At 41.2% G+C, this 72,089-nt stretch overlaps 1 protein-coding gene and 1 long non-coding RNA gene across 3 annotated transcripts; both read right to left on the reverse strand.

The window, feature by feature from the left end:
• Positions 1 to 23,948: 23,948 nt before the first annotated feature.
• On the reverse strand, positions 23,949 to 27,583 carry LOC128453487 (uncharacterized). The gene is made up of 3 exons (XR_008341511.1): positions 27,235 to 27,583; positions 26,298 to 26,351; positions 23,949 to 25,657 (listed from the first exon to the last, which is right to left on the reverse strand). It is a non-coding gene; the product is annotated as an uncharacterized LOC128453487 (long non-coding RNA).
• Positions 27,584 to 49,075: 21,492 nt separating this feature from the next.
• tlx1 (T cell leukemia homeobox 1) lies at positions 49,076 to 55,495 on the reverse strand. 2 transcript variants are annotated; one of them, XM_053436796.1, is made up of 3 exons: positions 54,888 to 55,495; positions 53,892 to 54,093; positions 49,076 to 51,428 (listed from the first exon to the last, which is right to left on the reverse strand). In XM_053436796.1, exons 1-3 carry the CDS (start codon positions 55,327 to 55,329, stop codon positions 51,218 to 51,220), a joined length of 855 nt encoding a protein of 284 aa, XP_053292771.1. In that variant the 5' UTR covers positions 55,330 to 55,495; the 3' UTR covers positions 49,076 to 51,217. The 2 variants fall into 2 exon arrangements, with proteins under 2 accessions (XP_053292771.1, XP_053292770.1); XM_053436795.1 differs by having other exon boundaries at positions 53,892 to 54,129.
• Between the last annotated feature and the right edge of the window lie 16,594 nt (positions 55,496 to 72,089).

Raw genomic sequence — 72,089 nt, forward strand, 5'->3', positions numbered from 1 at the left:
TAAATCCCCCTCTCTCTCTCTCTCCTTTAAATAAATGTAGATGTCATTTCGACTTTTGTTCTAACAAATGCCCTGCTGTGTCAAAATTTAGCATACTCTCCACATTATCAAGCAGCTTGGTGACAACAAAATGAATGTTTAAATCTTGTATTTAACCTCTAAAGACATTATATAAAAACACAATGATAAAAATGCATCTCTCTATCACTTTTGCATATGTTTTCCCATCATTTATGAGCTATCTAACAATCATTCTGAGAGTGATATCACATTCTTCACATATATTTAATGTTGATTCTAATCCCTGAATCTACAAATATATTTGATGTCTCTGCCAATCACTCTGATTTGTTTGTTTTAGATTTAGTTCACATGAATCTTGTGAAAGTATTTAGCTAAGGCACAATGGGCCTCTCTATAGTGATTTCTAATTTAGCTCTTATAATGTTAATCATCTGCTCTATGTAACATTAATTCACATGGTGTATGTGTGTCAGTGTTCTTACTTAGATGAAGTTTTTGTTGAACCTCTCCATCTCATCTCATAGTCTGTTCCTGATGAAGACTTGTTGTCCCCAGCTCAAATGCTGGTTAGTCGCACTATTTGTGACGATTCTCTGGGCATTCTCTCTCCCAGTGTCCATTCTTCCCACATTTGAAACAAACGTCAGCTCTTCCTTGTCCTCGTCCTCTTTGTCTCCCTCTTCCACTTCGAGACAAGCTGTTAGCTGTACCATTTTCAGCGTCTCTGAAAAATTTGCACATCTTTCACATGTAAAATGGTGGAAACTGAAGGCATGCTCACCTTCTCCTCTACAACTGTCTGTGGATATCAAAGAGAACAGAGGAAAGATTTACACAATATCGCAACATTTCATCTTCACATTGACTGGTCTGAGGAAGCTGCCTTTTAACAGGACCGATTACTGTCTCCATTGGACGCGCAAAGAGAATCTCATATGGACTCAAACCATTTTTACTTCTCACCCTGGATCTCATGTACATTAAAACAACAGGCAACGCTTTTGTCCAAGTCAGCCCTGTTTCCTCACAGCACTTTACCAGTTTGTTTTTCAATGTGTCGTTTTCTCTTCCGACTGCCCCTCCACTGGCTGGATGGTAGGCACAATGTTGTCTCATATCGATACCCAAATACTCAAAAATATACTCACCTTGCTCCAGTGTTGAGAATTTCAAGAACTCCTCTCACTCCTCTCTTTTTCTTTGTCAGCTGTAAATTCTCAGACTGGTCTCATCAAATCTTACAGGTTACTTGTACAGACACTCGTAATCAAACCAGCAACACTTGTGTAACGTTTATAGTAACCTTATACCTTCAACCAATCTAAAAAAACACTCCTTTAGGAGACAATGAGAAAAATATCCTCTCCAGTTGAAATCACCCCCTGTAATTTCCAAGTTTGATTCCTTAAAACACTTCTAAAAACCCTGCATGAATCAAGTTGCCTCAGAGAAAAACTTAATTTCACATTTCTCTTAAGCAAAAACTCACACAGGTATAAAATGTCAGGAATTTATCAGATTATTTCAACAGAATCTTATGCTGAGACAATCCGGACCTGGCCTAGGTCTTTCTGTCACAGCTCTTCCTCTATTTCAAAATAATAATACTATTATATATTTATATTTTACTCTTCTGCTAATTTACAATAACTATGAGCATGTCGCAGCGCTCAATCTTAAAGTAATATAAGCATCAAACCCTTTCGTTAACCCCTGTTAACATTCTTGATCTTTGTTCTTTGAAAAGACCTTAACCTTGAAGCTTCAGTGGATCCTACACCGATTTTGTAACACAAAACCTCGCCATGCACGTTCGTCAACGACTCTGTTTCAATAAACGAGTGAAACTCTTCGAACTTTTTCTAAAATCGAAAAACATGAATCATACTTACCAGAACGAAATTGCTTGCCAATCCCCCTCGGTTCTTTCGGTCATCTTAGTGAGTACTCCTCGCTCTCAGGACATCAGGCCCTCTGTAAAATGAAGGTTTAGTCCGAGACGTACTGCCCCGATGCAGTTACTTACCGTCAGCTCCAAGAGCCAGAGTTCACTATATGATGGCCTCTGCCGACAATCGCCAAATGTAATGGAACATTTTATTACATTTCACAGCAAAGACAATTATCAATTCTGGTTCATACAATTCTACCTAGCTGCGGCTAGGGACCAGAGCACCCTGTCACTTAGTCAGACTGGGGTCAATGGCCCAGAACAATGGAATCACATTTGATTTATACTAAATAAGTCCCTCCTTTCACAGAGGTAGAATGTTTATCCAATCAGCTCTCTGCGTGTTGTCTTCAGGCTTAGATTTGGTCACCTCCAATCTGAATGAAAGACCCCTTCGAAGGTCTCACTACACATCAACATCAGGCATCTGCTTAGACTCCAAGTGTTAAAACCTGTTTTCCCAGAGACCCCTGTCTCTGACTGTAACACCTATGCACTCTATCGCAGACAGTAGGATGGACCCTGCTGTTAAGACCTTTTGTTTCATCAGAGGCACAAAGGAATCTCCAACGAATACACATCTGAGTCTGCCAAGCTGACCCCACATGTTTTCAGTCTTAAACACACAGAAATACATATCAGAATAACATTCCCATCTATAACTGTCATTCCTTGCATGAAACATAACTAAATATAAAATCTGCCATCACATTTTAATAATCATATCTCATGATTATTAATAATTAGCCAACGTCAAATCTACTACTACTATTGCACATCACCTACACATATATTTCTGTATCTGTTTGTTGTGTTTCTTCATTGAAGCTACAATGTTCAAACTACTACACCTTCTGATGAAGATGTACATTATTTAAATACATGCATTAGATATGTGTGTATACACTATATAGTTGTATGTGTATATTTATTCTTAGAGGGCATATATTCTGAGCGCACACACACAGATCGTGGAGGGGCTACAGCTCTGGAGGCTAACACTGCTGCAACTTTTGCGGCGAAATGCACTTAAAACCCCGGGTATGAGTTTATTGAGCAACGGAGGTGGCAACGAGCTAATGGTGACCGGCACCGTTGCGTGCAGCTCGGGGTGCGTGGAGCAAATCTGTACGGGCCACAAAAGTTAAAAGGCGAAGCACTCTCCCCCCTTCTCCTCCTCTGCTTCGCCGCCCGGGCATCACAGGAGAGGTTGTCCGCTGAGCGAGCGCCAAAGCACGGGTACAATGTAGCCGGAGACCGGGACTGCAGTAGAGTGAGCCGTCATCTGGGAAGCCAGCCGCCACTCAGGTTTTTGTTGCGCGTCTACTAGTGTCTCATACGGTAAAGCGGTAGATGGACGGAGGGTCCGTGACGTCACCCATTGGTTTCTGCAGAGTGAAAATGAGGCTAGTAGGAGGCGTTCCCTCGGCGCCATCTTGCTGGTGCTTACTCCTCCTCGTTCCTGGCTAACGAATCAATGGGCAAGAGGAGGAGCGCGATTGAAGACTGACAGCCGAGCGATGCTCACGGAGCTCAGCGTTTTCAGGTTAGCTCAGGGCTAAGGAGCTAGGCTACATGCTACCCGACGCTGCTAACCGGTTAGCGCTGTGCTGTAGCTGGTCCGGCTGGTCGCGATATTTACGAACTCACTAGAGGTAAGTAAGCTTGAAACTACAGCAACAAAACCTATTGCTTTATCTATCATCATAAACATATGCTTACATGCCTCAAGTGTTTTTTAATATGTAATTGTTATAAAAATTACCGTTTATTTAACTCATCTAATGAAAAGATTGAAGCAAGTTAACTACAGAGTTGTGTTTGGTTGTGACTTGATTTTAATAAGTTAATATCAATACACTAAATGTGTAAGCTGCATGTGATAGTAACTATGTTTCACAAATGGGCCGATACAGGCTGGTATATCCTCCATTCCCACCTCGTTTATTTAGCCTTTTATGGAATTTTAGACTGAATTGGACAGATTAGATATGATTATAATCTCCACACACCAGTGTTGTAAACAGTTCTCATTAATTATTTTTCCACAGAGGGAAGTGGAGAGACTTGATGTGGACTGTTATCAGCAGCTCTGTGGGAGATTATCACCTTGAATATTACAGATGAGGTAGAAATACATTTTATCTATTTGTACTAAGTTTTTATTTCTTTCAGTACATTACATTTCATTTGGCTGACACTTTGATCCAAACTTACTTACAATATGTGCATTCAACTATGAGGGTACAAACCCAGAGCCCAGTACATCGGTTCTGTCTGAAATCTGTGGTGCTGAACACAGAATAAACTGTAAGAACCAGTCTTTGTTGGAACAAACACAACACAAAACATTCTTTTATAGTGAGTTTCTTCCTTTCATTAGATGAAGCACTGCAGCACCTGATCTGTCCTCAGCAGCAACATGGTGGAGATCGGCAGCTTCAGGCTGGTCAACACGAGGACGACCTGCACAAGCTTCATAAGCCCAACACTTCACGTTTTCTCCCTCAACTAAAGATGGCCTGCAACTGTTTAGAGTTGGCAATCATTGCTATGTGTCATGAATAATAGATTTAATTTCTATATTCATTATGGTTGGTTAAAAAAATTATTATCTTTTACAATCTGATTTGATACACTTTAGATAAAAACCCAGTGCTTTATTTTTCTAATTCCCCATAAGAGACAGAATACCGTCAGCACAGCTGAGTCCTTCAGGCTTGTCCGTCCCTAATAAAATGACAGGAAACATAAAAGTATGGCATTATTGTATAGGAAGTGTAACTTATGAACAAAGTTTCTGTCCTAAAAATTCTGTGGATATTCAACTCTGTATTTGAATTAAACAGTGCACTACCAAGACAATGCAGTATGGAGTTCTTCCACATTATCTTTGCTTTGATTGTTTGTAAGGTATGAAAACAGGTCTGTACCTGGAGTCAGTGCATAGGTGATGACACTTAGTGTTCAGTCTTGTTGGAGTCCTGTTCTGTCTCCTCATGTTGTACATCCACTGGTTCAGGCTGTCTGAGTCACCTGGAGGGAAAACTCGAAAACACACCGATATGTGATACACTGATTTTACAAAATTCATTGTAAATAGAGTAGACATGTACAGTACACAGTTCATGCTAAAATTGTAGTTGCCATGTAACAATCAAGTTGCTTGATAACTCAGAAGTTTTTAAAACATTTCTGTATACCCTTTTGTCAATGCTCAAGTGTTGTCTCTCAAGTGTTGACTGCAGAGACTCAGAATCCAGTTCTGTCTCTTCATGTTGATCACCCACAGGTCTAGAGTCTACAGAGCTGTGAGACGGTCTGTTAGTACAATGAACTGCACAGCAAGCCATGGTTTGTGTCGAGTGCATCGACGGGGATCCGCCGACATGAACCTACGAGTGGACCGAGCAGCTTGCAGGTGGCTTGAGGGGAGCTAACGAGCGGCTAGTGACAAGCTGTGCCCGCATCGTAGCCTGTGCCCAGGTGTCAATCAATAGACCACGCCCCCAATTATGTGTAATTTTAAACCTCAATATCGCTTAAACGGGGGAGTTCACCCCCCTCAGAGTTGTCATGAATGAAGAACCTCGCGATTGAGACTAAAACCAGAGGTTGAACCATGCTGTAAACAGGTTTAATTCTGCTCTAAAGTTGGGCATTTTTACATTGGAGTCAATGAGACTTTCTGTTTCTTGGAGCCAGCCTCAAGTGGCAACCCAGTGAACTGCAGCTTTTTACACTTCCGTATCGGCCTCATCGCTCAGCCCAGGATGTTGCCCCTTGGTTTCACCCAACCATGCGGTTTTACCGCAAAGCCACAAGTAGACGCGCAAAAGAACACAAGTTCCGGTGCTATTTTATAACAAAGCTCCACAAACGGCTGTTTTAAGTTATACCTGCTGTTTCAACCGGGCGACACACACAGGAGCAATGACTCGGATTAGCCTCCCGGCCGGGGTTCCGCATGCAATACTGCTGTACAAACGTGCACAAGCAGCCATTTGAAGAAACTTTAAACACAGACTAACAGCTAACTAGCGTTAGCCCGCTGCTGCTAACCGTAGCGGGACACACACAGGGGCCACACAGGCTGGAGATTTGTCACAGATCGATAATGATCAATGATGAAAATGAGACATACCCTGCAGACGTGGGGAACCCTGAGCCGGTGAGACGTGTCCGGCTCTCAGGTGTGTGAAGTCACCGGGACCATCGCCAGCCTCGCAGTGAGCCGCCGGGGACCAACCCGTCACCGAGCAGCCGGCTGTGGCTGCCGACGACGCCGGCCGGCAAGCCGGGCACTGATTGCTATGAGGCTAACGCCACCTAGCTTACATGTCACCGTCAATTACCAAAACAAAACAACAGCTTTTCTAGTTGAAGACCCTCACTGCGACACGAGACACGCACCATCAACGCTCCCCTGTCCATGGGGAGATCAGTCAGGCGGCTGCTGCTAACCGTAAACAAACAGCGATAGGTCCACCAGAAGCGAGCCGCAGACATGGGTCCAGCAACCCGACATCCCCTAATGAGCCCGAGCTGAGGAGGGGGCTTTGGCATGTGACTTACCCCGACGCAGACTCTGCTTCTTGGCCAGATCTCCGCCTCCTCAGCCTCAAGCTGAGGAGGGTGCTGTGGCACGTAACCCGGTCTCCTCCTCCACCAGATCTCCGCCTCCGGGGGGGGGGGGGGGGGGGGGGGGCTATGCCATGTAGACCGACTGTGACGTAAATTCTGGTCGTATTCCCATTCGACGCACTCTATGGTATAGTTTCTTACATAGAAGAACCACAACAAATTAAGGGAGTTGTTTTTTTCCAGAGTTTTTGGGACGGTAGACATGCCAGATACCCACACTAACGTGTAGAAGCACCATAAAAGTGGATTTCTCATAATATGTCCCCTTTAAGTAACGAACTATCAATTAGGGGAAGAATTTCTTTAAGTAATTTTGTAGGTATGGGATCTAGGATACAGGTTGTTGGTTTAGAACCTGAGATTATTTTGGTAAGCTGATCACAGGTGATCAGAGAGAAGCTGTCTAAGTAATGGGTAGGATTCTCAGCCGTTTCTGAGATCTCTGTTGTTGGGAGGGTATTAGTTCCAATTGAGGGCAGGAGATGGTTGATTTTATTTCTAATAATCTTAGAATTTTATCATTAAAAAAGGTCATAAAGATATTGCTATTTAGGGATTGAGGAATACTGGGTTCGGTGGAGGTGTGACTCTCTGTCAGCCTGGCTACCGTGCTGAAGAGAAACCTGGGGTTGTTTTTATTCTCTTCAATTAGTTTTGAATAGTAGGCGGCTCTTGCTTTGTGTAGAGCCTTTTTATATTCTTTAACACTATTCTTCCAGTCTGAGGTTTTCAACATGGTTGCTGGAGCGCCACTTCCTTTCTAGTTTTCTTGATAATTGTTTTAACTCATTTGTCTGGGAATTATACCACGGAGCTAATTTACTATGTTTGACATTTTTCTTTTTTAGAGGGGCTATTGAATCTAATGTTAATCGTAATGAGTCTGCAGAGCTATCGACAAGGTGGTCGATCTCAATGGAGCTCGGGTTTTTAAAGAATTTGTTCTTCATGTCTACGGATAATACGGGTTTAAATGTAATTGGAATTATTTCCTTAAATTTAGCTACAGCACTATCAGGTAGACATCTAGAAAATTAGTTTTTTATTAGTGGCATATATTCAGTTATTGAAAAATCGAAGGTTATTAAATTATGGTCTGATAGAGCTGGATTGCGCGGAAGTACTGTTAAATGTTCAATTCCGACTCCGTACGATAATATAAGGTCAAGTGTGTGGTTACAACAATGAGTAGGTGGGTGTACACACTGACTGAAACCAATTGAGTCTAGTATTGAACTAAATGCTATGCTACGGCAATCTTTCTTATTGTCAACATGTATATTAAAGTCACCAACAATAATTTTATCGGTCTTTAGGACTAAGTTTGATAAAAACTCAGGGAATTCCGTTAAAAATTCAGTATAAGCCTTGGGAGCACGGTAAACTACAGCAAATATGATTGGCTGTTGGTGTTTCCTGGATTGGCGTGGAAGACTAAGAACCAGACATTCAAATGATTTGTAGCTGAGTTTAGGTTTAGGATTAATTGATAGACTGGAGTTAGTTCTGACAAGTAGTTCTGACAAGTGTGGCATGTTAACAGTTGTCCAAAATAAACATGTTCCTAACTACAAACATTTACAAATGAAAGGTTCCTATCAAATTCACACTTGCATACCTGGTTCATTTTTGACCCACGTGTGTAAACTTGATGTAGGAATAAAAAAACTATTTTACTTCAAAAATGAAGACAGATAAAATGAAAATAATGATTTGTGGTAATCAAAAACCAGATATTTGAATGAATACTTTGTAATATTAAACGATTAAATAAATTGAGTTTAAAAGATATAGCAAAGAAGCACAGCCATGCATGAAATAACATGTGAAATGATTACGGGTCATTTTTGACCCATGTTGTGGGTAGTGATACAAAAATGATTTTTATTAAAAAGGTAAAAAAGGACAAATGAAAATAAGAATTTGTGATGATCAAAAACAAGTTAATTGAGGATTTCCTGGAATTCTGAATGATGAAATACATTTATTGCAAAGATATTTACAATTAAAACTCCATCGGGTCATTTTTGACCCATGTGTGTAAACTTGATGTAAAAATACAATTAAATTGAGAAAGATAAAATGAAAATAATGATTTGTGGTAGTCAAAAACAAGATATTTAATGAATACCTTGAATATTAAATGATGAAGTAAATTGATTTCCAAAAATATAGCAAAGAAACACTCAGCCGTGCATGAAATAACATTGTAGGTCAATACGGGTCATTATTGACCCATGTTGTGCCTTAGAAGGGGTTTGCATAGCTTGTGTATCAAAGGGTTAAAAATAGCACCAACTCCACCTCCTCTTCCAAATTGTCTGGGAACCTGTGAATTTATATGACTGGGGGGAGTAGATTCATTTAGACTGACATATTCATCAGGATGCAACCACGTCTCAGTGAGGGATAATAAATCTATGTTGTAATTAATTTCATTAACTAAAATAGCTTTTGATGACAGTGATCTAATGTTTAAAAGATCACATTTAAAAGTTTTAGTTCCCTGTGTTGTTTCAGAAGTTGTTTTAATTTGTAGTAGATTATTGTGTGGAGTTCTCGCTCTGTTATTGTTTAATTTCAATAATTTAATCTGACGGTGGACAGACACAATCTCTATGGGGTTTTGTGACTGATCCAGAGGGAGCGCAGAGAAGTGTTTAGCACGGCAGCTCTGCTTCCTGGTCCCAACTATGGGTTGTCATGTTATAGACTTAGTAATATTACTAGATAAGAGAGCTGCTCCATCCCAAGTGGGATGAACGCCGTCTCTCATAACAAGACCAGGTTTTCTCAAAAAAGTTAGCCAATTATCTACAAAGCCCACGCCGTTTACAGGACACCACCTCGACAGCCAGCGGTTAAAAGACAACATGCGGCTAAACATGTCATCACCTGTTGTATTAGGGAGCGGGCCAGAGAAAACTACTGTGTCTGACATCGTTTTTGCGAAAGCACACAACGACTCAACATTCACTTTAGTGACCTCCGACATGCGAAGCCGGGAGTCATTGCTGCCGACGTGAATTACGATTTTATTGTATTTACGTTTAGTTTTAGCCAGCAGCTTTAGTTTAGATGCGATGTCGCCGGCTCTGGCCCCTGGGATACAATTAACTATGGTCGCTGGTGTCGCTAACCTGACGTTTCTCAGAACTGAGTCGCCAATAATCAGAGTTTGTTTATCAGCGGGTGCCTCGCTGAGTGTAAAGAATCTATTTGAAACGTGAGCTGGTGGCTCTTTAAACGTGGGCTTTTTAAGACTAGCACTATGCCCCCTCCGGACCGTCACCCAGCTGCCCTGGGCTCCCTGCTGCACGGGACTAGTCAGGGGGCTGCTAGTTAAGGCTTGGCTACGTGCTAAGCTAGGTGGCTCCGCGGCTAGCAGTAGCCGGCTAACTACAGCTAAAGGAGTTTCTAAGCTGCTGAGCCGAGCTTCTAAGTCGCTAAGCCTCGCCTCCATCGCTACCAACACACTACATTTATTACAAGTACCTCAACTGTTAAGGGAGGCAGAGGAGTAAGTAAACATAAGACACTCAGAGCAAGAGAGAGCAGTGGAGCAACAGGGAGAGACAGAAGACATCGCTGCTATAGAGCTACGAGGGTGAGCTCAAACAGAACACAGAATCACTAAGCAAGATAGATTATGGGTTGTTATGTGTGGGTGTTTAACTACAGACCGGTGATTTTAGCCGTAGTGCTACAGAGAAACAGCTGTGTTTAGCGGAGGAGCTAATACAGAGAGCGACCCTTGCCAGCAGCCAGAAAACAGGAAATGACGCAGCACGCTTACCGTAATGACGTCCTGACAAACTGACTTGGACTCCAGAAGCAGACAAAGCTTTTGACGACTTGAAGACTTCTTTAACCCAGGGCCCGACTTTGGGCCTGCCAAGATCTGACTTGCCGTTCACTCAGTTTGTAGACCAGAGAGATGGCTACATGACTTCAGTTTTATGTCAACCACATGGAGGAAAACTTAGGCCTGTCGCCTATTTCTCCTCAAACCTTGACCTTGTTATCTCCGGTCTGCCCCATTGTTTGCTTGCAGTGGCTGCAGCTGAAAAAGCTGTGTTAGCATCACGTGACATTGTGGGCTATTCTGTAATTCTTATGGTCCCACATGCTGTTTCTCATATCTTGCATGCCCAGAAGACTTTGCACCTCTCTGCTCAGAGATGTACGGAGGCCCTGAGAGCTCAAAGCACAGCAACTTAAGAAAACACATGCAAGTTAAGAAAACACATGCAAGTTGACAAAACACAAGCAAATTAAAAAAACATCTTCATCAAGTTCACAACACAACACAACACATTACAGAAGCACGCAGCAAATAGACAAACGCGCTGCAGATAGACAAACGCGCTGCAAATAGTGAAACGCTCTGCAAATAGAGAAACGCGCTGCAAATAGAGAAGAAACAACAACGGAAGTGTTTCCAGAGGACAGCTAAAAGTGATGGACACTGCTGCCACAGCAGACACAAAACGCCCAATACACCATACAAATTCGGTTCCACACAGGGGTCGGCCACCCGCGGCTCTGGAGCCGAATGCGGCTCTTCAGCCCCTCTGCAGTGGCTCTACAGTACAGTGTTGTGCATATGTTTCGCGAACTCTGAACTTAACGAATCAGTTTTCATATTATTAACGTTAACTTAAAGATGAACGTGGGTGAACGTCATGTTCATTTTTTAAATCATCATCGTATCAGGCCATCATGAAATACCAGGAGCGGGCGGGCGGGCGTGCGTGCGTGCGTGCGTGCGTGTGTCCCGGCGCTCTGACCCCGCCCACTCGCTCGGAGAGAGCTTCAGTGAGCTCTGAGCACGGAAGATGGTCCGATCTAGAGACATGCCATCTTCTCCTGTTAAACTGAATAAACAGCGCTAACAAGCAAGCCCCTGTTTAGAGGCAATGTATTGTCCATAGTGTGCAGGGGTAGGAAACCTTTACTATCAAATGAGACATTTTGCCCCCCTTTCTGAGCGAGGTCCAGGGCCGGTGCGCTCGCACACACACACACACAGACACACACGCACACACACACAGAGGGGCTGAAGAGCCGCATTCAGCTCCAGAGCCGCGGGTGGCCGACCCCTGTGTGGAAGCGAATTTGTATGGTGTATTGGACGTTTTTGTGTCTGCTGTGGCAGCAGTGTCCATCACTTTTACCTGTCCTCTGGAAACACTTCCGTTGTCATTTCTTCTCTATTTGCAGCGCGTTTTTCACTATTTGCAGCGCATGTGTCTATTTGCAGCGCGTGTGTCTATTTGCTGCGCGTTTCTGTAATGTGTTGTGTTGTGTTGTGAACTTGATGAATATGTTTTCTTACTTTGCTTGTGTTTTGTCAACTTGCATGTGTTTTCTTAACTTGCATGTGTTTTCTTAACTTGCTGTTTGTTGAGCTCTCAGGGCCACCGTAGAGATGGCTGAGATACCATACAACATTATTAGAAATGCCCAATGTCACCGTGAAATGTTGAAATGTCCTTAACCCAGCAACACTCCCTACTGCAGATGATGGGGAGCCCCACATATGTGTCGAAGTCCTGCAACAAACATTCACCCCAAGGCCTGATTTGGTAGACACACCTCTTTCTAACACTGATCTTGAATTATTTGTTGATGGATCCGCCTCTCATGCCCCAGAAACAGGCAATTGTCAGGTTGGTTTTGCTGTGGTTACACCACACACAACACTGGTTAGTGGCAGACTTCCTTCACACCTCTCTGCACAAGCATCAGAGTTAGTTGGACCCACGGAAGCATGTAAACAGGCTGAAGGCAAAACAGTGAATATTTATACCGATTCACGTAATGCATTTGGTTGAGTGCATGATTTTGGATCCCATTACACACCACACACTTGTGGTAGCCCTTCTGGATGCCATTTTGTTACCCAAAGCTGTGTCTTTGGTTAAATGTGAAGCTCACACCTCCTCTACTGATCCTGTTTCTCCAGGAAATACAGCAGCAAAAATGGCAGTGTCGTCAGGTCCATTTTTCCCCCTGTATTGGAAAAATTTACTAAGAATGGTTGAAACCTATTTTGTAGTTGATGAGTTACCTTATGCATCCCTATCTAATGACTTTATGACCTGAGCTGTAACTGTTTATGACATGAGAACTGCCAGAGCCTTTTGCGACTTAATTACCCATCAAAGGAAGGAGTGGATGTATTCTTATCACCTTAGGGAACACATGTGAATCAGCTGTTGTGTTTAGATTTCTCTCCTTCCCCCACCTATGGAACCTTCCTGGATTGGTTAAGAAGGACAGCCCTAAATCCTCCTTTATAAAACCTGTGCTTTTGACTCTTCTTCATCATCACTCTGAGATCCTTGTGACTCCCTGTGTTGATCCTTTCAGCAGAAAGCCCCTTATTAAATACACATAGATAACTTTGTTGTTTCCAGCCTCTTCTATCTCCAGATTTCGATCCATAATTTGGTGTCAGAAGTGGGATCAAACGTCTGGACGGATCGTCACTCGGGTCAGCGGTTGACTGATCCTCTTGGAACAATAGTTTCCAACCTCAAACCTCCCCATTAGGACGGATGAGACGGTGGGACCAAGACCAGAGTCCCGGATCGTCTCAGCGCTGTGATCTATCTGGTGAGAAGCTGAGATTTCAAGTGTAATTTATATCAGTAAGAACATAGCGTTACGGAGAAGTTGGTCTAAGAGTAACGGGATCCTCCAGACAGGTGAAAGCCCTGTAAATTTTTAACCAAGGTTTAGAAGAAACCTGGAAGGTAGACTGACGAGGTACCTCTAAGAAAGAGTTTGTTAAATAACACAACCACAGAGAGGACATAATACTGAGTTGTATTTGCATTGTGTGAAACAAGTCTCGCTATGTAGATAACTTCTTTAGGGCACTATGATTCATGTTGGTTAGGCAGGATATTTGAAGGTGTATTTAAAAAAAAAAGATAAATAGAAAAGAAAAAAAAAGTGATGAATTGAGAAACTAACAGCAACCAAGTAATTACAAAAGGAAATTACTATTGATTATATAATATAGGAGGTATTACATTATTTTGATGATGTTTATATTATTATGTTTCCTATTTGCTCCTTATGATGGCGTTTTGGAGAATGATTGAAGACTTAAGATAACTAATACTTAAAATAAAACAAAAAAATTCTTTACATAGGTAAATAAAAAAAATAAGATTTGGATAATGGAACTGAACTGAGTAGTCCTTATATGAACTTCATGTGAACGAACTATGGTGACACAGCACTAAGTCTCATACAAGTGTGAATGAGGAATGAAGATGTGGCTTTCCAGCTGGGGGGAGTTTTAGTGTATGGAATGTGGTTAGAAGAAGCACAACGTAGGGACAAAAAACAAACATTTGTAAAGACAGATAAACCATCACAAGTGTCTCAGTGTTTCAAAATGCAGGATTCCGACCTCGACTCTGCCCCGCCAAGAAGAAAACAACCTGCACAACTCCAAGCTGCACTGCAAGCGGATTTTCCACAAGCAGGAACCCAAGCTCCACCACCTCTTCCACCTCTACCACCTCTTCCACCACTTCCTCCACCATGCAACATTCCAGTCCAGACGAGGCGAACAATACGGACCGGGACAGGATCCGGCCCACAATGTTTTGTGTCTCCCGATGGTTGAAGTGGCAGGACCAGATGGGCATGCCATACTTGTGCACAGGCCGTGGACAACCAGCGATATCCAAGCAGCAATGAGTCACCTCCCTTCCCCATCAAATTCAAGGTGAGTGAAGTTTGCAGAGGAGCTGCTTGTCTTCTGCAGAAAATTCCGCCCCACAATAAAATGGGTAATGGATGGGCAAAACTAGCAGCAGGCAGTGGCGGTTTTGGGCAGGGGCGAACCAGGCAGCCGCCTTGGGCGGCAACTTTTCATGTCACGTGGGGGGCGGCATGAGCACTTAATTTATAAAATCATCTGGCCCGCAAAGCGGTTTTCTATTATCTATCATATCACTGTGTGGGGAATTCGCAAATTGGCGCCCCCTGCAACTGCAGGCGCCCCTGCTTGATGCTGTGTGAGAAGGGGGAAGGCGAGGGAGCGCGGGGGACAGTTCACCTCTGGGTCTACCAAATGGAACGGACAAGTGGGGGAACGGGGGATCCACTGTATAGAGCAGTGGTTCTCAAACTGTGTGGCGCGCCCGCGGAGGCATAAACTAATATTATAGCCGAACCAATGTTTTAACATCCGCATCTCTTTAACGGCGGAGCAGTAAACAAATTGCTCTTTCGCCGTAGCAAAGGGTTGGCAACCCGAGGCTCTGAAGCCGCAGTCGGCTCTTCAGCCCCTTTGCAGCGGCTCTCTGAACAATGTTGTGCCTGTCAAGCACACACAAACAGGCCCCCGGGGCTCCGCCCCCCTCCTCGCTCACTCTCTCAGAGACACACATAGTGAGATCAGAGCTTGTTCACGTGAAGCAGCCGGTCAGGGACAAACTAGAGACAGTGTTCAAAAACCAATTTGAAATGAAAGTACGATGAAGCCTGTCTTGCTCTTTGGTTCACAGTCAATGTGGTAGGACATGAGGAGAGACCAGTGCGTAATTTAATGTTTGAAAACTCCAAGAGACCCAACAAATTAAGAAGACTCTTAGAAAAAAAAGAAAATTAAGAACTTCCTTGACCTGCCATTAAAAAACATGAGCCTCCTTGAGCTTATCACTTTTATGCATGACAAGGATCTATCGGAGATCTACCCCAACTTTTGGACTGCTCTCAGGATTGAACTTACTGTGCCAGTCACTGTGGCTCAAGCAGAGAGGAGCTTTTCAAAACTGAAGTTGATCATGACGTACATTAGGTCAACCATGTCTCAGGAACGTCTGACTGGCCTTGCCGTCATCAGTATCAATCATTAATAGGGGAGCAGATCTCATATGATGACATTATTGATGGTTTTGCATCAAGGAAGGCAAGAAAGGTTAAGTTTTAGTTTTAGTTTTCTGTTCTTAGTGCAATAGGGGGGCGCTCGGAGGGGGTCTCGCCCGGAACGCAATTCCATGTAGAACCGCCACTGAGTCTGATCATGTGACAGAAGTTTGGTAGTATTATCCTTCGCCGCACATCAATGTTTACACGGTTTGAAGAAATGTCACAATTCTGACCATGATCCGAAGACTTGACTGAGCTCATTTGAGCTGTATATCGTAAAGCAGCCAGGAGCAGTTCATCAACGTATAAAACATGTCACTTCCTTTAGCCAGCAGGGGGCGCTGTGATTTTAAGTCATGATTCCTGTGTAGATGTCATCAAGCCGGGACTCTTGTCCTACATGCCTAGTTTGGACTCGATTGGACAATACATGTCCGAGATACCGAACCTCGTGTTTTGATGGCGTTTTCAAACTTCGACGCCGCGTCACAGTCACACAGCCATAAAACCATTTAAATATCTTCAGGGGGGGGGGCGGGGGCTGTTGATACCCACATTTAGTTTGAGTGAGATAGAACAATGAAACCTGAAGTTACAGCAATTTCGTGTTACACGGCGAGTTGATGCACCTTAATGCAACGCTATTAATATGGAGTTTGACGAAAAGTCAAAGTTATCGAATGTCTTCATTAACAATGTCTTCAGACCCATTTGATACATTTTGACATGGTTGAGGTCAGTGGATCTAGAGGAATACATCCAAGTGTAAGACACTTAAAACAAGACATTTCCTGCTGCCCCCAGGGGGTGCTGTGATTTTAAGTCACGATTTCTGTGTTGTCTTCAGGTCGCAACTCTTGTCTTACATGTCTAGTTTGGATTCGATTGGACCAAATATGTCTGAGATACAGAAGCCCGTGTTTTGATGTTATTCATCAAATTTTAACGCCACGCCACGGTGTGGCAAAAAGTAGTTTTTTGATAACTTTAGATCTTCATCTTGTCTTGAGGACACTCATCTAATTTTTAAGTCGATCTGATGAAGGCCCTACGACAAGTACATCAAAGTGTAAGACATACCAAAAACAAGACATTTCCTGTTGCCACCAGGGGACGCTATGATTTTAAGTCCCGATTTCTGCATAGATGTCTTCAGGTCGCGACTCTTGTCTTATGTGTCTAGTTTGGACTCGATTGGACAAAATATGTCCAAGATACAGGAGCCCGTTTTTTGATGGCGTTTAATCAAACTTTGCCGCCCAGCCACGGTCACATGGTGTGGAGAAAAGTTGATTTTTCAATAATTTTAGATCTCCATCTCATTGTGATGACACTTGTCTAATTTTAAGTTGATCTGATGAAAGCTCTCCGACAAGTACATCAAAGTAAAAAAGTGAAATATGGGCAAAATGGCCACTAAGTCCAAAATGGCGGGCTTCCTGTTGCGTTTTTCATAATGCACTGATGGACTTTTTTATGCATCTAGTCATGATAAACAACTGTCTTCAATTTGGTGAGGATCTGTGAATGCTAAATGAAGGGCTTATCCGTAGGTGGCGCTGTTGAGCCATTTTGCCACGCCCATTTCCAAATACTCCAGAATACGTACATTTTCACCGCCTTGTAATTTACTGCAAACTCCTACAACTTTTTGAGCACATTAAAGCCCTCAAAAAGCCAAAAGTCATTTGTATGAAGAAAAATAATAACTAGGGCTACGTTGTAGCACTAACAGGCCCGAGCACAGGCAATTTCAAGTCTGTTGCGGACGGGGAAGAGAGAGCGATCGATGACCAAGCGCACGTCTCTGCCTTGCGTGCGTTTTAAACTCTGCAGCAAGAATAAACGCTTCACTTCCTGTAGCCAGCAGGTGGCGCTATGATTTTAAGTCATGGTGTCTTTGTAGATGTCATCAGGTCGCGACTCTTGTCTTACATGTCTAGTTTGGAGTCGATGGGACCAAATATGTCTAAGATATAGAAGCTTGTGTTTTCATGGCGTTCATCACACTTTGACGCCACGCCACGGTCAGACGGTGTGTCAGAAAGTTGTTTCTTTGATAACTTTTTATCTCCATATTGTTGTGATGACACTCATCTAAATGTTTTGTTGATCTGATGAAAGCTCTCCGAGAAGTACATAAAAATAGAACATGTACCAAAAACAAGACATTTCCTGCTGCCACCAGGGGGCGCTGTCATTTTAAGTCAGGATTTTTGTGTTGTTGTCTTCAGGTCGCGACTCTTGTCTTACATGTGTAGTTTGGAGTCCATGGGACCAAATATGTCTGAGATATAGAAGCTCGTGTTTTGATGGCGTTTCGTCACACTTTGACGCCCCGCCACAGTCAGACAGTGTGGCGAAAAGTTGTTTCTTTGATAACTTTAGATCTTCATTTTGTTGTGATGACAGTCGTCTAAATTTTAAGTTGATCTGATGAAAGCTCTACGAGGAGTGCATTAAAGTAAAAAATTATGGAATATGACCAAAATAGTCACTAAATCAAAAATGGCGGGCTTCCTGTTGCGTTTTTCATAATGCTCCAAGAGGCTTTTTTGTACATCTGGCGATGATACACAACTGTCTTCAATTTCGTGAGGATCAGTGAATGCTAAATGAGGTGCATCTCCGTAAATGAGGGGCTCTCCGTTGGTGGCGCTGTTGAGCCATTTTGCCACGCCCATTTCCAAATACCCCAGAATACGTAAATTTTCACGACTTTCTAACTTACTGCAAACTTTTACAACTTTTTGAGCATGGTAAAGCCCTCAAAAAGCCAATTCATTAACGACACAGCAAAATAATAATAACTAGGGCTACGTTGTAGCACTAACGGGCCCGAGCACAGGCAATTTCAAGTCTGTTGCGGTCGGGGAAGAGAGAGCGATCGATGACCAAGCGCACGTCTCTGCCTTGCTTGCGTTTTAAGCTCTGCAGCAAGAATAAACGCTTCACTTCCTGTAGACAGCAGGTGGCGCTAGGATTTTAAGTCATGGTGTCTTTGTAGATGTCATCAGGTCGCGACTCTTGTCTTACATGTCTAGTTTGGAGTTGATTGGACCAAATATGTCCAAGATACAGACGCTCGTGTTTTGATGGCGTGTGATCAGACTTTGACTCCACGCCATGGTAAGAGTTTAGTGTTTTCCTATTTTGTAACAGGTAAAAATAGCAGTTAAATGTCAACAGTTGTCTTTATTGTCGTTCTATTATTTAATAAATGCAACAAACTATAGTTTTTATATATATTGTATGACTATATATATATATATAACTTTATAACCTGTGTTATCAAATATGTTGTGCGGCACCAGACAGCTTTAAATTGGGGGAAGAGTGGTCGAGCACAGGCAATTTCAAGTCTGTTGCGGTCGGGGGAGAGAGAACGATCGATGACCAAGCGCATGTCTCTGCCTTGCGTGCGTTTTAAGCTCTGCAGCAACAATGAACGCTTCACTTCCTGTAGCCAGTGGCGCTAGGATTTTAAGTCATGATGTCTTTGTAGATGTCATCAGGTCGCGACCCTTGTCTTACATGTCTAGTTTGGAGTTGATTGGACCAAATATGTCCAAGATACAGACACTCGTGTTTTGATGGCGTGTGATCAGACTTTGACTCCACGCCATGGTCAGAGTTTGGTGTTTTCCTATTTTGTAACAGGTAAAAATAGCAGTTAAATGTCAACAGTTGTCTTTATTGTCGTTCTATTATTTAATAAATGCAACAAACTATAGTTTTTATATATATTGCATGACTATATATATATATATATATATATATATATAACTTTATAACCTGTGTTATCAAATATGTTGTGCGGCAACAGACAGCTTTAAATTGGGGGAAGAGTGGAGGAAATAGTAAAGGTTGCCTACCCCTGCCTTAGGTGACACAATTTGTGCCTTGGTCAAACCATGATCCTACACTGCCCTCTAGTGACTTAATATTGCGGTACAAGTAGGTTGTGCCGGCAATATAAAGCCACTAGAGGTCAGTATAAGACCATGAAACACATACATGGTTGAAATGAAAACAGGTCTTTTCATTTTGCACATCAAGATTTTAAGCCTCACCACGGTCACACGGATTGATGAAAAGTTTAAATTTTGATAACTTTAGATCTTCATCTTGTTTTGTAGAGTCTCATCTAATTTTTAAGTTTATCTGATGAAAGCTCTCCGAGTAGTACATAAAAACATAACACGTACAAAAAAAACACATTTCCTGTTGCCACCAGGGGACGCTGTGATTTTAAGTCACGATTTCTGTACAGATGTCTTCAGGTCGTGACTCTTGTCCTATGTGTATAGTTTGGACTCGATTGGACAAAATATGTCCAAGATACAGGAGCCCGTGTTTTGATGGCGTTTAATCAAACTTTGAGGCCACACCACGGTCAGACGGTTTTGCTAAAACTTAATCCTTCAATAACTTTAGATCTCCATTTTGTTGTGATGACGATCGTCTAAATTGTAAGTTGATTTGATGAAAGCTGTAGGAGGAGTACTTAAAAGAAAAAATATGGAATATGACCAAAATGGCCACTAAAGTCAAACTGGCGGGCTTCCTGTTGCGTTATTCATAATGGACTGATGGACTTTTTTGTGCATCTAGTCATGATACACAATAGTCTTTGTTTTTTTTGAGGATCGGTGAATGCTAAATGAGAGGCTTTTCCGTAGGTGGCGCTATTGAGCGGTTTTGACACACCCGTTCCCAAATACTTCAGAATACGTAAACTTGCGCACATTTCTAATTTACTGTACACTTTAGAAACTTTTTGAGCACGTTAAAGCCCTCAAAAAGCCAATTCACTGAGCGAATAAAAATAATAATAATAATAATCTTTTCAATTTCAATAGGTCCTCTCACCGATTTCGGTGCTCGGGCCCTAATAACTAGGGCTACGTTGTAGCACTAACGGGCCCGAGCACAGGCAATTTCAAGTCTGTTGCGGTCGGGGAAGAGAGAGCGATCGATGACCAAGCGCACGTCTCTGCCTTGCGTGCGTTTTAAGCTCTGCAGCAAGAATAAACGCTTCACTTCCTGTAGCCAGCAGGTGGCGCTATGATTTTAAGTCATGGTGTCTTTGTAGATGTCATCAGGTCGCGACTCTTGTCTTACATGTCTAGTTTGGAGTCGATGGGACCAAATATGTCTAAGATATAGAAGCTTGTGTTTTCATGGCGTTCATCACACTTTGCCGCCACGCCACGGTCAGACGGTGTGTCAGAAAGTTGTTTCTTTGATAATTTTTTATCTCCATATTGTTGTGATGACACTCATCTAAATTTTTTGTTGATCTGATGAAAGCTCTCCGAGAAGTACATAAAAATAGAACATGTACCAAAAACAAGACATTTCCTGCTGCCACCAGGGGGCGCTGTCATTTTAAGTCAAGATTTTTGTGTTGTCTTCAGGTCGCGACTGTTGTCTTACATGTGTAGTTTGGAGTCCATGGGACCAAATATGTCTGAGATATAGAAGCTCGTGTTTTGATGGCGTTTCGTCACATTTTGACGCCCCGCCACAGTCAGACGGTGTGGCGAAAAGTTTTTTCTTTGATAACTTTAGATCTTCATTTTGTTGTGATGACAGTCGTCTAAATTTTAAGTTGATCTGATGAAAGCTCTACGAGAAGTGCATTAAAGTAAAAAATGATGGAATATGACCAAAATAGTCACTAAATCAAAAATGGCGGGCTTCCTGTTGCGTTTTTCATAATGCTCCAAGAGGCTTTTTTGTACATCTGGTGATGATACACAACTGTCTTCAATTTCGTGAGGATCAGTGAATGCTAAATGAGGTGCATCTCCGTAAATGAGGGGCTCTCCGTTGGTGGCGCTGTTGAGCCATTTTGCCACGCCCATTTCCAAATACCCCAGAATACGTAAATTTTCACGACTTTCTAACTTACTGCAAACTTTTACAACTTTTTGAGCATGGTAAAGCCCTCAAAAAGCCAATTCATTAACGACACAGCAAAATAATAATAACTAGGGCTACGTTGTAGCACTTGCGGGCCCGAGCACCCGCACGTTGAAGCCTGTTGCGGTCGGTGGAGAGAGCGATCGATGACTAAGCGCACATCATCGATCGAGCATGCACTTCTCCACGTTGCATGCGTTTTGCGCTCTGCGGCAGTAGGTTTGCCAGTAGGTGGCGCCATCACTATTATTACGCACAGACATATATATCTGTTCATGTAGGCGCTCTGATGTAGCGTGAGAAATTTTGTGTCAATTGGACAATGTTTCCGCAACTTAATTTTCACACTGATCAATAGGTGGCGCTATGATCCTGAACTAATATTCATATATGGAGCTGTTCTATTCAGGATTGTGATCATAGGTCAGTAGTTTGGAGCCGGTTGGATAATGCAGAGTGGATTAACAAAGTACTTCCTGTTTCCTGGCGAATCAGTAGGTGGCGCTATGACACTGAGGAAATATTGACACATAGAGCTGTTCAGGCTTGGACTCTGACCATGTGACAGAAGTTTTGTAGTGATAGGACAATGCACAGTGGAGTTATGATAACATCGTGTCCTTTGGCGAAGGAAAATCCTTCGCCGCACATCAATGTTTACACGGTTTGAGGAAACGTCACAATTCTGACCTTGATTCAATGACTTGACTGAGCTCATTTGAGCTGTATATCTTAAAGCAGCCAGGAGCAGTTCATCAAAGTATAAAACATGTCACTTCCTGTAGCCACCAGGGGGCGCTGTAATTTCAAGTCATAATTTCTGTGTAGATGTCATCAGGATGGCACCCTTGTCTTACATGTCTAGTTTGGACTCGATTGGACAATGTATGTCCGAGATACAGAACCTCGTGTTTTGATGGCGTTTAATCAAACTCAAGACGCCACGCCACGGTCACACGGTGTGACGAAAGGTCAATCTCTTAATCACTTTTTATCTCCATCTTGTTGTGATGGCACTGATCTTAATTTGAAGTTAATCTGATGAAAGCCCTGGGACAAGTGCATCAAGTAAAAATGTGGAATATGGAAAAAAAATGGCCACTTAATCCAAAATGGCGGCCTCCCTGTTTGGTCAAGCATACCTATCCAAGATATTTTTTTGTTTGTTATGAAACGACACATGTCCCGATAGATTTGTATAAATGTCGGCCATCGTAGTGCCGGGGTTGCCCTATAGGGGGCGCTGGTCAGTTTTTTTGCCACGCCCATTTCTTAAAACCATATGAATATCTTCAGGGGGGGGCTGTTGTTACACACATGTAGTTTGAGAGAGATAGAATCATGAACACTGAAGTTACAGCAATTTCGTGTTTCACGGCGAGTTGATGAACTTTAATGCCACGCCATTCATATGGCGTTTGACGAAAAGTCACGGTAATCTTATGTCTTCATTGTCAATGTCTTGGGACCCATTTGATACAGTTTGACATGGTTGAGGTCAGTGGATGAGGAGAAATTCATCCAAGTGTAAGACAAGCAAAAAACAAGACATTTCCTGTTGCCACCAGGGGGCGCTGCGGTTTTAAGTCATCATTTATGCATAGATGTCATCAGGCGGGGACTATTGTTTTACATGTCTAGTTTGGACTTGATTGGAACATGTATGTCCGAGATACAGATGCCCGTGTTTTGATGGCGTGTAACCAATTTTTAACGCCATGCCACGGTCACACGGTGTGATAAAAAAAAAATCCCTCAATCATTTTTTATCTCCATCTTGTTGTGATGACACTCATCTGAATTTGAAGTTGATCTGATGAAAGCCCTGGGACAAGTACGTAAAAGTAAAAATGTGGGATATTGCCAAAATGGCCACTAAAAGCAAAATGGCGGACTTCCTGTTGCGTTTTTCATAATGCTCCATGAGACTTTTTTTCATGACTGGTCACGATACACCTATATCCAGATTTTGATGAAAATCCGTTATGTGGAAACCTAGGGGCTGGTTCCAGGGGGCACTGTAGAGCCATTTTGCCACGCCCAATTCCAATTACTCCAGAATACTAAAATATCCGCAGACCTTGAATTTCCTGCAAAGTTTCATAACTTTTTGAGCATGTCTAGACCCTGAAAAAGCCCCCCAAAGGGAAATAATAATAATAATAACTAGGGCTACGTTGTAGCACTAACGGGCCCGAGCACAGGCAATTTCAAGTCTGTTGCGGTCGGTGAAGAGAGAACGTTCAATGACCAAGCGCTCGTCTCTGCGTTGCATGCGTTTGTGCACTGCGGCAAGGATTATTGCTTCACTTCCTGTAGCCAGCAGGAGGCTCTATGAACTAGCGGTAAGTAACCTTGAAACCATACAACCAAACCTATTGCTTTAACTATCACCATATACTTAAATGCCTCAAGGCTTTTTTAATATAAAATTGTTATAAAAGTTAGTTTATTTAACACGTCTAATGAAAACATTGAAGCAAGTTAACTGCAGAGTCGTATGTTTGGCTGTGACTTTGTTTTATTTTAATAAGTTAATATCAATACGCTACATGTGTAAGTTGCATGTGATAATAACTATGTTTCACCATTATTCTGATACAGGCTGATATATCCACCATTACTATTTTCACATCGTTAATTTAGTCTGTCATGGAGTTGTAGAGTCAATTAGACAGTATAGATAAGATTATAATGTCCACACATCAGTGTTGTAAACACTTCTCCAGTTAATTATATAATTATGTTTTCACACTGAGGGAAGTGGAGAGACTTGATGTGGACAGTTATCAACAGCTCTGTGGGAGATCATCACCTTGAATATTACAGATGAGGTAGAAAGACATTTTATCTGTGTACAATGTTGTATTTCTTTCTCACGTTTTATCAAAAGCGATTTAAAGTATGTGCATTTAACCATTAGTATACAAACCCAGACCCCAGTACATCGGTTCTATCTGAAATATGTGGTGCTTCATACACAACACAAAACATTCATAACAGTGCGCTTCTGCTCCTCATTAATGCAGCTCCTGATGTCCTCAGCAGCAACATGGTGGAGATTTGCAGCTTCATGCTGGTCAACTGGAAGACAACTGATTAAGATTAAAAGATTAAGATTAAGATCCATTTATTCGTCCCAAACACATGCACAGACATGCAAAGGCACACTCATGCAGGTAGGGAAATTTAATCTCTGCTTTTTACCCATCTGGTGCAGGACACACAGAGCAGTGAGCGACCATGTACGGCGCTCACGGAGCAGATGTTGGGGGAGTGAGGTGCCTTGCTCAGGGGCACTAGAGAGGGTAGGGAGACTCTTGGATTTTTGGACAGATCAATCCAGGTTTGTCTTTTGTTGTCTCTCCGTGGAGTCAAACCGGAGACGAACCAGAGACCTTCTCTGCCCATAGTCCAAGTTTCTGCCCTCTACACATCACTCCATACGTTGCTCCCTTAACTACAGATGGCCTGCGAATGTCATGGAGTTTTACAGTGAATTAGACAGTTTAGATATGATTTTAATCTCCACACATCAGTGTTGTAAACAGTTCTCAAATTAATTATATAATTATGTTTTCACACTGAGGGAAGTGGAGAGACTTGATGTGGACTGTTATCAATAGCTCTGTGGGAGATTATCACCTTGAATATTACAGATGAGGTAGAAAGACATTTTATCTATTTTTACAATGTTGTATTTCTTTCAGTACTTTTATCAAAAGCGACTTAGATAAAAATATGTGCATTTAACCATTAGGATACAAACCCAGACCACAGTACAACGGTTCTATCTGAAATCTGTTGTGCTTCATACACAACTCAAAACATTCTTTAACAGTGCGTTTCTTCTCTTCATAGATGAGGAACTGCAGCACCTGACGTCGTCAGCAGCAACATGGTGGTCAACACGTGGACGACTGCATCATCATCAGAAGCTACACAACACTTCTAAATTCCTCCCTTAAATAAAGATGGCCTGCAACTGTTTGGTGGTGGCAGTCATTGCTAAGTGGCATGGATAAGAATTCACTTCTATCTTCATTATGGTTGGTTAAAATAATAAAAACTTATAACAACAATGTGTATCTTTTGCTTTCTGATTTGATACACTTTAGATAAGAACCCAGTGTTTAATATTTCTGCTTTGCCATAAGAGACAAAACATGGTCAATTGGTCATCACAGCTGTGTCCTTCAGGCTCGTCCGTCCCTAATAAAATGAGAGGAAACATAAAAATAATCAGATCATAATCATTTCATCTTAGGAAATAGGTAGTGTACATCATTTTCAAATTCTCTATGAACACTGTCTGTTCTAGTAAAGTTACAAGGCTATAATGTATTTATATTTAACAAAAGAATTCAGGGAAGTCTGCCTGAGATTAACGATGTAAACACTAGTAGACACGGTTATTTTTCACTGTAACACGTGACAGGACATCAACACCGTGACTCTGAATAAAGAGCCTTAGGATACGTAGTGCTCCTTTGCACAGCTGCTCTTACAATGTGTAGCAAGTGCTAAATCTCCATTAGTATAATAGTAATGAAAATCACCCTTCACATAATTGAACATATATTTTCCATGTGAACCGCTTTAACACAGTTCAATTGCGGAGCAAAATATAACTTATACAGTATTTATTAGAGTTACATATGAACAAAGTGTGTATTCTTATTTTCGGTGGATATTCAACTATGTATTTGAATATGCTTTTGGATTAAAACGTGCACTACCATGACAATGAATGTTTAGTATGGAGCTATTTCACATTAAAAGTATTGCATTATAATTTAACACATTATGTATTATGTGCAATACTTTGTAAGTAATGAAAACAGGTCTGTACCTGGAGTCAGTGTTCAGTCTGGTTGGATTCAAGTTGTGTCTCACGCTGGACATCCTAGAGGAACATTGAACACAAATACACAGATATGTTAAGTCATACATGTGCCATGTTATCTGCTTAACAGACTTTTACATGGTAATAATAAAATATTAATTCAAAGTTAATCAGATCATAATCATTTCAGCTTAGGAAATAGGTAGTGCATATTAGCCTACAATTCTGTATGACACTGTCTGTTCTAGTAAAGTTACAAGGCTATGATTTACTCATATTTAACAAAAGAATTCAGTGAAGTCTGTCTGAGATTAACGATTTAAATACTGAAGGTGGGAGACACGGTTACTTTTCACTGTAACACGTTACAACACTACTCTGAAGAAAGAGCTTTAGGACACGTAATGCTCCTTTGAACAGCTGCTCTTGCAATGCAGATGTGACTTTAAACACTCAGGTTTCTCAGGTTTCAGTTAGCATCGCTAGCCCGCTAGCGAAAGTAACTTACAAGCCGACACACAGTCTCCTGTCTCAGAGTCATCCGCATAAAGTAACGCTTATATCTGCTGGGTGGACCCGCTCATGTCGTTTCATGTCGGTGTTTGTCGGTAATAACCCCAATCGAATCGAAGAACAGTTACTGCACCCATGCGAAGATATTGTTAGCTTGCTTGTTAGCGAGCTAGTTAGCCTCCGGCGCTAGCGAAAAACAAGCCGACACACAGTCTCCTGTCTCAGATTCATCCTTATAAACGAACGCTTATCTCTGCTTGGTGGACCTGGGTTCATGGCGGTTGTTTCGGTAACAGCTGGCATTCGCATCGAACCCGTTGATATACACTGAGCTGGTATGTAGCTCCCGGATTAGCGTCCCATAGCTATCACGGCTGATTCAAAGGCACCCTGCGAATCACATCGAAATAAAATACTTAACGTGACTTACCACAGAAATGGAGGCGCAGACATCGTTACCGTGACCGTCAGGAGAAGGAGCAGAACATCAAAGTGTGTAATTTACCGGGTATGTGGGTGTAAGCCATTTCATGAGGCGTTCACTTGTAGCTGGTTGAAGCCGAACTCACAACACACAGCACAGCTTACACTGTGACGTCACGTGAATTTCAAACATCTATATCGCTTAAACGAGGGAGTTAAAATAAAATACACCCCCCTCAGAGTTGTCATGAAGGAAGAACTTAGCGATTGAGACTAAAACCAAAGTTTGAGCAATGCTGTAAAAGGTTTAATTCTCCTCTAAAGTTGGCCACCCTGTAAACACAGTCTGTTAATGCATAGATAACACAATCCATGGTCTGACACTGCCATCTAGTGACTAAATATTGCAGCACATCTGCCAGATATAGATGTTTTTCATTCCTCAAACTGGAAGCCACACCACGGTCACACAGTATTATGAAAAGTTGCAATTTCGTTAACTTTAGATCTTCATCTTGTTTTGAACACATGCATCAAATTTTTACGTTGATTTAATGAAGGCCCTACGAGTAGTGAATCAAACTATAACACATAGAAAAACAAGACATTTGCTGTTGCCACCAGGGGACGCTGTGATTTTAAGTCACGATTTCTGTACCGATGTCTTGAGGTCGCGACTCTTGTCTTATGTGTATAGTTTGGACTCGATTGGACAAAATATGTCCAAGATACAGGAGCCTGTGTTTTGATGGCGTTTAATCAAACTTTGAGGCCACACCACGGTCAGACGGTTTTGCTAAAACTTAATCCTTCAATAACTTTAGATCTCCATTTTGTTGTGATGACGATCGTCTAAATTGTAAGTTGATTTGATGAAAGCTGTAGGAGGAGTACTTAAAAGAAAAAATATCGAATATGACCAAAATGGCCACTAAAGTCAAACTGGCGGGCTTCCTGTTGCGTTATTCATAATGCACTGATGGACTTTTTTGTGCATCTAGTCATGATACACAATAGTCTTTGTTTTTTTTGATGATCGGTGAATGCTAAATGAGGGGCTTTTCCGTAGGTGGCGCTATTGAGCGGTTTTGACACACCCGTTCCCAAATACTTCAGAATACGTAAACTTGCGCACATTTCTAATTTACTGTACACTTTAGAAACTTTTTGAGCACGTTAAAGCCCTCAAAAAGCCAATTCACTGAGCGAAGAAAAATAATAATAATAATAATCTTTTCAATTTCAATAGGTCCTCTCACCGATTTCGGTGCTCGGGCCCTAACTAGGGCTACGTTGTAGCACTAACGGGCCCGAGCACAGGCAATTTCAAGTCTGTTGCGGTCGGGGAAGAGAGAGCGATCGATGACCAAGCGCACGTCTCTGCCTTGCGTGCGTTTTAAGCTCTGCAGCAAGAATAAACGCTTCACTTCCTGTAGCCAGCAGGTGGCGCTATGATTTTAAGTCATGGTGTCTTTGTAGATGTCATCAGGTCGCAACTCTTGTCTTACATGTCTAGTTTGGAGTCGATGGGACCAAATATGTCTAAGATATAGAAGCTTGTGTTTTCATGGCGTTCATCACACTTTGCCGCCACGCCACGGTCAGACGGTGTGTCAGAAAGTGGTTTCTTTGATAACTTTTTATCTCCATATTGTTGTGATGACACTCATCTACATTTTTTGTTGATCTGATGAAAGCTCTCCGAGAAGTACATAAAAATAGAACATGTGCCAAAAACAAGACATTTCCTGCTGCCACCAGGGGGCGCTGTCATTTTAAGTCAAGATTTTTGTGTTGTTGTCTTCAGGTCGCGACTCTTGTCTTACATGTGTAGTTTGGAGTCCATTTTACCAAATATGTCTGAGATATAGAAGCTCGTGTTTTGATGGCGTTTTGTCACACTTTGATGCCACGCCACAGTCAGACGGTGTGTCAAAAAGTTGTTTCTTTGATAACTTTAGATCTCCATTTTGTTGTGAGGACACTCGTCTAAATTGTAAGTTGATCTGATGAAAGCTCTGCTACAAGTGTATCATAGAAAAAAACATGGAATATTCCCAAAATGGCCACTAAATCCTAAATTGCTGGCTTCCTGTTGCGTTTTTCATAATGCTCCGAGAGGCTTTTTTGTGCGTCTGGTCATGATACACAACTGTCTTCAAAATCGTGAGGATCAGTGAATGCTAAATGAGGTGCTTCTCCGTAAATGAGGGGAAGCTCCATTGGTGGCGCTGTTGAGCCATTTTGCCACGCCCATTTCCAAATACCCCAGAATACGTAAATTTTCACGACTTTCTAACCAACTGCAAACTTTTACAACTTTTTGAGCATGTTAAAGGCCTCAAAAAGCCAATTCATTGCGCTCCGCGAAATAATAATAATAAGAATCATTTCAATTTCAATAGGTCCTCTCACCGATTTCGGTGCTCGGGCCCTAATAATAATAATAATAATCATTTCAATTTCAATAGGGCCTCCCACCGATTTCGGTGCTCGGGCCCTAATAAGAATCATTTCAATTTCAATAGGTCCTCTCACCGATTTCGGTGCTCGGGCCCTAATAAGAACTAGGGCTACGTTGTAGCACTAACGGGCCCGAGCACAGGCAATTTCAAGTCTGTTGCGGTCGGGGAAGAGAGAGCGATCGATGACCAAGCGCACGTCTCTGCCTTGCTTGCGTTTTAAGCTCTGCAGCAAGAATAAACGCTTCACTTCCTGTAGCCAGCAGGTGGCGCTAGGATTTTAAGTCATGGTGTCTTTGTAGATGTCATCAGGTCGCGACTCTTGTCTTACATGTCTAGTTTGGAGTTGATTGGACCAAATATGTCCAAGATACAGACGCTCGTGTTTTGATGGCGTGTGATCAGACTTTGACTCCACGCCATGGTAAGAGTTTAGTGTTTTCCTATTTTGTAACAGGTAAAAATAGCAGTTAAATGTCAACAGTTGTCTTTATTGTCGTTCTATTATTTAATAAATGCAACAAACTATAGTTTTTATATATATTGTATGTCTATATATATATATATAACTTTATAACCTGTGTTATCAAATATGTTGTGCGGCACCAGACAGCTTTAAATTGGGGGAAGAGTGGTCGAGCACAGGCAATTTCAAGTCTGTTGCGGTCGGGGGAGAGAGAACGATCGATGACCAAGCGCATGTCTCTGCCTTGCGTGCGTTTTAAGCTCTGCAGCAACAATGAACGCTTCACTTCCTGTAGCCAGTGGCGCTAGGATTTTAAGTCATGATGTCTGTGTAGATGTCATCAGGTCGCGACCCTTGTCTTACATGTCTAGTTTGGAGTTGATTGGACCAAATATGTCCAAGATACAGACACTCGTGTTTTGATGGCGTGTGATCAGACTTTGACTCCACGCCATGGTCAGAGTTTGGTGTTTTCCTATTTTGTAACAGGTAAAAATAGCAGTTAAATGTCAACAGTTGTCTTTATTGTCGTTCTATTATTTAATAAATGCAACAAACTATAGTTTTTATATATATATATATAACTTTATAACCTGTGTTATCAATAATGTTGTGCGGCACCAGACAGCTTTAAATTGGGGGAAGAGTGGTCAAGCACAGGCAATTTCAAGTCTGTTGCGGTCGGGGAAGAGAGAACGATCGATGACCAAGCGCATGTCTCTGCCTTGCGTGCGTTTTAAGCTCTGCAGCAACAATAAACGCTTCACTTCCTGTAGCCAGCAGGTGGCGCTAGGATTTTAAGTCATGATGTCTTTGTAGATGTCATCAGGTCGCGACCCTTGTCTTACATGTCTAGTTTGGAGTTGATTGGACCAAATATGTCCAAGATACAGACACTCGTGTTTTGATGGCGTGTGATCAGACTTTGACTCCACGCCATGGTTAGAGTTTGGTGTTTTCCTATTTTGTAACAGGTAAAAATAGCATTTAAATGTCAACAGTTGTCTTTATTGTCGTTCTATTATTTAATAAATGCAACAAACTATAGTTTTTATATATATTGTATGACTATATATATATATATATATATATATATAACTTTATAACCTGTGTTATCAAATATGTTGTGTGGCACCAGACAGCTTTAAATTGGGGGAAGAGTGGTCGAGCACAGGCAATTTCAAGTCTGTTGCGGTCGGGGGAGAGAGAACGATCGATGACCAAGCGCATGTCTCTGCCTTGCGTGCGTTTTAAGCTCTGCAGCAACAATAAACGCTTCACTTCCTATAGCCAGTGGCGCTAGGATTTTAAGTCATGATGTCTTTGTAGATGTCATCAGGTCGCGACCCTTGTCTTACATGTCTAGTTTGGAGTTGATTGGACCAAATATGTCCAAGATACAGACACTCGTGTTTTGATGGCGTGTGATCAGACTTTGACTCCACGCCATGGTCAGAGTTTGGTGTTTTCCTATTTTGTAACAGGTAAAAATAGCAGTTAAATGTCAACAGTTGTCTTTATTGTCGTTCTATTATTTAATAAATGCAACAAACTATAGTTTTTATATATATTGCATGACTATATATATATATATATATATATATAACTTTATAACCTGTGTTATCAAATATGTTGTGCGGCAACAGACAGCTTTAAATTGGGGGAAGAGTGGAGGAAATAGTAAAGGTTGCCTACCCCTGCCTTAGGTGACACAATTTGTGCCTTGGTCAAACCATGATCCTACACTGCCCTCTAGTGACTTAATATTGCGGTACAAGTAGGTTGTGCCGGCAATATAAAGCCACTAGAGGTCAGTATAAGACCATGAAACACATACATGGTTGAAATGAAAACAGGTCTTTTCATTTTGCACATCAAGATTTTAAGCCTCACCACGGTCACACGGATTGATGAAAAGTTTAAATTTTGATAACTTTAGATCTTCATCTTGTTTTGTAGAGTCTCATCTAATTTTTAAGTTGATCTGATGAAAGCTCTCCGAGTAGTACATAAAAACATAACACGTCTTAAAAACAAGACATTTCCTGTTGCCACCAGGGGGCGCTGTGATTGTAAGTCACAATTTCTGCAGTGATGTCTTCTGGTCGCGACTCTTGTCGTATGTGTCTAGTTTGGACTCAATTGGACAAACTATGTCTGAAATATGGAAGCTTGTGTTTTGATGGCGTTTCATCAAACTTTAACGCCACACCACGGTCAGACGGTTTTGCTAAAACGTAATCCTTCAATAACTTTAGATCTCCAATTTGTTGTGATGACGATCGTCTAAATTTGAAGTTGATCTGATGAAAGCTGTACGACAAGTACATCAAAGAAAAAATATGGAATATGACCAAAATGGCCACTAAAGTCAAACTGGCGGGCTTCCTGTTGCGTTATTCATAATGCACTGATGGACTTTTTTGTGCATCTAGTCATGATACAAAATAGTCTTTGTTTTTTTTGAAGATCGGTGAATGCTAAATGAGGGGCTTTTCCGTAGGTGGCGCTCTTGAGCCATTTTGCCACGCCCTTTTCAAAATACTCCAGAATACGTAAATTTTCGCCGCCTTCGAATTTACTGCAAACTCCTACAACTTTTTGAGCACATTAAAGCCCTCAAAAAGCCAATTCATTTAAGCTAAGAAAAATAATAATAACTAGGGCTACGTTGTAGCACTAACGGGCCCGAGCACAGGCAATTTCAAGTCTGTTGCGGTCGGGGAAGAGAGAGCGATCGATGACCAAGCGCACGTCTCTGCCTTGCGTGCGTTTTAAGCTCTGCAGCAAGAATAAACGCTTCACTTCCTGTAGCCAGCAGGTGGCGCTAGGATTTTAAGTCATGGTGTCCTTGTAGATGTCATCAGATCGCGACTCTTGTCTTACATGTCTAGTTTGGAGTTGATTGGACCAAATATGTCCAAGATACAGACGCTCGTGTTTTGATGGCATGTGATCAGACTTTGACTCCACGCCATGGTCAGAGTATGGTGTTTTCCTATTTTTTAGCAGGTAAAAATACCAGTTAAATGTCAACAGTTGTCTTTATTGTCGTTCTGTTATTTAATAAATGCAACAAACTATAGTTTTTATATATATTGTATAACTATATATATATATATGTATATATATAACTTTATAACCTGTGTTATCAAATATGTTGTGCGGCTCCAGACAGATTTAAATTGGGGGAAGAGGGGACGAAATGGCTTTTTCAATAGTTACTTTTTGTGTCTTGATCAAACCATGGTGTTACACTGACCTCTGGGGCCTTAATATTGGCACTACAGGTGTAATTCAATATTAAGTCACTAGAGAGCAGTGTTGGACCATTAACTACAGACATGGTGTTTTCATTTTGTTTATCAAATTTATAAGCCTCACCACGGTCACACAGATTGATGAAAAGTTTAAATTTTGATAACTTTAGATCTTCATCTTGTTTTGTACACATGCATCAAATTTTTACGTTGATTTGATGAAGGCCCTACGAGAAGTGAGTCAAACTGTAAGACATAGAAAAACAAGACATTTGCTGTTGCCACCAGGGGACGCTGTGATTTTAAGTCACGATTTCTGTACCGATGTCTTCAGGTCGCGACTCTTGTCTTATGTGTATAGTTTGGACTCGATTGGACAAAATATGTCCAAGATACAGGAGCCTGTGTTTTGATGGCGTTTAATCAAACTTTGAGGCCACACCACGGTCAGACGGTTTTGCTAAAACTTAATCCTTCAATAACTTTAGATCTCCATTTTGTTGTGATGACGATCGTCTAAATTGTAAGTTGATTTGATGAAAGCTGTAGGAGGAGTACTTAAAAGAAAAAATATCGAATATGACCAAAATGGCCAGTAAAGTCAAACTGGCGGGCTTCCTGTTGCGTTATTCATAATGCACTGATGGACTTTTTTGTGCATCTAGTCATGATACACAATAGTCTTTGTTTTTTTTGATGATCGGTGAATGCTAAATGAGGGGCTTTTCCGTAGGTGGCGCTATTGAGCGGTTTTGACACACCCGTTCCCAAATACTTCAGAATACGTAAACTTGCGCACATTTCTAATTTACTGTACACTTTAGAAACTTTTTGAGCACGTTAAAGCCCTCAAAAAGCCAATTCACTGAGCGAAGAAAAATAATAATAATAATAATCTTTTCAATTTCAATAGGTCCTCTCACCGATTTCGGTGCTCGGGCCCTAATAATAATAATAATAATCATTTCAATTTCAATAGGGCCTCCCACCGATTTCGGTGCTCGGGCCCTAATAATAATAATCATTTCAATTTCAATAGGTCCTCTCACCGATTTCGGTGCTCGGGCCCTAATAACAATCCTTTCAATTTCAATAGGGCCTCTCACCATTCGGTGCTCGGGCTCTAATAAGAATAATAATAATCATTTCAATTTCAATAGGTCCTCTCACCGATTTCGGTGCTCGGGCCCTAATAACAATCCTTTCAATTTCAATAGGGCCTCTCACCATTCGGTGCTCGGGCCCTAAAAAGTGGAATATGACCAAAATGGCCACTAAAGTCAAAATGGCGGGCTTCCTGTTGTGTTTGTCATAATGCAGTGATGGACTTTTTTATGCATCTAGTCATGATACACAACTGTCTTTTTTGGTGAGGATCTGTGAATGGTAAATGAGGGGCTTATCCGCTCTCACCATTCGGTGCTCGGGCCCTAATAATAATAATAATCATTTCAATTTCAATAGGTCCTCTCACCGATTTCGGTGCTCGGGTCCTAATAATAACTAGGGCTACGTTGTAGCACTTGCGGGCCCGAGCACCCGCACGTTGAAGCCTGTTGCGGTCGGTGGAGAGAGCGATCGATGACCAAGCGCACATCATCGATCGAGCATGCACTTCTCCACGTTGCATGCGTTTTGCGCTCTGCGGCAGTAGGTTTGCCAGTAGGTGGCGCCTTCACTATTATTACACACAGACTTATAGATCTGTTCAAGTAGCCGCTCTGATGTAGCGTGAGCAGTTTCGTGTCAATTGGAAAATTTTACCACAATGTAATTTTCACACTGATCAGTAGGTGGCGCTATGACCCTGAACTAATGTTTATATATGGAGCTGTTCAGATCAGGATTGTGATCATAGGTCAGAAGTTTGGAGCCGGTTGGATAAGGCAGTGTGGATTAACAAAGTACTTCCTGTTTCATGGATAATCAGTAGGTGGCGCTATGACACTGAGGAAATGTTGACACATAGAGCTGTTCAGGCTTGTACTCTTATCATGTGACAGAAGTTTGGTAGTGATAGGACAATGCACAGTGGACTTATGAAAACATCGTGTCCTTTGGCGAAGGATGATCCTTCGCCGCACCTCAATGTTTAAATGGTTTGAGGAAATGTCACAATTCTGACCTTGATTCAATGACTTGACTGAGCTCATTTGAGCTGTATATCTTAAAGCAGCCAGGAGCAGTTCATCAAAGAATAAAACATGTCAATTCATGTTGCCACCAGGGGGCGCTGTGATTACAAGTCATAATTTCTGTGTAGATGTCATCAGGCCGAAACTCCTTTCTTACATGTCTAGTTTGGACTTGATTGGACCATGTATGTTCGAGATACAGATGCTCGTGTTTTGATGGCGTGTAACCAAATTTTAACGCCACGCCACGGTCACACGGTGTGAAGGGAAAAAAATCCCTTAATCAGTCTTTATCTCAATCTTGTTGTGATGACACTCATCTGAATTTGAAGTTGATCTGATGAAAGCTCTACGACAAGTAAATCAAAGTAAAAATGTGGAATAGGGCTAAAATGGCCACTAAATCCAAAATGGTGGGCTTCCTGTTTAGTCTAGTATATCTATCCAAGAGACTTATTTGTTTGTTATGAAAAGACACATGCCCAAATCGATTTTTGTAAATGTCGGCCAATCTTAGTGCCGGGGCTGCCCGTTAGGGGGCGCTAGTCAGTTATTTTGACACGCCCATTCCTTAAAACCATATGAAAATCTTCAGGGGGGGGATGTTGTTGCACACATGTAGTTTGAGTGAGATAGAACCATGAACACTGAAGTTAGAGCAATTTCGTGTTTCGCGGCGAGTTGATGAACTTTGATGCCACGCCATTAATATGGCGTTTGACGAAAAGGCACAATTATCTTATGCCTTCATTATCAATGTCTTGAGACCCATTTGATACAGTTTGACATGGTTGAGGTCAGCTGATGAGGAGGAATACATCCAAGTGTAAGACAAGCAAAAAACAAGACATTTCCTGGTGCCACCAGGGGGCGCTGTGATTTTAAGTCATTATTTCTGTGTAGATGTCATCAGGCCGGGACTCTTCTCTTACATGTCTAGTTTGGACTTGATTGGACCATGTATGTTCGAGATACAGATGCTCGTGTTTTGATGGCGTGGAACCAAACTTTGACGACACGCCACGGTCACACGAAGTGACGGAAAAAAATTCCGTTGATCAATTTTTTTCTCAATCTTGTTGTGATGACACGCGTCTAATTTTTAAGTTGATCTGATGAAAGCTCTACGACAAGTACATTAAACTAAAAATGTGGAATTTGGCCAAAATGGCCACTAAATCCAAAATGGCGGGCTTCCTGTTGCGTTTTTCATAATGCTCCAAGAGACTTTTTTCTATGATTATTCACGTTACACCAGTGTCTAGATTTTGGTGAAAATCGCTTATGTGGAAACCTAAGGGCTGGTTCCAGGGGGCGCTGTTGAGCCGTTTTGCCACGCCCATTTCCAAATACTCCAGATTACGTAAATTTTCACCACTCTCTAATTTACTGGAAAGTTTAAAAACTTTTTGAGCACGTTGAAGCCCTCAAAAAGCCAATTCATTGTTCGGAGAATAATAAGAACTAGGGCTACGTTGTAGCACTTGCGGGCCCGAGCACCCGCACGTTGAAGCCTGTTGCGGTCGGTGGAGAGAGCGAGCGATGACCAAGCGCACATCATCGATCGAGCATGCACTTCTCCACGTTAAATGCGTTCTGCGGCAGTAGGTTTGCCAGTAGGTGGCGCCATCACTATTATTACGCACAGACATATATATCTGTTCATGTAGGCGCTCTGATACAGCGTGAGCAATTTTGTGTCAATCGGACAATGTTAACACAACTTAATTTTCACACTGATCAGTAGGTGGCGCTCTGACCCTGAACTAATATTTATATTTGGAGCTGTTCAGATCAGTATTGTGATCATAGGTCAGTAGTTTGGAGCCGGTTGGATAATGCAGAGTGGATTAACAAAGTACTTCCTGTTTCCTGGCGAATCAGTAGGTGGCGCTATGACACTGAGGAAATATTGACACATAGAGCTGTTCAGGCTTGTACTCTTATCATGTGACAGAAGTTTGGTAGTGATAGGACAATGCACAGTGGATTTATGAAAACATCGTGTCCTTTGGCGAAGGATGATCCTTCGCCAAACATCAATGTTTACATGGTTTGAGGAAATGTCACAATTCTGACCTTGATTCATTGACTTGACTGAGCTCATTTGAGCTGTATATCTTAAAGCAGCCAAGAGCAGTTCATCAAAGTATAAAACATGTCACTTCCTGTAGCCACCAGGGGGCGCTGTAATTTCAAGTCATAATTTCTGTGTAGATGTCATCAGGATGGCACCCTTGTCTTACATGTCTAGTTTGGACTCGATTGGACAATGTATGTCCGAGATACAGAACCTCGTGTTTTGATGGCGTTTAATCAAACTCAAGACGCCACGCCACGGTCACACGGTGTGACGAAAGGTCAATCTCTTAATCACTTTTTATCTCCATCTTGTTGTGATGGCACTGATCTTAATTTGAAGTTAATCTGATGAAAGCCCTGGGACAAGTGCATCAAGTAAAAATGTGGAATACGGAAAAAAAATGGCCACTTAATCCAAAATGGCGGCCTCCCTGTTTGGTCAAGCATACCTATCCAAGATATTTTTTTGTTTGTTATGAAACGACACATGTCCCGATAGATTTGTATAAATGTCGGCCATCGTAGTGCCGGGGTTGCCCTATAGGGGGCGCTGGTCAGTTTTTTTGCCACGCCCATTTCTTAAAACCATATGAATATCTTCAGGGGGGGGCTGTTGTTACACACATGTAGTTTGAGAGAGATAGAATCATGAACACTGAAGTTACAGCAATTTCGTGTTTCACGGCGAGTTGATGAACTTTAATGCCACGCCATTCATATGGCGTTTGACGAAAAGTCACGGTAATCTTATGTCTTCATTGTCAATGTCTTGGGACCCATTTGATACAGTTTGACATGGTTGAGGTCAGTGGATGAGGAGAAATTCATCCAAGTGTAAGACAAGCAAAAAACAAGACATTTCCTGTTGCCACCAGGGGGCGCTGCGGTTTTAAGTCATCATTTATGCATAGATGTCATCAGGCGGGGACTATTGTCTTACATGTCTAGTGTGGACTTGATTGGAACATGTATGTCCGAGATACAGATGCCCGTGTTTTGATGGCGTGTAACCAATTTTTAACGCCATGCCACGGTCACACGGTGTGATAAAAAAAAAATCCCTCAATCATTTTTTATCTCCATCTTGTTGTGATGACACTCATCTGAATTTGAAGTTGATCTGATGAAAGCCCTGGGACAAGTACGGAAAAGTAAAAATGTGGGATATTGCCAAAATGGCCACTAAAAGCAAAATGGCGGACTTCCTGTTGCGTTTTTCATAATGCTCCATGAGACTTTTTTTCATGACTGGTCACGATACACCTATATCCAGATTTTGATGAAAATCCGTTATGTGGAAACCTAGGGGCTGGTTCCAGGGGGCGCTGTAGAGCCATTTTGCCACGCCCAATTCCAATTACTCCAGAATACTAAAATATCCGCAGACCTTGAATTTCCTGCAAAGTTTCATAACTTTTTGAGCATGTCTAGACCCTGAAAAAGCCCCCCAAAGGGAAATAATAATAATAATAATAATAAAAATCCTTACAGATTCAATAGGGCCTCTCACCATTCGGTGCTCGGGCCCTAACTAGGGCTACGTTGTAGCACTTGCGGGCCCGAGCACCCGCACGTTGAAGCCTGTTGCGGTCGGTGGAGAGAGCGATCGATGACCAAGCGCACATCATCGATCGAGCATGCACTTCTCCACGTTGCATGCGTTTTGCGCTCTGCGGCAAAAGGTTTGCCAGTAGGTGGCGCCATCACTATTATTACGCACAGACATATATATCTGTTCATGTAGGCGCTCTGATGTAGCGTGAGCAATTTTGTGTCAATTGGACAATGTTAACACAACTTAATTTTCACACTGATCAGTAGGTGGCGCTATGACCCTGATCTAATATTTATATGTGGAGCTGTTCAGATCAGTATTGTGATCATAGGTCAGTAGTTTGGAGCCGGTTGGATAATGCAGAGTGGATTAACAAAGTACTTCCTGTTTCCTGGCGAATCAGTAGGTGGCGCTATGACACTGAGGAAATATTGACACATAGAGCTGTTCAGGCTTGTACTCTTATCATGTGACAGAAGTTTGGTAGTGATAGGACAATGCACAGTGGACTTATGAAAACATCGTGTCCTTTGGCGAAGGATGATCCTTCGCCGCACCTCAACGTTTAAATGGTTTGAGGAAATGTCACAATTCTGACCTTGATTCAATGACTTGACTGAGCTCATTTGAGCTGTATATCTTAAAGCAGCCAGGAGCAGTTCATCAAAGTATAAAACATGTCACTTCCTGTAGCCACCAGGGGGCGCTGTAATTTCAAGTCATAATTTCTGTGTAGATGTCATCAGGATGGCACCCTTGTCTTACATGTCTAGTTTGGACTCGATTGGACAATGTATGTCCGAGATACAGAACCTCGTGTTTTGATGGCGTTTAATCAAACTCAAGACGCCACGCCACGGTCACACGGTGTGACGAAAGGTCAATCTCTTAATCACTTTTTATCTCCATCTTGTTGTGATGGCACTGATCTTAATTTGAAGTTAATCTGATGAAAGCCCTGGGACAAGTGCATCAAGTAAAAATGTGGAATATGGAAAAAAAATGGCCACTTAATCCAAAATGGCGGCCTCCCTGTTTGGTCAAGCATACCTATCCAAGATATTTTTTTGTTTGTTATGAAACGACACATGTCCCGATAGATTTGTATAAATGTCGGCCATCGTAGTGCCGGGGTTGCCCTATAGGGGGCGCTGGTCAGTTTTTTTGCCACGCCCATTTCTTAAAACCATATGAATATCTTCAGGGGGGGGCTGTTGTTACACACATGTAGTTTGAGAGAGATAGAATCATGAACACTGAAGTTACAGCAATTTCGTGTTTCACGGCGAGTTGATGAACTTTAATGCCACGCCATTCATATGGCGTTTGACGAAAAGTCACGGTAATCTTATGTCTTCATTGTCAATGTCTTGGGACCCATTTGATACAGTTTGACATGGTTGAGGTCAGTGGATGAGGAGAAATTCATCCAAGTGTAAGACAAGCAAAAAACAAGACATTTCCTGTTGCCACCAGGGGGCGCTGCGGTTTTAAGTCATCATTTATGCATAGATGTCATCAGGCGGGGACTTTTGTCTTACATGTCTAGTTTGGACTTGATTGGAACATGTATGTCCGAGATACAGATGCCCGTGTTTTGATGGCGTGTAACCAATTTTTAACGCCATGCCACGGTCACACGGTGTGATAAAAAAAAAATCCCTCAATCATTTTTTATCTCCATCTTGTTGTGATGACACTCATCTGAATTTGAAGTTGATCTGATGAAAGCCCTGGGACAAGTACGTAAAAGTAAAAATGTGGGATATTGCCAAAATGGCCACTAAAAGCAAAATGGCGGACTTCCTGTTGCGTTTTTCATAATGCTCCATGAGACTTTTTTTCATGACTGGTCACGATACACCTATATCCAGATTTTGATGAAAATCCGTTATGTGGAAACCTAGGGACTGGTTCCAGGGGGCGCTGTAGAGCCATTTTGCCACGCCCAATTCCAATTACTCCAGAATACTAAAATATCCGCAGACCTTGAATTTCCTGCAAAGTTTCATAACTTTTTGAGCATGTCTAGACCCTGAAAAAGCCCCCCAAAGGGAAATAATAATAATAATAATAAAAATCCTTACAGATTCAATAGGGCCTCTCACCATTCGGTGCTCGGGCCCTAACTAGGGCTACGTTGTAGCACTAACGGGCCCGAGCACAGGCAATTTCAAGTCTGTTGCGGTCGGGGAAGAGAGAGCGATCGATGACCAAGCGCACGTCTCTGCCTTGCGTGCGTTTTAAGCTCTGCAGCAAGAACAAACGCTTCACTTCCTGTAGCCAGCAGGTGGCGCTAGGATTTTAAGTCATGGTGTCCTTGTAGATGTCATCAGATCGCGACTCTTGTCTTACATGTCTAGTTTGGAGTTGATTGGACCAAATATGTCCAAGATACAGACGCTCGTGTTTCGATGGCATGTGATCAGACTTTGACTCCACGCCATGGTCAGAGTATGGTGTTTTCCTATTTTTTAGCAGGTAAAAATACCAGTTAAATGTCAACAGTTGTCTTTATTGTCGTTCTGTTATTTAATAAATGCAACAAACTATAGTTTTTATATATATTGTATAACTATATATATATATATATATGTATATATATAACTTTATAACCTGTGTTATCAAATATGTTGTGCGGCTCCAGACAGATTTAAATTGGGGGAAGAGGGGACGAAATGGCTTTTTCAATAGTTACATTTTGTGTCTTGATCAAACCATGGTGTTACACTGACCTCTGGTGCCTTAATATTGGCACTACAGGTGTAATTCAATATTAAGTCACTAGAGAGCAGTGTTGGACCATTAACTACAGACATGGTGTTTTCATTTTGTTTATCAAATTTATAAGCCTCACCACGGTCACACAGATTGATGAAAAGTTTAAATTTTGATAACTTTAGATCTTCATCTTGTTTTGTACACATGCATCAAATTTTTACGTTGATTTGATGAAGGCCCTACGAGAAGTGAGTCAAACTGTAAGACATAGAAAAACAAGACATTTGCTGTTGCCACCAGGGGACGCTGTGATTTTAAGTCACGATTTCTGTACCGATGTCTTCAGGTCGCGACTCTTGTCTTATGTGTATAGTTTGGACTCGATTGGACAAAATATGTCCAAGATACAGGAGCCTGTGTTTTGATGGCGTTTAATCAAACTTTGAGGCCACACCACGGTCAGACGGTTTTGCTAAAACTTAATCCTTCAATAACTTTAGATCTCCATTTTGTTGTGATGACGATCGTCTAAATTGTAAGTTGATTTGATGAAAGCTGTAGGAGGAGTACTTAAAAGAAAAAATATCGAATATGACCAAAATGGCCACTAAAGTCAAACTGGCGGGCTTCCTGTTGCGTTATTCATAATGCACTGATGGACTTTTTTGTGCATCTAGTCATGATACACAATAGTCTTTGTTTTTTTTGATGATCGGTGAATGCTAAATGAGGGGCTTTTCCGTAGGTGGCGCTATTGAGCGGTTTTGACACACCCGTTCCCAAATACTTCAGAATACGTAAACTTGCGCACATTTCTAATTTACTGTACACTTTAGAAACTTTTTGAGCACGTTAAAGCCCTCAAAAAGCCAATTCACTGAGCGAAGAAAAATAATAATAATAATAATCTTTTCAATTTCAATAGGTCCTCTCACCGATTTCGGTGCTCGGGCCCTAATAATAATAATAAGAATAATGCCTACAATTTCAATAGGGCCTCTCACCATTCGGTGCTCGGGCCCTAATAATCCTTTTAATTTCAATAGGGCCTCTCACCAGAGGTGCTCGGGCCCTAATAAGAATCATTTCAATTTCAATAGGGCCTCTCACCATTCGGTGCTCGGGCCCTAATAATCTTTTCAATAGGGCCTCCCACCGGAGGTGCTCGGGCCCTAATAAGAATAATAATAATCATTTCAATAGGTCCTCTCACCGATTTCGGTGCTCGGGCCCTAATAATAATCCTTCCAATTTCAATAGGGCGTCTCACCAGAGGTGCTCGGGCCCTAATAATCATTTCAATTTCAATTGGGCCTCCCACCGATTTCGGTGCTCGGGCCCTAACTAGGGCTACGTTGTAGCACTAAGGGGCCCGAGGACAGGCGACTTCAAGTCTTTTGCGCTCGGTGAAGAGAGAGCGTTCGATGACCAAGCACTCGGCTCTGCGTTGCATGCGTTTGCGCACTGCGGCCAGGATAAACGCTTCACTTCCTGTAGCCAGCAGGTGGCGCTATGATTTTAAGTCATGGTGTCTTTGTAGATGTCATCAGGTCGCGACTTTTGTCTTACATGTCTAGTTTGGACTTGATTGGACCAAATATGTTCAAGATACAGAAGCCCGTGTTTTGATGGCGTGTAATCAAATTTTGACGCCTCGCCGAGCTTCCTGTTGCGTTTTTCACAATGCTCCTTGAGGCTTTTTTGTGCATCTGGCATGATACACAACTGTCCTCATTTTCGTGAGGATCAGTGAACGCTAAATGAGGGGCTTTTCCGTAGGTGGAGCTGTTGAGCCATTTTGCCGCACCCCTTTCCAAAGACTCCAGAATCATACATTTTCACCGCTTTCTAATTTACTGCAGACTTTTACAACTTTTTGAGCAGGTTGAAAAACGCTCAGAATAATCCTTTCAATTTCAATAGGGCCTCTCACCGTTGGTGCTCGGGCCCTAAGAAAAAACTTACAGATTCAATAGGATCTCTCACCATTCGGTGCTCGGGCCCTAATAATCCTTTCAATTTCAATAGGGCCTCCCACCGATTTCGGTGCTCGGGCCCTAAAAATACTTTCTCTTAACGTCAACACATTGCTTTCCTTATTTTTTAAAGTGCAAAAAAAGTTAACACTTTCAGGTGAAATTTTAAAAACAGCACATTGCAAGTCCAAACAGAATGGACACACACACACACACACACACACACACACACACACACACACACACACACACACACACACACACACACACATACATACAGTTATACATACTTAGAATGTAACAGTGAACAATTACATCAGAAACGGAGGTTCAATGAATTGAAGCCTGCTCAGTGTCAAAACTTGATTATAAACAAAACACTGCTTCACTTATTTTTAAAGTGCCAACAAAATGTTACTTTACCTTGGTAAAAAAACTAAAATTTCACAGTTAGGGACATTTTGACATAAAAGCCAACAGTGGGCAATCTAAAACATTGTCAAAGAAAAACCTTTTTACTTTAGAGAATCATTGAAAACCTTCTTACAGTCGGAGTATTTTAACTTCAATTATGTTTTGATTGAACAAGATTTTTACTGATTTTCCGTCACCTATCTAAAGCAATCACAAGGTGATTTCCTAAGGTGAGGATGAGCTCAGTCATGTACCTTGTGTGGTAATTAACGGGAAAGCAATGTTTTGAGAGCTTGCATTTTTGCGGAAAGTTTATTTCCATCTAGTTTCATAATGATCTTCTGCAGAGTTTCAAAGGTGTATTTTAGTCCTCTGGGGTAGCTCAGGTTTAGAGCATAGACGAGCGCAAGCAACATTGCCATTGCAAAAGGCACATACCTCAACTCATGCAACACCATTACACCCTCCAGAATAATTCCGACATCCTCTGGGTTCTCACTGGGCCCTGCACCGTGGTGTCGAGTGACAAAAACTCCAAAGACCGTCTCTGCCATAGCAGCCAGACTGCTTTCATCATCGCTCTGTAATTAAGAAAAATAAATAAAAAAATAAGAGAATGATGTTTAATTTATGTGCATTATATTCCATATCTTACAGCACGTGTCATTTTTACACTATTAATGTAAAACAGCTATCACCAACTATCTTCAAATAATCAAAGTAAATGCATTCCAAATGTTTTTGGAGCTGATATTTTGAAAGTTTTAAGGGCTATATGAATTCAAAGGAAAATTAACCATGATCATCGCCAGTGAAGATTAAATTAAATCAACATACCAGGTATTCTCTCACCAGCTTCTCTGGATCTTCATTCAAGTAGACGCAAAGACTTTTCAGTATGCATTCTCTTCTGACATCAAAGCTGTCAGTCTAAGGTTGCAAATTAGAGAGAATATGAGAAAAAAAGAAGAAACACATTAGGAAAAACGTCTTGACCAGCCAGCAGAGTTGTTTTCACACACCGGATGCAAGATTCACAGGTCATCACAACATGAGAAGCTAGAGTAGATGTGTATGCAGTAGTTATTATAAATATGAGTATATAACATGAGTCACTTCTCCATTATCATACCTCAGTCATGGGTACCATGATGCTTCTGATCTGTTTCCCTTGAACTCCGCCTTTCTTGGCAAACAACTTGATTAGGTCTGCAGAGTTAGCATCCAGTTCAGAGAAGAACTTTGACTCTAAATGGAGTGTTGTTATTCTCTTGAATTCCAAACACACCTACAAATTGAGAACGATTAAAAAAAAATTTAGTTTAGCTTTTTTGATTTCAGTTTGATTTAGCAGGTCAGACTGAAAATACATGTATTTATCAATATTAGTTTTCTCCATTCAAATTACACTGTCAGAGTCAGTGAATCCTTACCAGTTTATGAAATACATCAGTCTGCAAATAGGTGTCTCTATATAGCTCACACTGTAAAAAGTAAAAGAAGATGTTCCTTCACACAGTCATTTACTTACCTCATGCACATTGAAGAGAGCCGGCCACCTCGTTTTGAAGTCAGCTATCATTGGTGCCTTCCGAACTACTTCTTGCCTCCTGTAAGCAAAGGTCTTGTCCATCATCTTTGAATGGAAGATTTTCAAAGATTATTTGTAAGTTTGCTGCTCAGTATGCTGCCTATTAGTCTGCTGTGCTTTGTGGTTTTCAACTACCCTGTCCACAAAATCGCTTCTATCAAAGAGCTGCTGCAAAGACTTCAGTACAGGCACATATTGAAAACTTCGTTTTTCCTTGGCATCAAGTATGTACTAAATGGGCTCTACAACCTTAAAGTGTTTTTTATAATACTGGTTGCGAAGATAAGATGTGCTCAGGCGACTATCTTTCCCTATGGCTTTGAGCAAGGGGTTAGATGTGCCCAGAGCAGTGGCTACTTCAGTTAACACATCTACATCAGTTGTGGTACTATGTTTCTGAAATACAGTCTCAAGAACGTTAATGGAGAGAGGCAATGTTGCTGAACTTGAACTTGACAAGTAATGCAATTCCTCTAAAAACTCATCCAGTTTTCTGCCTGGCAGATGTGCAAAATGCTCCAACTTGAGCAATTCTGCAGCAAAACTTTACTCAATTACCTCAGGCAAGTTCTTGTATAAATCCACATCAGTACTTGCACATGCAGGGTCTGCTTCTACTTCAGAATCATCTAGATGATAGATAAGCCTGCTTTCCTCTGGACTATCAGAGGAAACTGGATTTGTTGTAAATACACCTGGCTTGAAATTTTTCAAGGTATGTGGGTTGTACTTTCTGTTTTTGTTAGAGTGAAAGGTTCCGTATACATTTGTTTTAAAACTGCAACCCATAAACATACTGTACATGTAACAGTTTCATTACTCTTCAAATGAGTGCCAATGTGTATGAAAAAATCCTTTTCAGTAGATAGACTTCTGCAAGTGCATAACGTGCATCTGAATGTTGACAGTTCCTGCAGCTCTTGGGAATTTTGTTTAGGATGGAATCTACTTAAATGAATATGCATAGCATTCCATGTCTTAAAAGTACATGGGAAGTTTGTGTGTGGGCAAGGGTACCGCTGCCTTTGACTGTGCTGTAGTCTCAGATGTTTCACTAGGTCATATCTAGAAGATATATATTTGCTACACAGCTTACAATTCCACATTTGCCCCGCCCCCCCCTAAAAAACACATCACATTTTTGACGATGGACGAGAAAGGTTTCTGCTGCTCTAGCTAACAAAAAAAACACAAGGTAATTTGGCAGATATACTTATATAAAGAAACTTTATGATGGCCTTCCTTACCTGCATTCACAGACAGGTTGGACAACAGACACAGGTGCAGTCGGATAGGACACTCTTGTGGTCGGACAGCCGTCACAGCACACTTCGCATTAACAAATTTCTGTAATAAATTTAGAGAGATTGATCAGTTAACATGAAGTTATCATTAAATAATGATAAAACACATCCACATGGGCACATAGACACACACAGGCAAGAGCTAGATGCAGAGGTTGAAAAAGGTGAGTGTAAGGAAGAGATAGGGAGAAATGGAAACAGACGAAGGGAGGAAGAGAGAGAGACAGAAAGGCTAATGCAAAGCAGAAGAAAATTGAAATACTTAAACATACTACATAGACATTTTATTTACCAGGCAAGAAACTGTTCCTGTATAGTTATTATAATTCTATCAGCAGGTTGAATAACACAGCAGGAGCTGGCAACAATGATCCATCTGATTCACCATTAAAACAGAGAAGAAAAAGAGCTGACAACATTTCACAATGTCATATTCTCTGGTTAAACGTGTTCAGATGCACTATTTTATTTTTTTTGCTAATGGATCATAGAGGTTGGAAAGACAAATACGGGAAAAAGTGCCATTATACAGATGTAGACAAATTCCAGTAAATAGAACACAATGTCGCTAGGATACGCAGCGTTCGTGGACGTCCCGTTTCACGTGTCTGCATGCATGAGTCAAGTGCTACGCCAAGCTCGACTCGTATTTACTTAAACTCGTTAACTAGTCACACTGTCCCCATGCGCTAACGTTACTCATTATTTCTGCCAGCAAATGTTCCCTTGTGATAAAGTAAGCCGAGTGTAGCCGTAATGGCGCTCTGCTCCCCGGAACCGGAGTTCAGATACGCCGCGTCTTCTCTGATGTAGCTGCTGATTCATCACATTTATTGTGTGTCCTTCTCACACAATGTCACGCTATTCTTCAGTTCAATGCTTATATAAAAGTATTTGACTAGCTATCTTTCAAGCCATAGAGGCAAAACTAGCAACACAAAACACTGTGTTAACTCGCCATGTGTGACGGAGGACTTTCTAAGTTTGATAAAAAACCGCTAACAGCGAGTAACAAATAAACCGCTGCGTTCTAATACAGTGGAAAATGAACCGACTAACAGCTGATTTCTGAACAATATTTCGCTCGCATATGATTGGATGGAAAATAATTTTCTCCTGCCTTCTCCGTACGCCTGACGAACACGACCGGTTCCGTACCTGACTTCCGGTATTTTTCTTCTCGCGATGCTTCATGGAGGTGTGTTCTCGGGACGATGCCGTGCTTCTTGCGCAGAAACTCGAACATATCAATTCATATCAACGTGATGTAATTGTATTAAAGCATGGTTGTTGAATATTTAGTGGTCGGCAGTTCGATCCCCAGTCTGACCCATCTGCATGCCGAAGTGTCCTTGGGCAAGATGCTGAACCCTGAATGGCCCCCATAGAATAACAAAGTGCTGCGAATAGATGCATTGTATGAATGTGTGTGTTTTTTTTTTTTTTTGTCTGTGACATTGCGCACCCCCTGGAGAGTGTCCGCGCCCCCCCAGGGGGGCACGCCCCCCACTTTGAGACCACTGCTAATATTAACAGGACTGCTCAGAATATCATTCAAAGGACAGAAAATAATCTCAACGAACCACTTCAACATAGACACAGTTGCTTAGGCTACGAGTTCATTCTCATCACTCAGTGCACCCTCAGTTGCAGCAAAAGCTGTTTTCAGCGAAACAGCTGTAAAAAGCTAATGCCCACCTGCTCACCAGCAAGTGGCAACTATTATAATTATTTAATTTCATTTGGGGGTGCTTTTTTCCAAAGAGACTTACAATTAGTGCATTCAACATCAATGAGTGGCTATTTATGGGTTCAGTATCTTTCACCAAGACACTTCATCATGCAGATGGGGAAGTTTGAAGATGAAGCCATATATTCAACATTTAGATTCAAGATTAATTTTATTGTCCCTCGGGGAGAAATTTGTCCTGTGGGCTCTTCATACATGTTGCAGCCATAAAACAACATTTCATGGAATACACATATATTTGAGGTCCCAGGAGGCAGTGGAGACCAAAAGCAGTGTTTTTATTTTGTATTATATCCCCACTGGCACATGTAAAGCGCCCTTGGGCCTCTTGAAAGGCGCTATATAAATGAATAATATACATTTAATATATTATGAATAATATATAATGTGTATTTTCATAATATAATCATATTATTTATTATTAAAAAAGAGGGACTACTGGAATGGCCAAATTGACCAATACCGGTCCCAAATAATCATGTTGTTCCTATTGAATGTGAAAATGAACAGCTGTTTGCGGACAAGCTCACCAAAAATGTGATGTGTCAATATGTAAACAATCCTGCAATCGGTTTGTCTGACGGTTTATCGTAATTGTTACCAATCTCTCGACTGATAGTTGCTCTGTTGTCTTCCGATTATGGATATCTTGTGTTGTCACTGTCATCATTCTCAGATATGGGTACAATAATATAGTAAATTATTGCGGCTGATGAATATCCATGACTATATATTGTAAGATCTAACATTGTACAGTTATTGAGGAAAACACTGATTTGAATGATTTTAACCTTATTGCGTTTCGGTTTACTTTAAAAGAGTAAAAAAGGACAAATGAAAATAAGAACTTGTAATGATCAAAAACAAGTTAATTGAGGAACTCCTGGAATTCTGAATGATGAAATAAATTTATGGCAAAGATATTTACTATTAAAACTCCATAGGGTCATTTTTGACCCATGTGTGTAAACTTGATATAAAAATACAAAAAATATTTTTGTTCATAAATTGAGAAAGATCAAATTAAAATAATGATTTATGGTAATCAAAAACAAGCTATTTAATGAATACTTTGAATATTAAATGATGAAATAAATTGATTTCCAAAAATATAGCAAAGAAACACTCAGCTGTGCATGAAATAACATTGTAGGTCAATACGGGTCATTTTTGACCCATGTTGACATGGAGTTGTTGCATAGCTTGTGTATCAAAGGGTTAAGTAATTGAATATACAGTAAGTAACATGACATTATACATGAGTCATAAGACATGTCTTTGAACAACACTCAACACAAAGATAGCTTTGCGGCATAAGACAAATAAAATCATCAAAGCAGGACACAGCGAATGTTTGACAATTAAAAAAATGACTTGACTGATTAATCAGTTATCAAAATATTTGTAATAGTTCTCTGTCAAATGCCTCATCAATTAAAAGACTAATTGCTACAGCTGAACAGACTTATTTAATACTTCCATTGTCAATACTGCAGAGAGAAAAATATATTTCAGTCGTCGGAATATATTATGGTCATTAGAATATTACCAACAGTTTATATTACATTTTTTATTTATTTTAATTATAATATGATACACACACATGCGATAGCACACATGGAAAAGTTAAAATAAAATAGAATATGCCCTGTGGATATAGGAAAATAAAGTGAAAGATTTATATAAAAAATTATGAAAGAGGAAATGTAAAATTTTACACTGTGGTCAAAAGTACGCTCAGCATTAAATGTAACTGCTAAGTGCCGTTAAATATGTTTGTATTTTGATGTGATGTTGTCTTTAGGCTCATTTATACTTAAATGATAAATATGTAATTAAGAGTGTTATACAAGTGAATACAAGTGCCCTGATATTTTGCAGTTGAGTAAAAGGTCATTTAATATGACAGATAATGAGGAATATGCTGTAATTGAAATATCAAGTCCCACTATAATACAACAAGTCAAAGTACCAGTCTGTGCTGGTCCTCTGACAGAGGATACCTCCACAATGTTTCCACAAATGTCCACAGTCTGATCTGTGCAGGGCTAAATCTACCATTCAGTCTCGTGCTCGTAGGGATCCACATCAGGGCATGATCGGCGCAGTTCTAGTATGTGTGAAGCATGTTTGATGTTAACTGTAGAGAGCGGACGAGAAGAGAGGTTGGGGGATAACCTGTCTTTCAAATATGTCCTGCGGGATATAGCCTACAGCCCATGTATCTGCCCGTCAGTGCCGTTGCGGGTACCAGCTGCAGGCTGTGTGTTGACTCTAATTGCAGGCCGACACGCTGCTGATCTTGGCGGTATTCTCGGTCCAGGGCTTCAGGTTTTGCAGTGCGAACAGAGACCTGTTCTGCAGGCAAAGTGGGTCCGGGGTCAACGGCTGGTTGATGTTTTTCTGAAAGGCTTCCTGATGAAGTTGCATAAGAATCCGGTTGGCCTGCTGCCGCTCGGCCTCTCGCTCCTCCGCAGTCTGCCGCCTACAACAGTGACAAGGAGACACCGCTGAGTGCTCACATATCAATGCATGTCTCGATATTGTATTAATACCTCAGGACCTGCTACTCGCGCCTTTGTAATTAAAAAATCGAAAAATCTATGATTGATATCGAAAAATAAAATAATCTAAGACAAAAACAGTTATAAAGAATAAAATAACCACAATGAAAATAGAATATCTTGAACATTAATGTTTTTTAAATCGGCCTCCACAGTCCCAAAAATATGGAGGGACATGTCAAAATGGAAGAACGTGACTGGGAAAGAGACTTTTTAATTCAATTCAATTTTATTTGTAAAGCGCCAAATCTTAATTGACATTTTGTCAATGCACTTCAAACCTTAAAAAATATTGAGAAATCCACAATGAGCAAGCACTAACATCTGTTGTTCTTGGTCAACAAATACATGAACATACTCTCTGTTAATAACATGTCTCGCGTAAATTGTAATTTGCGCAAAACTGTAGTAAATTGATGATAAATGCAGATATAATGCACAATATTTTAGAACGCTTTTTCAGGTCAATCCATTATTATTTGGTGGCAGCGTTTTTATGCATTTTGCCTTGGTTTGTTTATGTCTATATCAGATTGTGGTTTTTAAACAAAACATTGGAGAAACTCAACAAACTGAAATAACTGAGGGTAACCAATACTTTTAGTTTATTGCATTTAGGAAAATATGATCCTGTAGGCTCTGTTAGGACAGATTTATTGGCATATAAAACATTGAAAACAACCATATACATATGTACTTTACTTTAATGAAAATGTTGGTTTTTTCTCTCTTTCTGCTCTCTAACCTTATTAAATTTTCAATAAAATGTTGTGCTTAATACAATTGACTTGAACAAAAATTTTTTTAATAAATCAGGTTGTCAAATGTTTAGGCTTTATTTCTGTTATATTTTGAATTTAAGAAGAACATCCAGTTTTTCAGTAAACCGATTCATCATGACAGCCGTTTCTTTTATTTTGTCCACCCTATTAATTTGAATGGTGGTAGACACAATAACAGAAGCACATGTCCGTGTATTTCATTACAGCTCAGTTTAATTCTCTAAAATCACCCCAGGTGAAGCAATATTCAACAAATACAGAACATTAGAAGGATTTTTTTACAATGCTGTTGTATTAGACTACATAGCCTAAACTGACAGCTAAATATTTTACTTATGTGTTGCATAAATGTCTCTGATAAGGCCAAGGGAGAAGAAAGCCAATGATGAAAACAGTAATTTTTATACATTTATTGGCCAAGGATTTTATCCAAAGCTTCTGCCAATTTGTGCATTCAACATCTGTGAGAGGCCATTCTGGGTTCAGCGTCTTAACAAAGGACACTGCCGCATACAGATGGGGGGAAACTACAATCGAACCGCCGACCTTCTGCACTTAGATCGACCGCTCTACCCCTCTTCCACAGCCGCAACATATCAACCTTGCGTACAGCGAACTTGCAGGATATATCAAAGTAGCATAATCGTAGGCCCTGTAATACCATATAAGGTACAATTGCTGTCCCATGTGTCATGAAGTGTTTGTTAATTAAATTGGTATCAAAGATTAAAATAGGTTCGGAGATTATTTCACAGACCAAGAAAGCTTTTAGCAGTGGAATTAAGAGACTGACTAAAACGAAATAACAGCCAAAATAACGAAACAATTTTTAGTTTTGAGACAAGAAAGATAATTGGCTAAATGGAATCATATGATTAGAAGAACAGACACTTGTCATAAAGGTGGCGCATATCTGTTGTTGCTGGATCAGGCAATTTGACACTTTCGTTGTTGCAATATTGTATAATAAACAGCATGATAACAATTACACATGCCTTCTCTGGTATGCAGAGCAGCCCCAACTGTGTCAACGCACATCCACTTGGCCACCACAGCACCAACTATGCGCGGTACGACTGCTCATTTGACGCTCGTTGTGTGAGCGCTCCAGTCTTGTTTGCGGGTTGACAAGATGTGTCATTAGCCAAGGACTTCCAGCATAACATCAATCACCTGGAGAATGTAATTCATTTGTGGTAAATTTAATCTGAAAATATAGCTTTCATGCAATTAACATTTGACAAATCAAGCCAGTCGTCACCGTGCTCGCCTTGCTCAAGACGCACGTCAAACTGTGAACTCCCAATAGCGAAAATAAATATATCAAGTACATCAATAAATTTAGAATTATCTTATTATTTAAATTGCAGCGCTAAACAGACTAATTTCAACACAATGACGAGTTTCATTTACTCATATTTCCTTCAAAGTAATGAAACTCACCTGTCGTGTGACTCACACGACAGGTCTGGACAACACATAAATTGAGTTAGTACCTCAAAGAGAACTCAAAAATGAGAAATTGGTGAAACTCCTAAATCACTCACACATCAGATTTGTTGGTACGAATGATTCATGCATGAGACTCATGCATTATTTCACCTCCATTTGGTCCGTCTGTTTTGGAACCAGGTTTTGACCTGAGAATCAGTCATCTTCAAAGCTTTGGCTAGAGCAGCTCTCTCAGCAGACGCCAGGTATTTTTGCCGATGGAACCGTTTCTCCAGCTCACAGATCTGCAGGCGAGAGAAAGATGTCCGGGGCTTCTTCTTCTTAGGAGGCGCCCGGGTCTGATAAGGATGACCTACACGACGTGTTACATTGAGGGGTGAGAGTGACACTGGACAGCACAGGACATGACATAAACAAAAAAGACAGGACAGGATAGAAAATGACAGGACGGGTCAAAGCAGGGAAGACATTACGCTAAAAGGCAACACAGCGAAAAAACACATTTGATCTCAAGATAGTCTGTAGGCCTATTGCAAATATGAACATAATATAATTAACGATGCTTTGCCCCTATATATTGTCAATTTAGCAACCAGGGTCAAACATCATTGTTGATATTTGAAATAAAGTAAGCTAAACTGTTTTCTACGTATTTAATATTTACTCTTAACCCCCAAACAGTTTAGCCTATTTTGGAGAACTTGAACCATTTTTAAGTTTATTTTTAAGTTTATGTGAATAAGAATAAGTATTTATATATATATCGACAACATATTTAAAGTATAACATCAGTCTATGCATTCACATAGCATAACAATCCTTAAATGTTTTTCATGCTTCCGAAACGGACCGCTTTGGGGGTTTCTTCACTTGAATTAGTTAAATTGAATTGAATTGATGTGAATCGGTAATATGGTGGGTTGAGAAACAAAGACCAAGCTAAAACTGACGAAATAAGAAACTCTAAGAACGTTTATCCTTAAATTCACAATACATCCATTATAATCTATTCATCACTGTTTCATTTTCGAAGTGAAATTATGTCTAGGCTAAACACATATCCCATCTCGGCCTTTTAAAAATAGAGCACCGCCGTAGAATTATATACATTTATTCCTTGTAATTTATATTATATTATATTATTACCTGGGAACCTGTCTTTAGTGTAGCGTCGGTTGCTCTCCATCCAAGGGAAGGTGAGTGTAGTCAGGTTGTTGATAGTAGCGCTAACCGGCGGCATGGAGTTCCCTCCGTTCAGGGGCCGGTGTGCGGGTACACGGATAACCCCAGCGGTATTTTCGTTGGTCCCGTTCACATTGACATCCATATTCATGTGATAAGTCCCGCCGCACGAGCTACTAGTGCCATTATACCCAGTGTTGCCGCACGCAAATCCTCCGCTGTTGCCGCCGTCGCTAACGCTGCCAATGTACACCGGGTGTCCGTAGTCTGGCTCGTGCATCTTAACACCCAGCATGCAATTATGCTCCACGTTGCTGAGGATCTGATCAATTCCAAAGCTGATGGGCTCTACGTGCGCATGCTGTTGCAGATGCGACCCCAATAAGCTTATCCCTATGTGATCCATGGCCTCCCCGCCCTGACGCGAGGAACGCAGTTTACCCTGCGTGCTGCTTCACACAATACTCCGTCTGGGCTTCTTCTGCATGAGCTCGTTATCTAGTGGGCACGAGCGCACGAGTGCGCGAGGCCACCCCCCCAACTCCTCAATGGGAGAGCATACGTCCCGGAGTGAAACAAAGAAGCGATTTAAGGCCTAACAACAGCATGAGCTCTGTGATATACTTCCTAAAACACACACACTAACACACACACACACACACACACACACACACCATTTCTTGTAACAGATAATGTTTTTAGACAAATCAAATATGTGTCTGACATCTCTACTGAGTAAAAAATATATCACATAGACACTTTCCACAACTTGATCCGTTTTTATTCATCCATGTTGCAAAAATTGGAGCACAAATAAACTAGCTTAATGGCTTTAAGTTCTCCATAATGAATCAGTTAGAAATGATTGATGTTGTCTACGCTATATGCTATACTCAAAATATTGTCATGAAACAGCTCCATTATTAATTCCTGCTCAGACTGATGACATTGCTACAAACACTGGTGCGTTTTTATTACTTTCTGTGAGAACAGAAGAGAACTGAATACGTTGCCATAATATTTCACCACAGTGTCAAGTGTCTCTGCAATAATACTATTAATAAAGTGATGAGTTAGTATTTGACATTAGGCTACATTCATTAAAAAATGAATCCGGAGATGATCAACGACTGCGGCAGCTTTACATGGGAGGGATATTTAATGTACCAGAACAAACATATGTTTAAAAGTAAATCATAAAAAACGAGTGCATTTTACCACTATATTTACCATTAACGAAAATGCGGCAGTGCTGCTCCCAAACATAAACAATGAAATACACAACAATGAAATGACAAATTATTTTCTCTCCTTCTACAAGCCATTAGGATATAATTACTTAACACAGGGCATTAGAGTATTAATATTTGATATGCTCTCATTGTGTTTTATTGAACAGACCAACATCAAATTTTAATGCATGCAGTACCTTATAACACTGCACTGCATCACTGCACATTGAGAAAGCCTACACCTATTCATTTAAGTCTCAAATAATAATGAATATGGGGGGGGGGGGGGGGGGGGGGGGGTAAATCACTGAGATGACTGCTGTGCTCCAAATATTTAACCCAAGTGTCTTTATAATAAAGAGGTTTGAAGATTAAGTTTTCTTGATGTCAGAACTATAAACATTGATTTTGTTACCTGTTAAATGTCCAAACGCTCTTTTTCCTCATCTGTACTTACACAACACCCACTTGTAGGGACTCCAGTATTTTTGAACTGGTTTGTTAATCTGTTCAGAGCAAAGCACGGTTCAATCAATCAATCAATCAAATTTTATTTGTATAGCCCATATTCACAAATTACAATTCGTCTCATAGGGCTTTAACAGGGTGTGACATCTTCTGTCCTTAACCCTCAGCAAGAGTAAGGAAAAACGACTAAAAACCCTTTTAACAGGGTAAAAATACGTAGAAACCTCAGAGAGAGCCACATGTGAGGGATCCCTCTCCCAGGATGGACAGAAGTGCAATAGATGCCACGTGCAGGAAAACATCATCAAGAATAAAGTCTTCAAGATTAAAGTCTCTAGCAGCATTTCATGAGGGTAAGCATCCCTAAGGACAACCCCAACATGACATGCCAAGCAGTCCCGCTGCAATCACAGTCCATGGTCAGCAACCAGCAGGACCACGATCCACCATCCAGACCAGAACGCCACTCCAGTCCTCAGTCACCGTCCACCGTCACCCACCACGAGCCGCCGCCGTGGTCCTGGTCCAATGCCCGTACCCGATGCCAACGTGACAAAGGGTCCGCCACCACCACCACGATCAGCCCACACAACACAGAATCCACCACACTGGATCCACCACCGCCACCCGGTGCGCGATCAACAAACCGCAATCCATGATGCAGCCACAGAGGCCCTGGATCTGCGGGTGATAAAGCAAAGGGATTCCGGGGAGGGGGGATAGGGATGGAGAAGAGGAAGGAGAAGCTGGAAAAAGAAGCTCCATGTGTCATAAAATAGAACAAGTAACGTTCTGCCGCACCAATTAGCTCTAACTATAAGCTTTATCAAAAAGGAAGGTTTTGAGCCTACTCTTAAATGAAAAGATGGTATCTGCCTCCCGAACTGAAAGTGGTAGATTATTCCACAGCAGAGGAGCTTGATGGCTAAAAGCTCTGGCTCCTACTCTACTTTTAGAGACTTGGAGTGCTCTAGTGGGTTTATAAGGTACTAACTGCTCTTTAAGGTAAAAAGGCGTTATATTATTAAGGGCCTTGAAGGTGAGGAGGAGAATTTTAAATTCTATTCTAGCTTTAACTGGAAGCCAGTGTAGTGATGCTAATACTGGAGAAATGTGCTCTCTTATCTTTGTTCTCGTCAGGACACGTGCTGTGGCATTTTGGACAAGCTGTAGAGTCTTTAACGACTAAAGGCCGAATTATAGTCGGGTTGCACGCACGCACGCATGCACGCAAGACACGCAACACGCCCCTTTCGTGCCCTCTGGCGGCTTGCGTGCATCCGCCAATTATTCTAACTATACGACAAAACGACGCGAGCCTCACGCAGTCCGCAAGGCTTGTGATTGGTCGGCTTACTACATCCCGTCCGGAGTCTAGTTTCCGGTTTCATGCCCCACATTACGCGGAAATCACGGAAGATTTAAAAGAACGAATATGGACCAAATAGATGAGCACTTGGCAGAAGAGATCCGAAAGTATGACCACTTGTATAATCCGTCACTGACTGGCCGATTTGTCCGCCAGAAATAGGCTATGAGGAGCCGGAGTGGCGATCTAAATAAACAGTCAACGAAGAAGAAGACGTCTCTTCTTTGTTTGTTTTGTCTTCGACAAACAACGTTACTCCGCCTAGGGTTCTGGCGGTGAATTGCGTTGCAACACGCGCAGCACGTTAGAGAAGTATAAACCAAAACGAGTCCGTCGATGCAGCTGCGTGGCCTTCCGCGGTTGCAGTCGCAGGACTATAATTCGGCCTTTACTGCTGGAGCCTGATAATAATGAATTACAATAGTCCAGTCTCGAAGTAACAAAGGCGTGGACTAGTTTTTCTGCATCTTTTTGCGAAAGGACATGTCTGATTTTTTAGATATTACGCAAGTGGAAAAAGGCGGTTCTAGAAATTTGTTTTAAGTGACTATTAAAGGATAAATCAGGATCGAAGATCACTCCCAAGTTCCTGACCGTTTTGTTGGAAGCAAGGGCAATGTCGTCTAGCGCAGCTATATCATTAGATAATGTATCTCTAAGGTGTTTGGGGCCAAGTATTATAACCTCGGTTTTGTCTGAGTTTAATAAGAGAAAATTGCGGGTCATCCAGGTTTTTATGTCCTTGAGACATGCTCGAAGTTTAGTTAATTGATTACTTTGTTCAGGTTTTATTGATAAGTATAACTGGGTGTCATCCGCATAGCAGTGGAAATTTACCGAGTGTGTCCTGATAATGTTTCCTAGTGGAAGCATATATAATGAGAATAAAATTGGGCCGAGCACAGAGCCCTGGGGAACACCATAGTCTACTTTGGTGCGCACAGATGACTCATCATTAATTTGCACGAATTGGGAGCGATCATAAAAGTACGATTTAAACCAGTTAAGGGCGGTTCCATTAATGTTAATTAACTGTTGAGGCTTTGTAATAGAATTTGATGGTCAATTGTGTCGAATGCTGCACTGAGATCTAACAGAACGAGGACAGACACAAGTCCCTGATCTGAGGCTATTAAAAGGTCATTAGTGACTTTTGCCAAGGAAGTTTTCATATATATTATTTTCCTGGAGAAACTCACACAGCTGATTGGCTACCACTTTTTCTAAGATTTTAGACATGAAGGGGAGATAAGATATTGGTCTGTAATTGGCTAAAACCTCTGGGTCTAGAGTGGGTTTTTTGAGAAGGGGTTTGATTACTGCTATTTTAAAAGACTGTGGTACATAGCCTGATGATAATGACAGATGATTGTATTAAGTAACAAACTATCAATTAGGGGCAGAATTTCTTTAAGTAATTTTGTAGGAATTAATCTAAGATACAGGTTGTTGGTTTAGAACCTGAGATTAATTTGGTAAGCTGATCACAGGTGATCAGAGAGAAGCTGTCTAAGTAATTGGTAGGATTCTCAGCCGTTTCTGAGACCTCTGTTGTTGGGAGGATATTAGTGCCAATTGAGGGCAGGAGATGGTTGATTTGATTTCTAATAGTTAGAATTTTATCATTAAAAAAGATCATAAAGATATTGCTATTTAGGGATCGAGGAATACTGGGTTCGGTGGAGGTGTGACTCTCTGTCAGCCTGGCTACAGTGCTGAAGAGAAACCTGGGGTTGTTTTTATTGTCTTATATTAGTTTTGAATAGTAGGCGGCTCTTGCTTTGTGGAGAGCCTTTTTATATTCTTTAACACTATTCTTCCAGTCTATGAGGTTTTCAACCTGGTTGCTGGAGCGCCACTTCCTTTCTAGTTTTCTTGATAATTGTTTTAACTCATTTTTCTGGGAATTATACCACGGAGCTAATTTACTATGTTTGACATTTTTCTTTTTTAGAGGGGCTATTGAATCTAATGTTAATCATAATGAGTCTGCAGACCTATCGACAAGGTGGTCGATCTCAATGGAGCTCGGGTTTTTAAAGAATTTGTTTTTTATATCTACGGATAATACGGGTTTAAATGTAATTGGAATTATTTCCTTACATTTAGCTACAGCACTATCAGGTAGACATCTAGAAAATTTGATTTTTATTATTGGCATATATTCAGTTATTGAAAAATCGAAGGTTATTAAATTATGGTCTGATAGAGCTGGATTGCGCGGAAGTACTGTTAAATGTTCAATTCCGACACCGTACGATAATATAAGGTCAAGTGTGTGGTTACAACAATGAGTAGGTTGGTGTACACACTGACTGAAACCAATTGAGTCTAGTATTGTACTAAATGCTACGCTACGGCTATCTTTCTTATTGTCAACATGTATATTAAAGTCACCAACAATAATAATTTTATCGGTCTTTAGGACTAAGTTTGATAAAAACTTCAGTATAAGCCCTAGGAGCACGGTAAACTACAGCAAATATGATTGGCTGTTGGTGTTTCCTGGATTGGCGTGGAAGGTTCCTTATTTACATTCAGCCTTAACCACCATCTAACACTGGATGTGAGTTTAATATTTCTATTGTTGCAGTTAAGTTGTAGGCTATATAGGTGTGTAGTTATTAGCGGTTATTAGCTGTAGAACAATTCCTAGATTGGACATGATAGTGGACTGTGTGTAAAGAACTTAATCCTTAAAATGGAGCCAACATTTACTTTAAGAACTGTTTAATCCATCAATCAATCAATCAATCAATCAAATTTTATTTGTATAGCCCATATTCACACATTACAATTCGTCTCATAGGGCTTTAACAGGGTGTGGCATCCTCTGTCCTTAACCCTCAGCAAGAGTAAGGAAAAACTACTAAAAACCCTTTTAACAGGCAAAAAATACGTCGAAACCTCAGAGAGAGCCACATGTGAGGGATCCCTCTCCCAGGACGGACAGAAGTGCAATAGATGCCACGTGCAGGAAAACATCATCAAGATTAAAGTCTTCAAGATTAAAGATTAAAGTCTCTAGCAGCATTTGATGAGGGTAAACATCCCGAAGGACAACCCCAACATGACATGCCAAGCAGTCCCGCTGCAATCACAGTCCACGCTGCAATCACAGGGCAGTAGTAGAGCAGTAAACAATTGGGGAGAGGCCATCTCGACAGCCAGCGGTTGAATGACTACATTCGGCTAAACACGTATGACTGGTCGTGTTAGGAAAAGGTCCAGAAAAAAATACATAGTCCATATTTGTAAAAGCACACACCGACTCCCCATTACCTTTAGTGACCTCCGACATACGAAGCCGGGATTCGTTGCTGCCAATGTGAATTAGGATCTTGGTCGCATGGGTTGCTAACCTCACCGTGACCGTCGCCAATGACCAGAGTTTGCTTCTCAATGGGTGCGTCGTTGAGTGGAGAACACCTTCCAGTCAAGAAACGGGGAAATTACATGGTGGGCAACCTCCTCCTCCGAGTTTGCTCCGGCTCTAAGCAGGGTCTGTCTGGGCCCTACAATGCACGCAAAGTCCCGCGCCAGTGACATAGCATCAACGTTCGGCCTTGTCATCAAGCCGATGGTAGAGAATATCATCCTGGAGATGATGAACCAGGAGGGTTGTCAAAAATATGGTGACGAATGGAAAGGGATGGATGAGACCGACCTGCGCGCCTATGTAGGGCTGCTGATCTAAGCAGGAGTGTACAGGTCCCGGGGCGAGGCCGGCGCCAGCCTGTGGGACTCCGAGAGCGGCCGGGCAATATTTCGTGCCACGATGCCCCTAACCACTATAGCTCAGTGGTTAGAGTTTGACTGTTCTAACCACTGAGCTATAGCCCCCCCTAAATATAATGCATCATGCACAGTAAAACTGAACCTAAACCAGGGCTTACTGTAAAATGTACCCACTGACCCACAACTTTTCATACTTTTCCCATACAAGGCCTCGTGTCAGTCTTGTCCAGTGTTGTTGACCTCTTGACGAGGCAAGACTGAGTAGCTGGTGGGAGGAATAGTTGGCTCTATGTGGAGGAACAGGGAGGAAGCAAACAATGCTTGATGTTTGGCCTGAGCTGAGATGAAGATGAGGGATAGATGTTGAGGAAGAGGCCTCTTTCCACTATTATCTCTAGCATTGGAATTACAGAGGGTAGTAATATGAATTCCCACAGAGGAGGAGACACAAGGCTCCTATTAGAGAGATGCTTTAATTGGATCTGCAGTCCACTGAATGTAAATGCATCATCCATGTTTACCTGCTGTCTTGGAAAATTCTATTTAACATGGCATTTCTGTTACAATAGTTCATTTGCACAATATATGTCATGCTCTCTTCTTGGCTGCTGTCTCTTTTCTGAAAGACATATGCCTGGCTTCAAGCAAGAACCATTCGAACCAACAGATATTTTTCCAAGGTTTTGCATACAAGCGATTTAGGAGTACAAAACTAAATGATAGTAATCATCTACTATCTAATATTGAGGTAGGAACAGAATATATTAATTAATTTGAAGCAATAACACAAAATGCAAATTACACCTCATCACAATGTTAATATGTTTCTGTTTAACCCTGCAATTTGAAATATAAATCAATTCTAATTGTATTATAGGTCCTGTTAAATTACGCGTTTGCATGTAAGCGGTTCCAGTCTCCAACCTTCCATGTGTTAAAATATCCCAGGGAAAAATACTGAACATCAAGTTGTCCCTGACAGCTGTGCCCGCACTGTTTGAATGAGGGGCTGCAGATAGATGCGCTGTATGAATTTTGGTGTGAATGTAAAACTGTACTGTGAAGTGCTATACACTTCAAATATTAGAAATAATAGAAGTCTTATTAATAGAACATTTCTAAAGCACAGTTTCCATACATCCCATCATTACTTAATGTGGACATAGCCTTATACAATATACTATACATACCATACTATAGTAACTAAAGGAACACAAGTAGGCTTGCATTTTGAGGGCAGGGTCAACTATTGGGATCAGGGACATACACAGACATTTTAGGGGGCAGGGGCTCAAGTGAGATAAAGGGCACTTCTCGTAATTATTTATATACAAACAATTTTTTTAAACCAAAAGTTAAATATAGTGTAAAATCTCTGACTAGCTTAACAATATATTTGAATACCCTCACACAGTTGTTAAATACTCAATAGTAGTAGAATGAATAGTTATTAGGTAAGGAGCCTGCAATCAAAATTATACAGTTTGGGTAGGACATTTCAGACAAAAACTAATTTTGTTCTGTCTGTTTGCTAGCAAGACACAAGTTAACTATATTTGTTTTTATCTTCAGGCGAATAAGCTAAAAACTTGAGGCACTGGTAACTTAGTAATTTGATTATCGAACAAGCAAAGAAAAACTGGAACAGAAGCTGGTAGTTGGGAGTTGCTTCCTGTCTGACATGAATGTGACGACTGTGTGCTCACTTGTGTACCTTAACTAGCCTCATGATTCGATTACGATTCAGTCAACAATTCAAATGCACATTGATGATGCATTTCATTGTATCACATCCACAATTTCCTATATTACTGCACATGGCTGCTTTTTCATCAGTTAATGTTAGTTAATAAAATCAGTCAGACAAATAAGAACCCCAGAGTTTTCATCAAGCACAGTCCTGAAAACAGTCATTATAGTCGGTGACTTTAATATTCATGTTGACGATAATAATGATAGCCCTAGTGTTGCATTCATTTCAGTATTATACTTAATTGGATTCAGTCAGTGTGTACACCAACATACTCATTGTTGTAACCACAAACTTGACCTTGTACTATAATACGGTGTCAAAATTGAACATTCTATTATAAATCTATTATAACCTTTGATTTTTAATTATCAGACTACATGCCATTAATGAAAAACTCATTTTCTAGATGTCTACCTGATAGTGCTGTAGCTAAATAATCTGATCATCTTGACCCACAATTTGAATCTTAGATCCCATTCCTACAAAGGTTTTTTTAAGTTAACAAGAGTAGAGATACAATAATATAAATATTAAGAATAATATATAATATAATTACATGTAAAAACACACTAAAGAAAATCTAATTATTACTCTATTGCATTAAGAACAGGAAACTAAAACTAAAACTACAACTAAAACTTATCCTTTCTGGCCTTCCTTGATGAAAAACCACCAATAATGTCATCATATGAAATCTGCTCCCCTATTAATGATTGATACTGATGACGGCAAGGCCAGTAAGTCGTTCCCTGAGACATGGTTGACCTAAGGTACTTCATGATCAACTTCAGTTTAGAAAAGCTCCTCTCTGCTTGAGCCACAGTGACTGGCACAGTAAGTACAATCCTGAGAGCAGTCCAAAAGTTGGGGTAGATCTCCAATAGATCCTTGTCATGCATAAAAGTGATAGGCTAAAGGAGGCTCATGGTTTTTAATGGCAGGTCAGGGAAGTTCTTAATTTTTTTTGTTTCTAAGACTCTTCTTAATTTGTTGGGTCTCTTGGAGTTTTCAAACATTAAATTACACACTGGTCTCTCCTCATGTCCTACCACATTGACTGAGAACCAAAGAGCAAGACAAGCTTTATCGTACTTTCTTTTCAACTTGGTTTTTGAACACCGTCTCTTGTTTGTCCCTAACCGGCTGCTTCACGTGAACGAGCGCTGATCTTCCTATGTGTGTCTCTGAGAGAGTGAGCGGGGCAGGGGGCGGAGCCCCGGGGCCTGTTTGTGTGTGCTTGACAGGCACAACATTGTTCAGAGAGCTGCTGCAGAGGGGCTGAAGAGCCGCCCGTGGCTTCAGAGCCTCGGGTTGCCAACCCTTTGCTACGGCGAAAGAGCAATTTGTTTACTGCTCCGCCATTAAAGAGATGCGGACGATAAAACATTGGTTCGGCAATAATATTAGTTTATGCCTCCGCGGGCGCGCCAAACAGTTTGAGAACCACTGCTCTATACAGTGGATCCCCCGTTCCCCCTCTTGTCCGTTCCATTTGGGAGACCCAGAGGTGAACTGTCCCCCGCGCCCCCTCGCCTTCCCCCTTCTCACACAGCATCAAGCAGGGGCACCTGCAGTTGGAGCTAATCACAGCATCGAGACAGCCTTGGCAAAAGTCAATAATGACCTTCTAATAGCTTCAGATCAGGGATTTATGTCCGTGCTTGTTCTGTTAGATCTTAGTGCAGCATTCAACATTATTCACCATCAAATTTTATAACAGAGACTAGAACAGTTAATTAGCATAAAAGAAACCGCCCTAAACTGGGTTAAATCATATTTTTCAGATTGATTCCAATTCGTGCAAATTAATGCTGAGTCGTCTGTGCTCGCCAAAGTTAACCAAGGTGTTCCACAGGGCCCTGAAATATGCTTCCACTAGGAAACATTATAAGGACACACTCTGTAAATTTCTACTGCTATACGGATGACATCCAGTTATACTTCTTAATAAAACCAAAAAAGTGTAATCAATGAACTAAACTCCAAGCATGTCTGTAAGACATAAAAACCTGGATGACCTGCAATTTTCGCTTATTAAATTCATATAAAACAGAGGTTAGATTCATTATCAATGATATAGCTGCGCTAGACGACATTGCCCTTGTATCCAATGAAATACTCAGGAATTTGAGAGTCATCTTTGATCCAAATTTTTTCTCTGATTCCTACTTAAAACAAATTTCTGGGACCGCCTTCTTTCACTTGCATAACATCTCAAAAATCAGACATGTCCTGTCTTAAAAAGATGCAGAAAAATGTGTCCACGCCTTTGTTACATCCAGACTTGATTATTGGAATTCCTTATATCAGGCTCCAGCAGTAAGACCCTGCAGCTTGTCCAAAATGCTGCAACACGTATTTTGACAAGAACCAGGCAAAGAGATCACATTTCTCCTGTATTAGCTTCACTACACTTGCTTCCAGTTAAATCTAGAGCAGAATTTAAAATTCACCTCCTAACCTCAGCTGCATCGTGGATTATGATGGTGGACCGTGAATCAGAGATCGTGATCATACTGCGGATCCTATATCGTGCTGGCATACAAATTGTGGATGGTGGTGGTGGACTAGATTGAGGTGGCAGTGGATCATGACGATGGATTGTGGATTATGGTGGCATCCTTTAATGATGGTTGATCCTGATCTTGGTGGCTGCTGATCATGGATTATGATTACAACAAGACTGCTTGATGTACAATATGTCTCCTCAGATACTCTACCATTATTGACAATTATTCCTTAATTATTTACCTTCCATTATGCTACAAACTTTTTATTCTAATCAATGCTATAAATACTATTTTTCTGACGTTCTCCATTACACATGGCATCTATTGCACTTCTGTCCATCCTGGGGGAGGGATCCATCATATGCGGCTTCATCTGAGGTTTCTACGTTCTTTTTCCCCTGTTAAAAGTTTATTTTACTTGTTGTTTTCCTTACTCTTGTTGAGGGTTTAGGGTAGAGGATGACCCACTTTGTTAGAGCCCCATGAGACAAATTGTAATTTGTGAATATGGACAATACAAATAGGATTTGATTTGATTTGATGAATGTTTGTGTGAATGTATAAATGGTAACAACTGTTCTGTAAAGTGCTTTGAGTGGTAATCAAGACTAGAAAACGCTACAAATAAGGACAGTCCATTTACACTGTACTATGAGCTTTTTAATGTTTAATGGAATTTGCTCAATAAGGGCTTTTTATTTAAGGAGAAGTGTTTTTCTAATTCTCTGAACGACCATTTTTGATCAAATGGAGAGCCCATAAACAGGAGTGGACTGGGCCAATAATTAAGGACAGGATTTTTTTTTAGGCCATCCTTTTCACACAAAGCACAAGACCTGTCATCTTACAGGCTAACCCTATTTGTTGATGGAATAGTTACCAGACTGGTAAACAAGTAGGCAGCACTGCCATATGTCAGCTTTTCAATGACGTCATATTTGTCAAGTGAAATATGAATCTCCTTCTCTGTTGCCCCAACCAAAACAGTGAAAATATTTTATTTCCAAGGGCTTTTACTTTGAATTCTACATCAGAATGCACTGATATTGTCAGCGTAAGATATGTAATTTGTCAATGATAATCTGTTATTTTGTTGTTTGTATAGTTTTTCAATAAAGTTTTTCACAGTGATAATGATATCAATTTCTTGATTCTCAATTTTCTATGAAATTGTTACACATGTAGTAATTTTTTACAATAATAATTTATCAAACTTGATTAAGTTCCATTTAAAACAAATCTTAATTATTTTTTTCCCTCATTAACTCAAAGACTAAACAAATGTGATGTCCCATTTACAGTAGGGTCGCTTTTATTTTGATATCACTAACATTCTTTTAACTTAATACCTAAAAACAATGCCTTGAGGGTCGTCTTGATTCTGGTATCTACACAGCCAGAGGGCAATCTGGAGCAACACCTAACTCTTAGCCTGACGTTGTCATACTCAAAATTCTAGTCAGAATGTGAGTCTGATACCGCTCCATTGGGCTGTGATTATGGGGCATGTTTCAACTGAACCAGAAAAAAAAATGCCTCTTGTCTCAATTGGATAGACCTACAACCAGTCAGAGCAACGTAGTATGTGACGTATGTGAGTTACTTTACTAACGCCGGGTTCACAATGGACGCTGAAGCGACGCCAAGCCTTAAATAACAGCTGGCTCCCATCCACTCCAATGTTAAACCTTTGTGCGGGTCACTAAAGAGGCTGAAGCGCCGTGCTGCACCAAGGCTGCCTCGCGCCGTGCAGTGATCGTTTCGGCGTCGAGTCTATTTTTTGCGCTTGACGCGAGCGTATCGCGCCAGGAAACACACTGCAAAATGATTTTAAACAATATTGATGACATATTTTATATGATATTAATTATCAAATATGCATCCCATACACTGAATTCCCCTTCTGTTGTCCTGGAGTTTTAATTTGACCAATGACATTATTAAATGTCCCCCTCTGCCCATCCACTAAAGCCACACAAGAAGTCATAAAGATAAAAAGAGAGAGAGAGGGGGGCTACATATTCTCCACATAGGCTTGAGAGGAGAATACGTAATTTACCCTCGAAACTCGACATTTAACGGAGCAAAGAGCGGAGAAGTTCGTCAACATGGATGACATTAAATTAATAATTGAAGTGGAGAAGTACAGTGAGTTGTATGATCCTCGGAACATGTTGTATAAAGACAACACAAAAAAAGACAAATGTTGGGACGCTGCTGCTTAATGTTGGAGCAACAAGTAAGTATATACTTGAATACTACTGGATCAACGGGTGATATTATCAGCGCTGCCCAGCGGTTCAGCGTCGTTTCAGCGTCCGGTGTGAACAGCCAAGCGCCGGCGCGATAGGGATTAGCACGCCGCGCCGCTTTGGCATCGCCTCCGCGTTCTCTGTTCCTCTTTCAAAATGAATGCGCTTTCGATGTCTTCTAAAACAGACTCAATGGCAGCATCTACACATCTCAGCTCTCCAGCGGCAGGAATGTTTGTTGAAAACGAATTCAACCCAAGCGCACTTTAATGACGTGGTTGATTACGTTACTGTTGATCATCTGTCCATCATCGTATAAAGCCCGCCCTGACAATCTGATTGGTCTGAACAGTTTCTGTTCGGGCATAATTTCTCTCCAACGGAGCGACTCCAGACCGAACTTCCCAACCTCAAATGTTGTGGGCGGGGCTTAATTCGTCTGGCATCCAGGCTACCTAACTGCCAGATGAGGAGTGCACCCTCTTACATTTGCAGAGCCATCAGAACCAAACGGAACCTCCACACAATCTAACACTTTCAAGTATTCTGCCCTGTAGTGATCCGCTGCTTTGCCAACAAGGTGTCTTGAATGTGTAAAGTCAATGTAATCAATGGATTCAAAGGAGTATTTGCAGCTCAGGTTAGCTCAGTGTCTCTCTCAGTCTCTCATTTTGTTTGTCTCTCGAGTCACCTCCACACTTACCTTTGCTGTGGCCACAAATAACCCACTCGCAGTTAAAGCTATCTTAGATGTGCTGTTGGCCATCTCCTCTAGACCAGTGGTTCTCAACTGGTCTGGCTTCGGGACCCACCATCACCCCTTAATGACAACTGAGTAAAATGTTCAACTTCTCAAATTTGTTTCATGAAAAGATGGTGCCGTTTGAAACTGAGATAGTACAGAATATAACAGTATAACAACACAAAAAAAACAAATTTAATGATAAACCAAAACGACCAGCAGGTGGCGATGCTAGAGAGGGAAATATTCCATTTTACACTCAATTAGCTGCATTTTAATTAAAAACCAAAAAGTGCATCTTAAGGACATAAGGCAATAAAATAAACATAACAATTCAGTAACTTCAGACTTTTTAACAGACTCAACAGTGCTTTCATGCACAAACATGAAATAAAAAAGTCCAACTACTGAGAAGAAGTTTCAAAAAGACTTTAGCTGCGAATACTCACTCACTGAATCTACGACAACCAACAAAACTGATCCTATTTACACTCTTTGACGAATACTGTTATGGAGTTAAAAGACAGCACTCTGCTGCATAAAAAAATCCCCTTAAAAATAAAAGCACAGGATGTTTTTCCTAGCATTTTTTATTGCCCAGGCAAAGGCCCGCGATCCACTGAGAAATGCTGCTCTAGACTACCAAGTAGCCCAAGCACAGCTGTTACAGTAGAGTTCCATAGTTCTGGATAAGTCCACATTGTTGGGTATGTGGTTTCCTGACTGTCAAAAGAGGATGCCTAGCTGGTGGACTCAAAAAAGGCATTATCTGCCTTGTTTGAAGCACCATTGTAAATCTTCGAACGTAAACCAGAATGGGCAGATTAAGTCGCAACAACACATCAGACAACCTGTAGAGTCCCGCAAGTTTGTGGTCCACATAGCAAACACAGGACCTCTTGAGTACAGCAATGATGACTGAAAAATGAATAATAGTAAAAGACCTAATTTCAGTTGCAATTCTTTGAATTATTGTATTGGCCATGATTTTCAGAATTTCATTCTGTCATAGCGTGGCCTCTGTCTTGCCACATTGTGACGGCTGGCTCAGACACCGACCATAATAATGGACACAAGACTAAAAAGGACTATCAATGCATATACGTTTATTGAAATAGAAAATAGAATGACTACAAAGCAGGTTGGGACTGGCTGACAGGGTTCCTGCCTCCTCTACGCCGTCACCTTAGATCACTTGCCCCCGCAATCACTCCCTCTACTGGCCCCACCTGTCAATGACCATCTCAGCTGCATTCCTCCCCATTCAGACAAATATTACAGACGGGCTTCCAAAACCACAAACATAAACAGCCTCACTTACATCCAACCCAGTAATTTTCATAGAAATTCCCTGTGCAGGATTATCTACAACTCCACTTCTGTCAACTCCATTCCGTCTTTCTGGACCCAGCACAGACACACACCCACTTCCTCATTATATCACCACAACAAACAACACATGAATACAGCCAACCTCAGAACCCTACCTAAATCCCCCCATCCATTCAGCAAACACTTTATGAAACTCGCTCTGTTAAACACCCGGTCGCTACACAATAAAAGTCTCATACTCAATGTATTCATCACTGACAATAAACTTACTGAAACTTGGTAGAAAAAACTGGACTACTTCACACTCAATCAAACCAACCCCAATGTATTCCACTACCTCAACAAACCATGCCCTGATGGCCGAAGTGGTTGAATTGCCGCCTTTTACAAACAGCACACAAAAATCAGCCTGACTGCCAATCCAAACGCTAAACTCTCTACCCCCCCTCCATCCATTCCTTTCTCTCCAACTTATCTGAATTTCTAACCCAACTCTGGTCCATCTCACCCTTCATCCTGCTGCTAGGCGACTTCAACATACATATAGACATCAAAGATTGTGAATTGTCCAGAATTTCTGGACATACTCAGTTGCTACAACTTCAACCAACACATCAACTTCCCCACCCATAACAATGGCTACAGCCTCGACGTGATCTGCTCGACTGGAATCATCAACAAGCTTGCCCCTCTCAAAACCAGAACTGTCTCCTTCACCCACACTGCTGCCTGGCTCACCCCTCAACTCCATCTAATGAAATCAAGAAAACTCCAATGAGAGTGGCTTTGCAATAAAACCAGCCTCACAGTTCACACCCTGGCATAAGAAGCATAAATTCACCAGTACAAAGATGCTCTCAAGACTGCAACCTCCACCTACTACTCTGGCCTCATCCACTCCAGTTCTGGTAACCACAAGGTCCACAATAAACATCTTCTCAGACCCCTGAGATTGTCCATGGGTCTGAGAAGTCACTCCTTCACAGCTGATAAATGCAACTTCTTCCTCTCTTTCTACCAATCAAAGATCAAGACCATCTACAAACAACTAGCCACTATCAGATCCCCTCCACCTGACCATGAATCCATCTTCCCCCCTAACCGCCACTCACTCTCCCAATTCTCATCCTCATCCTCTCTATAATCAACTATAATCTACTGGCTCTGTCCACCCACCCCTTAGACTCGCCTCTGTCACACCCATATTCAAAAGCCTGGCCTTGACCCTGACATCCGAAACAACTACAGACACATCTCTTATCTTCCTTTTCTGTCAAAAAAACTGGAACGTACTGTCGCCTCCCAACCCAAAACCCACCGGGATTCCAATATACTATACTTACCAGTTCAATCTGGATTCAGATGGCATTACAGCACAGAAACCGCCCTAATCAAGGTCACAAACGACCTATTCTTCTCCTCTGATGATCACTACCTCAACATCCTTATCCTCCTTGACCTCATTGCTGCCTTTGACACCATCAATCACTCCATCCTCCTGACCCGCCTTGAGTCCTCCCTCCACATCACTGGCAATGCCCTCTCCAACCGCTCCGACCACCACCAGTTCATCAGCATCAATAAGTCCAACTCCAACACAGCCCCATTCTCCTAAAGTGTCCCCTAAGGTTCTGTACTTGGTCCCCTCCTCTTTATTCTCTACATGCTCCCCCTCGGTAACATCATACTGATGGCCTCCATTTCCACTGCTATGCTGACGACATACAACTCTACATCTCTACCAAATCCATCACTCCCGCCACTCACTCC

The sequence above is a fragment of the Pleuronectes platessa genome, chromosome 12 (genome assembly GCF_947347685.1).
Source record: "Pleuronectes platessa chromosome 12, fPlePla1.1, whole genome shotgun sequence".
NCBI classification, from domain to species: domain Eukaryota; kingdom Metazoa; phylum Chordata; class Actinopteri; order Pleuronectiformes; family Pleuronectidae; genus Pleuronectes; species Pleuronectes platessa.

Coding starts and splice junctions, on each gene's coding strand:
- tlx1 (XM_053436795.1), bottom strand. CDS start 55,329: ATGGATCACATAGGGATAAGCTTATTGGGGTCGCATCTGCAACAGCAT. Junction 54,130..54,887: donor CACTAAAGACAGGTTCCCAG/GTAATAATATAA, acceptor TGTGCTGTCCAG/TGTCACTCTCACCCCTCAAT. Junction 51,429..53,891: donor AACAGACGGACCAAATGGAG/GTGAAATAATGC, acceptor TCACTGTTGTAG/GCGGCAGACTGCGGAGGAGC.